At 47.1% G+C, this 69643-nt stretch overlaps 3 protein-coding genes and 1 non-coding gene across 10 annotated transcripts in view; 3 read left to right on the forward strand and 1 right to left on the reverse strand.

Annotated features, from left to right (window-relative positions):
- The first annotated feature begins 268 nt into the window (after positions 1-268).
- Positions 269-36136, forward strand: Epha10 (EPH receptor A10). 5 transcript variants are annotated; one of them, XM_020173650.2, is made up of 17 exons: positions 320-1051; positions 3124-3188; positions 4370-5048; positions 10852-11007; positions 11387-11737; positions 20242-20375; positions 22808-22979; positions 25800-25908; positions 29613-29674; positions 29795-29920; positions 30881-31066; positions 31516-31577; positions 31787-31990; positions 32275-32424; positions 32652-32845; positions 33399-33554; positions 33729-36136. In XM_020173650.2, exons 1-17 carry the CDS (start codon positions 946-948, stop codon positions 33820-33822), a joined length of 3006 nt encoding a protein of 1001 aa, XP_020029239.1. In that variant the 5' UTR covers positions 320-945; the 3' UTR covers positions 33823-36136. The 5 variants fall into 5 exon arrangements, 4 of the variants coding, with proteins under 4 accessions (XP_073936643.1, XP_073936641.1, XP_020029239.1 ...); XM_074080540.1 differs by lacking the exon at positions 31787-31990 and having other exon boundaries at positions 289-1051; XM_074080541.1 differs by lacking the exon at positions 11387-11737 and having other exon boundaries at positions 327-1051.
- LOC141425225 (U6 spliceosomal RNA) lies at positions 3719-3826 on the forward strand. Its single transcript, XR_012450313.1, has one exon. It is a non-coding gene; the product is annotated as a U6 spliceosomal RNA (small nuclear RNA).
- A 3859-nt stretch (positions 36137-39995) lies between the features above and the next one.
- Positions 39996-63346, reverse strand: Cdca8 (cell division cycle associated 8). Of its 2 annotated transcripts, none has more exons than XM_020173649.2 (11): positions 63254-63346; positions 63014-63123; positions 62787-62915; positions 60964-61004; positions 48316-48388; positions 46807-46886; positions 45194-45258; positions 43885-43980; positions 42622-42748; positions 41811-41897; positions 39996-40781 (listed from the first exon to the last, which is right to left on the reverse strand). In XM_020173649.2, exons 2-11 carry the CDS (start codon positions 63105-63107, stop codon positions 40737-40739), a joined length of 837 nt encoding a protein of 278 aa, XP_020029238.1. In that variant the 5' UTR covers positions 63108-63123; positions 63254-63346; the 3' UTR covers positions 39996-40736. The 2 variants fall into 2 exon arrangements, with proteins under 2 accessions (XP_020029238.1, XP_073936644.1); XM_074080543.1 differs by having other exon boundaries at positions 63014-63140; positions 63254-63340.
- A 137-nt stretch (positions 63347-63483) lies between these two features.
- Airim (AFG2 interacting ribosome maturation factor) overlaps positions 63484-69643 on the forward strand; it is a 7937-nt gene continuing 1777 nt past the window's right edge. The window contains exons 1-3 of one of the 2 annotated variants that reach the window (XM_020173646.2): positions 63484-64192; positions 68082-68261; positions 69595-69643. The exon at positions 69595-69643 is cut by the window's right edge and continues 70 nt beyond it. In XM_020173646.2, the coding sequence (XP_020029235.1) occupies positions 63918-64192; positions 68082-68261; positions 69595-69643 (504 nt within the window). In that variant the 5' untranslated portion in view covers positions 63484-63917. The remainder of the gene's footprint in view (positions 64193-68081; positions 68262-69594) is intronic. The other variant, XM_074080544.1, reaches the window with a different exon arrangement.

A 69643-nucleotide genomic window follows, 5' to 3' on the forward strand; every position in this document is an offset into this window, starting at 1 on the left:
CTCGCTGAACTCTGAGAATTGCTCCGCCCCTCTCGCAGATGCTTTGGATTCCCAGGTGCTGCACTTGTCGCCAGACTCCTGAGGTGGGCAGAATGGGGTACGCAAAGGGGAACCCCAGCCTGAGCAACCTGAGAATAGAGGTGGTTGTGGGTGTGTTGCTTGTGTCGAGAACCGGAGGAACCATCGTTCGTGTAAAATCTAACACCGCCCCCATCCCAGCGTATACAAGGTTTCCCAACCTCTGAAGCTCTGCTGATAGGGTGGGACCCTGCCTCTTGCTTGGCTCTCTCTCCTCAAGCAGCATTTTGGGGTCGAGCTCGGCCCCTCCCTCGTGTGTGTGTGTGTGTGTAATAAGGAGAAAAAGGGGGAGGGATCAAGCGGAGAGATACCAGGAGCACAGACATAGGAAGAGGCTAAGGGCTGATAGAAGAGCTTCCTAGAGCTTGGGGTCAGGATATCAAGCTCGGAACCCCCCTGCAAGTCCTGGGAACAAGGGAGCTTCTAGGCTAGTTGAGAGGCTGCAAGTGGGGCTGCTTCCCGGTGGGCCGCCCCTTCCTTATGCCACGCCCACATTGCCCACTTCTCGGGAACGAGGAACTGAGGTTTAGCGCTCTGGGCCACAGACGCCAGCTCATCTCGCTCTGCAGAAGCCCCGCTAGGGCTCAGGGCTGCCCCACCCCCACGGCTTGGAGATCTGCGGGACCCCTTCCTTTCCCCCTCCAGTTGGCTGTTCCGCCCCTGGCCTGTGAAACTCCACCTCTCCATCTTCTGCTGGCCGGGATTGGTGGACCTTCCACGGCGATGCCTAGTGATTGGTCCCCACGGGATGATGGTGACCGGTGAGACCCCGCCCTCAGCCGGCGCAGGGGTCTGGGGGCACTGCTCAGCTGTGCTGGGCTGGCGCGGCTTGAGCCGCCGCCGCACTGGCAGCTCAGTCTGCGGACCATGGAGACTGGCGCCGGTCCACACCCGCTGCGCCTATTCGTCTGCCTGATGCCACTATGTCTCGCTCTGCTTTTGGGACCCGGACGACCCGGGACCGCCGAGGAAGGTAAGGTGGCTGTGTCCGGAGCTTGAGATGCCAAAAGATAGGGGGCTGGAGGACTGGGAGACCGGGGTGGTGGGAGGCGGGGGAAGGAGTCGTTGGAGAGGCTAGAGTCTGTATTGGGGTTTGAAGCAAGCGGGCAGCGGGAGGCACAGATCTGGGGGTGGGAGAGAGGTGCCTAAGCAATGGTGCAGAGAGGGGCGTTGAAGAGCTTGGGGGCTGGAGACCTAGCAGGCTGGGGAAGAAAGAGACCAGGAACCACGGGAGCCAGAGGCGACTGTTTAGGGGCCGGTGAGAGGGACAGGGTGAGTGATTGCAGGTGGGAGGCGTGGGGGCGGGGAGATGACGGGAGCAGGGGAGACTCGGAGATGCGGAGGTGAGATCCGAGCTTGCGGAGACGGGATGGATGGAGCCCGAATAGAGAGGGCTAGAGAACCACTGCGTGACCAACAGAAGGAGGTGAAATGCTGGTCTTGGGGATTGGGTCCGGGCGCTGCCCGAAGTGCTGACCGTGGAACTGTCCGCAGTGCTGAATTTGGAGCTAGTCTACCCTGCTCAGTCCGCGTTGCAGGGTTTGGGGCTGTGGGCGACACCAGAGCCTGCGTCTTGCCTCTGATTCTGCATCTGGGGGAGCTGTACGCTCAGTTGAACCAAGAGGCATCATATCCAGGTGCACAATCCTGAGGCGCTGGAACAGGCTTTGGCAGTAGGGTCGGTACTGGAGCGGGGTCGCAGATGCCTTCCAATATGCTGGTTGCGACGCTGTCAGTGATGAGGAATTAGCGCGCTGTCGGCGGCGGTCCTGCCCACGGTCATAGACGCCGCTGGAGCCAGCTCCTGTTAGAGGCCCTCACCTTGGCAGCCCACCCCCCCTTCCTTAAGCTCCAAATGAGTAATCTTCCAAGATTTTGGCATAGCCTGGCTACCTGTCTTGGGGCTGCTGGCTGTCCAAAACCAGTGTTTCTCTGTAACCAAGGCTAAGAGAATGCAGACTGCTGTTGTGACACCTCATGCAGGAATAAAGTGACTCCAACTTCTCTGGTGTGTGAAGGGTCATTGATTATTTATAAAAGGGCCCCTGATGTTCTTTCAAAGGCAGTGAAGGTGACAGCCCCTGGGAAACGGGGTGACTGGGGAGATGAGAGATTTACTTATCTCCTGTTGCTAGCAGGGCCAGTCTACTTCATTTCCCTCAGAGGTCCTGAAGTTAAACTAAATATTTAAGTCTACTCTATGGCTGGCGACCCAACCTCAGAAGAACTCTGAATCTGAGTGGATTCAAGGGTATACACGGGAATGCCCTGATATACTCAATCTCTCCCTCTAATTGACACTTAGCTGAGAAGGCAAGGAGGCTCATTGACTCCCAACTCCCAATTTAAGAGCTGGCCTTAGAGTATTTGCCATGGGGAGTATGGAAGGCTGAATAAATAATGACACTCCCTCAAATAAAAGGTCCGCGTCGTAATCCTCAGAACTTGTTAATGGTATCTTAAGTGGCAAAAATGGGCTTTGTAGGTGCGATTAAGAATTTTGAGGCTCATCCTGGATTATTAGAGTGTGTGTAGTGTAACCACACTAGCCTTTATATGAAAGGATGATCTGCAATGACAAGAGCAGAGATTGAAGCAATACACTTTGAAGGTGGAGGAGAGGGCCACAAGCCAAGGAGTGCAGGTGGCCACTAGAAACTACAGAAGGCAAGAAAATGGATTCCTCAGATAACTAGTCCTGCTGACACACCAACTTTGGATAGTCAGACTATAGATCTCCAGAACTGTAAGATAAAAAAAAATCTGCTGTTTTAAGCCATAAAATTTGTGGTAATTTGTTATAGCATCCCCAGGAGACTAATACAACTTGTGCATTGTGACTACTTCTCTCTGGACTTGAGCTACTCATGCTTCCTTCTGGAGATTTATGGAATGAGAAACACTTGTCTATATCCTTTGTCACATTCTCTATCCCCTTGTTTAGCAACTTATGGTGAATTCAGCAAAGGATCCCACCCTCTTTCCAAATGACCATTTGGCTTTTTGACATCTTTGTTCCACATCTCTCTTCTCTCCTCTCCTTAGTCATCCTGCTGGATTCCAAAGCCTCTCAGGCTGAACTGGGCTGGACTGCACTGCCAAGTAATGGGGTAGGTGTTAAACTATCTCTCCCTGCCCTGGGAATCCAAGGCTTGGTTCCTTTTGGTCTCCATGTTCACATCAGATCAAAATGCACTTCCCAGTGTTTGGTCTTTAGCAGTACTGGTGTCATGGTAGATTGGCCTATTAGGAAATGTTGAGGAATCTTCCATTAGTCACACAAACAGATACATAAAAAGGAAAGTACTGGCTCTGTCTAGGAACAGAAACCCATTTCTGTTCCTAGACAGCTGGATGGAGCCAGTGTTAGACAATCCACACAGTAGACCCTCGAAACGGTGTTGTCAATTGATTGACAGAGCAAGCAAGACCTGGGGTTCTAAGGGGGCTGGGGATCTTGGGGTGAGGGTGGGACAATTTAGAGTAGAACAGAAGCTTATTGATGTGGAAAGGGCACAGGAGAGAGGGAGAGTCAAGTGACTCCACATACCATCCTAGCTCTGCCACTGGCTCAACGTACACAACTAGTCAAGTCATTTGCCCCCTTGAACTTCAATTTCCCCATCCATAAAAATAAGGATTGCTATTTTTTTCATAGCACATATACTAAAATTGGAATGATACAGAAATGATCTGTATGGCCTCTGCTCAAGGAAACACACAAATTCATGAAGCATTCCTTCTTTTTTTTATTCCCCACGCAAACATGGAACGCAAGCGTTCCATATTTTAAAAGAAAAAAGATAAGAGAGCCAAGTGTAGTGGTTCCGTCCTGTAATTCCATTGCTCAGGAGACTGAGACAGGAAGATGAAGAGATCAAGACCAGCATGGACTACATGTCAAGACCCCCCTCTCAAAAAAAAAAAAAAAAGGATGCATTTGTTTCCAGTTTCTCCTAGCTCTGCATTTATTTTATTTTATTGTGGTACTGGAGTTTGAACTCAGCCAGTCCTCCCCTCGTTTTTGTGTTGAGTTTTTTCAAGCAATCTATTTGCCAGCGCTGGCTTCGAACCGCGATCCTTGTGATCTTTGCTTCCTGAGTAGCTGGGATTACAGGCGTGAGCCACCGGTGCTCGGCAGCTCTGCATTTTATAATTTTGGGAATATGTGTGGTAGTGGAAAGGGATGGAAAGTGAGGTAGGAGAAGGTGAAAAGGTGGAGAAAGGCTAGCGCTTAGCCTCCTGTGAGCACGTTGGCTCTGAGCTGTCCACGGTTTTGCTTTTGTCTCAGTGGGAAGAGATCAGTGGCGTGGACGAACACGACCGTCCCATCCGCACGTACCAAGTGTGCAATGTGCTGGAGCCCAATCAGGACAACTGGTTACAGACTGGCTGGATCAGCCGCGGGCGCGGGCAGCGCATCTTCGTGGAGCTGCAGTTCACACTGCGAGACTGCAGCAGCATCCCTGGCGCCGCAGGCACCTGCAAGGAGACCTTCAATGTCTACTACGTGGAAACCGAGGCCGACCTGGGCCGTGGGCGTCCCCGCCTAGGGGGCAACCGACCCCGCAAGATTGACACGATCGCGGCAGACGAAAGCTTCACGCAAGGAGACCTGGGCGAGCGCAAGATGAAGCTGAACACAGAGGTGCGCGAGATCGGCCCGCTCAGCCGGCGAGGCTTTCACCTGGCCTTCCAGGACGTGGGCGCATGCGTGGCGCTGGTCTCAGTGCGCGTCTATTACAAGCAGTGTCGTGCCACCGTGCAGGGCCTGGCGGCCTTTCCCGCCACCGCAGCGGAGAGTGCCTTCTCCACACTGGTGGAAGTGGCCGGAACTTGCGTGGCACACTCAGAAGGGGAGTCCGGCATCCTCCCACGCATGCACTGCGGCGCTGATGGCGAGTGGCTGGTGCCCGTGGGCCGCTGCAGCTGCAGTGCGGGATTCCAGGAACGTGGTGACATCTGCGAAGGTATTCAGCGGCTAGGGAGGTATGGGGTGGGAGCAAATTAGGAAGGTGGCAGTTGAGAAAGAGCTTGCCCTAGATGAAAGAGGCTGGAGCAGGAGTGGAGCCAGGGGTCATGACATTTTGAGGAACTTCTAGTTGGCCTAGTCAGGACCCGTGAGTGAAGTTACTAAGATGTGACTTTAACTCCATATAAGAAGGCATTAGGGATCTACATTGCAAGCACTGTGATAGGCACCTCTCCCCAGGCCTTCCCATGTATTGGTTCAATAACAAAGTAAGTCATTGTTAGCTCTACTTCACAGACAACCTCAAAGAGATGAGCACCAAACTTGCCTAGCTAGGAAATGGGGAACCAGGATTTGAATCCAGGTTTACCCAGCTCTCAAGTTCTTTCTACTACACCAGACTGCAGCCCCTATGCATAAGGAAGAATGCTACAGCCATCCAAGCTTTGAGCTAGCATTAAAGGGAGTGAACCCCCTGTCACCCCCATCACTGACCACATACAAGTCAGAAGCTGGCAGGGGACATTCTTGAGCTCAAGAGAGAGAGGCAGGTCTCTAGTGAGATCACTATTGACATCTCACTCAGCTCTCTGAACTACAGTCATTGTGTCCCCCTGGGGGGAGATCCTCCTTGATGGGGTCTTTGCCAGGGTCTCAGGCCTGGGGGGGCGGCATTAGGAACAGACTGTCCTCTCCACTGGTGGTTTTGGAAGTGGTGAGTGAGGATGGAGTTATGAATGTGTGCATTTCATGTAGAAAGATCAAGGGATGCATTTTATAAACCAGGTCCTTTTCGGGGTGCCAGGGCAACAGAAATGAATCAGGTATAGTCCCAGTTCTTGGAAAGCTCACATCTAGAGGGAGAGAGCAAAGATTTTTCTTTAAATCACAAGGTGATATATGCAATAACAGGGACACAGAGTGGTGGGAAGATGAGGAAGTGACTACACTTGCTTCCATTCTTTTGGTCAATCATCCATTCAGTATGAATTGAGGACATACCAGTTGCATTTATTCAGTTCTTATGTGTATATAGATAAATGCCACCATCTTTTCTCTGGGGGAATTGTGTTTGTAAGCAAGTGAGAGGCCAGACCTTCCTGAGCAATCCAGATATGGTTAGGATCCAGTTCCATGCCTTCCAGCACTCATGGCAGCTGCCATCTATGTACTTACCCTATGGTATGTAGTGATCTACTTATGTATATTTGTACCACTAGACTAGGAGCTTCTTGAACTCAGGCACTGGGTCTTGTTATCACAGCAGTCTATTAGAGAATTAGCCTCTATATCCATTATAGAATACGGTACGTGGAAGGTGCTCAGTGAGATATACACGAGTAAAGTGCTAAGGATGCAGGAGCATGGCAGCAGGAAGGAACATAGAATGGGTGGTGCTGAATAAGTAAGCCAGTGTAATCAGAGCAGAGTGCGTGTGGGGCAGGAGAAGTGATGAGGCTGCAGAGAGGCAGGGCAAATCATAAAGGGGCCACCAATGGCAGGCTAAAGAGCTTAAGCTTTATGCTTTACACAGTGAAGAGGGATCCAGCGTGTTCAGATTTCTATCTTCAAAAGATCACTCAAGCTGCAATAGCACAGAAAGGATTGGGAGAGAAGCACTAGATGCCTAAAGATGAGGAAGGCAGTTGATGCAATCGTCCAGCTTGAGCTCCGAACTGAGGGGGCAGCAGAGATCCCTGAGTGCTGAGGATGGATGTGATCAGGAGACAGAACCTGAAGCACTTAGGGACCATGTAACCCAGGAGGAGAAGGAGCCTCTTTTGGCTCATATGCTGCTGGGAACTGAATGGACAGAAGGACCATCCCCTGGGTGAGGAGCACAGGATGCAGGTGCATCCATGTGGAGGTAGCGACAACGTGGGCTGGAGCTCAGCAGCTCAGGTACTTCTTGAAGCTGTGGGCGTGCTTGTGACAACTCAGGAAATATTATGGAGTAAAAAGCAAGGGGGCTAAAAATGAAGACTTATAGAATGGCAGTATTTGAGGAAATGTAGAAAAAACTGAGTCCATAAAGAAGTCTGAGAGGTGGGGCTGGATATGCAACTCAGTGGTAGGGCACTTGCCTAGCATGAGAAATGCCCTGGGTTCAATTCCCAGCACTGCAAGGAAAAAAAAAAAAAAAGATTGAGAAGGACTGGTGAGAGGCTAGAGGACAGCGAGAAAAGGGTGCCATCATGGCGACCCAGGGGATAGAAGCATCCAGGAAGAAGTAGCTTACAGTATGGCAGGGATTAGACTGTGTCCACCTGGTGGCCTTGGCAAGAGCAGTTTCAGATGGAGAGTCCAGGTTGCAGTAGGCAGAGGAAGAAGGGCTTTGAGGAGCTGGAGTTGGGGAATCTAAAAGTCTGGATTTGAAGGGGGGAGGGGACAAGATGGAATCCTCAGGAGGACATTGGACTGAGAGAACCTCCATTTGGAGAGAGGACTTTTATGGTAGATGGGAGAGACTTGTTTGTACACTGAAGGGAAAGAACCAGTGGGGAACCAAGTGTGTGCCAGGTAGCTCTGCTCCGGGAGGAAGTACTGTTTTATTACTGACGTGGGTTAGAATTGCTGACGCATGTTGCTAATAAAAAGCAGGCCAACTTTTAGTCAGTTTTATGCTTATTTAAAGGTACTCTTTTGTTGGTGCCCTCATACCTGCACTGAAATGGACTGCTTTTCCTGAAAGGAGGTAGTGGAGGAGGAGCTGGGTGAGAAGCAGAGGGGAGAGGGCTGATGGAATGTAGACATGGAAGGTGTGAAAGAGAGGGCCCAGGGTGGAAATGCAGGGCTGGCCTTCCACAGGAGGTGGCTCGTCCCTCCTCTAGGATGGGAATGCAGGAGAGCAGGAGTGGGTGTAGATGGAGGTGTTTGCAGGTGTTTTTATTTTTTATTTTATCTTTTTATGGTACTAGGGTTGGAACTCAGGGCCTACACCTTAAGCCACTCCACCAGCCTTTTTTTGTGAAGGGTTTTTCAAGATAAGGTTTCAAGAACAATTTGCCCAGGCTGGCTTTGAACCTCAATCCTCCTGATCTCTGCCTCCTGAGTAGCTAGTATTACAGGCGTGAGCCATTACTGCTGTGTTTGTGGTCTTTGATGGCCAGATGTCGAGGGAATTGCCACCCAAGGATCTCTCTCCTCCCTGTGAGCTGGAGAAGAGAGCAGATGTACCAGGGAACAGTTAGATCTTTGTCTGTTTTGTTCATTAAGGCCTAGAATAGCACCTGGCTCATACCAGATGATACAGTTATGAATGGATCAGAAGGAGGAGGTTTGGATCTACACTCTGGGACCCCCCCCCACAAAAACTAATTCCACGACTGGTTTGTGTTGTATTCCCTTCCCTTGGGCTGAGAGCAGATAGAAGTGCCTTGTAACCAGATCGCCTCTTCCCTGGGCAGTGGGGAGCTGGGAAGAATGCCAGCTGAAGCTCCCCAAGATCCCTATTAGAACTGGGATTTGGAGAAGAATGAGATTGCCTGGAGAGAAGGCATATAAGACATTGTAGGACAAGACCCACAGGTATGAAAAGAGCTCAGTGTGGTGTGGGTAGGGTGACCAGAGCAGGGAGTTGGAGAATTTCAGGAAGGGAAGTGGTCAGATTTGTATTTAGCAAGCTCAGGCCTTCCAAATGTCTGCAGCTGACACAAACCTCTCTCAAAAGGTAGAGAGAAGTGGAGGAGGGAATAAAGCCAAAATTTTTTTTATCCCTCCTTTTTTTCCCTCTCTCTTAGTGACCTTGACTCTTGTTGCCTTCTCCTAGCCACTAGAGGAATTAGTGAAAGAATTGGAGATTCTCCTTGGGGGGAAAGTCAGGATGTACAACCTGTATCTTTAAATCTGTATGGGACTGTCCTGGAACCCAGGGACTCAAGCAGATCTGTTCTCTGAGGCTCTATGGAGTGCACTGACACCCTGTGATGGGTGGCATAAGGGGAATTACATGGGGACTAATTTGGGTTCCTGCTAAGAAGCACTTTCTAACTGCCTCTGCAGGGGATGAGCTTTCCATGATGAGGCATCTAGCAGTGTGGCTCCTGCTAGAGGACCAGGCCAGGGGGAGTTGAACTAGAGCACCTCTGCAATCCTGACTCTGACCTTGAGAAAGAGAGGAAGGTGTTGGCTGTCCGGGACCCCCTTCTGAGTGTGCCCTTCAAGCTACACCCCTTCCATAGTGTCTCAGAGTAAAGATGACCATATCTGCCTCTGATGGGACCAAGCAGACAGCAGCTAGGATGGCAGACACTCAACACATGGGAGGGGAAGCACTCCTTCCTAATGCTTGTCATCCTGCACACAGGGCCTCTCCAGAGCCTCACCCTTCTCATGTTCCACCACACAGGTGGGCAGCCATCATTACCGTTCCCATTTGACTGATGGTTTCCTGGGGCAAGAGAGACAAAAGGAGTGGTCTACCATGGCAACCCAGGCCTTCTGAGTCTCAGCCTGGACCTCTGCCCACAGTGGTAAGGCAGCCCCATACTTTGTGTTGAAGGAGAGACTACAAGAGGCTGCTGGGTTGCTGAGACCCTCCCCAAAGCTGTGCTGGCTGGGACTCTGGGCAAGAGGGACCCTCCCAAGTCTAAACCTTCCAGACAGTGGGAACAACTTAGCACTCCACCCCCAGGTTTTCCCAGAGTCAGTCTGCCTCTCTGCTGTTGTATTGTCTCCTTGGAGAGCAGCCAGCCTTCCATCAATGGCTAGATTAAAGGGGAAGACCACTCAAGCTAGAGAGGAAGGACTGGGAGCCACTGCTCCCCTCCCGGGTCCAGCTGGTGAGACTTTTAAAAAAGTGGATGTCTATTAGTTTCCATTTCAGGCCTGTGAGGGAGGAACAGTAATTACTACAAATCATTGTGTAAAAGTAGTCCACAGTGGGCTAAAGAGTTTACATGTTTTATCTCAGTTAATCCTCCAGCCACCTTGTTGAGGTAGGTATTCTACACAAAGCTCAGAGAGGTCAACCAACATGTCCAAGGTTGCAGCTCAGCTACAACCCCTGGTGTTGAGACATAAAAGCCTGTGCTCTTAGCTAGGGTGCTCTGGGTAGGTGAGGAGGGTAAAGAAGCAAAATTACTGAGCACGTGTCAAGACTAGAATTGGTCTGACTCACTGGTCTAGGAAACTTTCTGGGTCGCTCTTTTCCTTCCAACCCCTCCACCTGCCCAGCTCAACTTTCAGCCTGGAGTGAGTCCAGAGTGTGAACTGGGGATTTATGACACACTAACCCCAAATGATGATGGTGGGAGGATGAGCTTGACAGCAATATCTTTCTCTCTGTGGTGTGTGTGAAAGTGTGTATCTGGTTAAGTGGGAGTGTGTGTCTGTCTCTGGTCTGGGGGCCCAGCTCTTGGTGTATGCCCTCTTTGTTCTCTTCTTAGAATCAGGACTGCTCAGTTCAGCTCATTTTCTTCCAGTGAGCCCTAGAGCAGAGTGGTGTGGCTCTGAAAGGGAAACCAGTAGGTTGGAACTTCACTAGCTGGGGCATTGAGCAATTTACTTAACCTCCCCCCATCTTAGTTTTCTTATTTTTAAAACTGGGGATGAAATTGAACCTCACAGGCTGGCATGAGGATCAAATGGATTAATGGAAGTGAAATATGTCAGTTCCCCGCCCACAAAGGTTTGCCAAGAGCCAGGTGACAGTGGATTGTTCAGGAGCTGCCATCCCCAGGGACCACGCTGGCGGAAAGGAATCCCCTAATTTCCCTAAACTCCAGCCTAACAGGGGCAGACAGGAAGGAGGAAGAGAAGCTGTGGAGGAGCCCCCCCTCCTTATCGGCCCCTCCTCGCAGCCTGTCCCCCAGGGTTTTACAAGGTGTCCCCGCGGCGGCCCCTCTGCTCACCGTGCCCAGAGCACAGCCGGGCCCTGGAAAACGCTTCAACGTTCTGCGTGTGCCAGGACAGCTACGCGCGCTCGCCCACCGACCCGCCGTCGGCCTCCTGCACCCGTGAGTGCCCCTCGTGGCTGCGCTAAGGAGGGTGGGGGACCTCGGGGGCGGTCAGCAAAGGCGCGATCCAGGCGATGGTGGGGACCGGGGCCCCCACTGCGGGGAGTTGGGCCAGCGACAGTACAGGAAGGAGACCCTGGGGTGGGGCTGGGGACCCAGGGATTGGAAGAATCAGGGGGCAGACAGAGGGATGAGGTTCGGATTTTCCGCCGAGTGTCCTTCCCCGCCCTCACCTCACGCCACCCCCTAGCCTGGAGGGGACTGTGTTCTCTTCTGGGCCCCCATCCCGCCCCATCGCTGCCCGCCCCATCGCTGCCCGCCCCCTTCCCTCCGGTGCTCCCGCCCGCCCCTCTGAGCGCCGCGTCCCGGTGCCACCCAGGACCGCCGTCGGCGCCGCGAGACCTGCAGTACAGCCTGAGCCGCTCACCGCTAGCGCTGCGGCTGCGCTGGCTGCCACCTGCGGACTCGGGCGGCCGCTCGGACGTCACCTACTCGCTGCTCTGCCTGCGCTGCGGCCGCGAGGGCCCGGCGGGCGCGTGCGAGCCGTGCGGGCCGCGCGTGGCCTTCGTGCCGCGCCAGGCAGGGCTGCGGGAGCGCGCCGCCACGCTGCTGCACCTGCGGCCCGGCGCGCGCTACACCGTGCGCGTGACCGCGCTCAACGGCGTCTCGGGCCCGGCGGCCGCCGCGGGAGCCACCTACGCGCAGGTCACCGTCTCCACCGGGCCCGGGGGTAAGGCCACGCCGCGCGCCCGCATGTTCCCGTTCCCGAGGCACCGGCTCCTCTCCCGCACCCCTGGCCTGTCCGTCCTACTGGCAGCTGCCCCCACCCTCCCCACCGCAGCCACCCAAAACACAGGAGTCCCAGTGACCCCACCGAGGCTCCCGGCCATCCCCAAGACCCCGAGGGAGGGCCTGCCGGAGAGGATGTGAGTCTTACAGTGAGTCCGCGGGGGGCAGTGGGCGCGCCCCTTCCTGCAGAGCACATCGCAGAACGCCTGCGTCCCGCCCGCCTCCCAACTCTGCAAAATGCCTTGCCTCTTAATTTCCCAGGGAAAAAAGACGTGGAAAGTGTTTGTTCTTCCCTAGTGGGAAGCCGCATCGTAGTTCCTTTCCCTATGTCTCAGAAAGAGGGGCCTCTCGTGTCCCCTCGGACTCCGCAGAGGCCACCCTCTTCCCTGGTCCTGGAAAGGGCAAGAAGCACGCAGGGCCAGACTGTAGGCCTAGGACCCGTTGGTGACACATTTCTGAGAGTGGAATTGAGGTGAATGAATGAAGCCCTGCACCCCTGATGGGACATCTCCCTTCCTCATTCTTGACATTTACTTTTGATTTGTCGCTCCACTGGGGTACACTTTGAAGTAACCTCTCAAGTGCCCTTTGCAAGAAAGATAAGTGAGTGGTATGGCTTCTGAGTCTTCCTACCTGGGAAGATGTGATTGGTTTGTGACCCTACTTCGGGGTCTTCTGCCAGTCATATTGGCAAAAGAGAAGTCTGAGCCTAGGGTTATTTTCATTCTTTTGTGAGCGACTTGGGCATATATGTGTACACACACTGATGTTTGAATAATTCCTTAACCTACTGATGAAAATTAAAATTTAACCAATATGGATTTCTTTTCACTGAGTATGGTTGGAACATAGTAAACCTTTTGATCTGCACACATTTTTTTTCTTCCTGGAAAAAGTTTTCTTCAGTTATTGCTTTGACTAGAACTTCTGATCGTTCCAGTGTATCTCTTAAGACTATCTCTAAGCCTTAGGTTGTACATCCGTTTTCTGATTCTCAGCTCTTGTCACTCCCTTTATCATTTTTAGCTCTTAATCCCTTTCCTTTGCCTTTTGAGAGATTTCCCAATCTGCCTGGTTTTCTGGAATAGCAGTTCTATTCCTTATTGTCTCTATTGTGATTTCACACTTGCTATTACATTTTTGTTTTTAAAAATTCAAGGGTTTGGAATGGAGCTCAGTGCTAGAATGCATGTCCATCACACATGAGGCCTCAGGTTTGATCCGCAGCACTGAAAAATTCTAAAAAAGACAAATAAATAAAAGGGGCAACTAAAAACTCAGTATATAGGAAAAAGCCAAACATATAGGCTGGAGGTCATGGCTCAAGTGGTAGACAGGGACGCCTGAGTTCAATCCCCAGAACCTCAGGAAAAAAATCCACTTTATAATACATGTAACATCAGTTTTTATCTGGCATCTCCTATTAACAGTCCTGTTGTTTTGATATAGAGGAAAATACTGCTCTATTTCCATTTTATTAGTGAAAACACTTATCTTCTGGAAGATACTAGGCACATGCCTATAAATCCAAGCTACTCAGAAGGCTGAGGTAGGAGAATCACTTGAGCCCAGGAGTTCGAGCACAGCCTGGGCATCCTAGCAAGTCTTTAAATAAAAACAACTAAGTTTAATCCTAGCTACTCAGGAGGCAGAGATCAGGAGGATCATGATCCAAGCCAGCCTGGGCAAATAGTTTGAGAGACCCTATCTTGAAAAAAACCCATCACAAAAAGGGATGGTGGAGTGGCTCAAGGTGTAGGCCCTGAGTTCAAACCCCAGTACCACAAAAACAACAAAAACTCCACTAAGCTTCTATTGATTGAGTGCATCATCAATCAATAGAAAAAAAAACCCACTAAGCTTCTATTGATTGAGTGTATTTGGCACGGTGTAATATGATTTTTATATTAATTCATTGAAATGGAATTATACCTCCCTCCCTCCATCCCTCCCTCCCTTCCTTTTTTGGCAGTTCTGGTGGTTGAACTCAGGGTTTCCAGCAGGTACTCCTACTGCTTGAGCCACTGCTACAGCCCTCCCTCCCTCCCTCCCTCCTTCCTTTCCTTCCTTCCCTATTTTTGACAGGATCTGTGTGGCCCACAACTCAGGTTGTCTCTGCCTCTCCTAAGAACTTGGATTGTACATGTCTGCCGTCATGCTTGGCCCAGAAAATACAATTTTGTTGTTTAAGCTACCTGGTCTGGAGTACAGTATCTGGTTATGGTAAAATGAGCTGACTACTATATATTGTAACTTTATAACTTTTTAAGGTTCTGTGTGTGTGTGTGTGTATTGGTAGGGATGGAACCCAGGGCCTCACATATGCTAGGCAAGGGCACTGAACCACACCTCCAACTCCAACTTAACTGTCTGAAGAATAGCCAAATTCTTTCCTAGAACAGTTGTTTTTTGTTTTTGTTTTTGTTTTTTTGGTGGGACTTGGGTTTGAATTCAGTTTCACATTGCAAAGCAAGCTGCTAAGTCACACCTCCAGCTCATTTTGCTTTAGTAATTTTGGAGATGGGGTCTCACAAACTGTTTGCCTGGGCTGACCTCAAACCTTGATTCTCCTCATCTCAGCCTCCCAAGTAGCTAGGATTACAGGCGCGAGCCACCTGATATTCTTACCAGCGACTTGCAAGGGCTCCAGTTTTTCTGCCTCCTCATCAACACTTGCTACTGTCTCTAGGCATCCTAGAGAATGAGAGGTACATCTCATCGTAGTTGTGATTTGCATTTCTCTGATGACTAATGATGTTGAACATCTTTTCACGTGCTGGGTTTCGTTGTTTTTGTTTTTAGTACTGGGGTTTGAACTCAGGGCTTTGCACTTGCTAGGCAGGTGCTCTACCACTTGAGCCACACTTCTAGTCCAAAAAAAAAAAAGGCCTATAATTTTGAGGAGGCCTAGTTTGTTTGTTTGTTTATTTATTTTTTTGCAGTACTGAGGCTTGAACTCAGGGTCTCATTCTTCCTAGGCAGGTGCTCTATTGCTTGAGAGACACCTCTAGTTCTTTTTTGTTGAGATAGGGTCTCGAGAACTCTCCGTCTAGTCTGGCCTTGAATCGTGAGCCTCCTAATCTCTGGCTTCTGAGCAGCTAGTAAATAGGTCTGAGCTGCGAGTCCCCGACTTACTTTTTTGTTTTATTGGTTGCTTGTGCCATTTGTTGGTGTCATCTCTGAGAAACCATTGCTTAATCAAGTTAGATTTATATCTTCTAGTGGTTTTGACTCAAATTATTTTATAGAGGGTGTGCTTTCACTTCCAGATGACTTGGCTTTATTTTATCTTTTTGTTTCTGATTTTACTGTTCCATGGTTAGAAAAAGATTTGACTAATTTTTGCTGTTTTTTATTTTTTAGTAACTGTTGAGGTTTTCTTTGTGGTATAAGATATGGCAAACATGTTAAATATTTCATGGTTACTTTAAGCAATACACATTATTTTGTAGAATAATTCTCCCTCTGCGTATATACATAAATACACACACATAGACAGACAGACATAATTTTACAGTTAGTTACATTGTTCAATTGTCTCCTTGTTTTATACTAGTCCCAAAGACTGAGAAAGGTTAAGTTCTCTGTTCTGCTTGTGATTTTGTTAAAACCCTTGTGTTTGTGATGAATTTTTGTTGTTGTTTTGAGGCAGGGTCTCGATATACAGACTGGACTTAAACTCATGATCCTCCTGCCTCAGCCTTCTGACAACTGGGATTACAGGCATGCACCACTGAGCCTGGCTGGGTTTTCTTTTAAATATTTCATTTGTGCTAATGCACTTTTCGTTTCCCACAAGGCTTTCTCGCCTTTTCCACTTTCATCTCCTCCTCCTGCTTCTTTTTCACCATGGCCTTTGTCCCCATTGGTGGAGGCCATGTTTTCTTCTTGAAGATACCAGGCAGTCTCCTGGCTTGTCCCTCTGTCACAATAAATCTCTTGTCAAGATGGATGACTCCTGAGTCTTCAGAGTAATGTTCATCTTCCCTTATTCTGAAAACTTTTTCTTATACCCAGTTTCTTAATGTGTTTTGTTAATTTGTTCTTGGACAGGAGATAGCTGGTGTTTGCCAATAATATTAATAATTAAAACAATAACAATAATAATTATGAATTGCTTTTTGGATTGGTTGTGAGGCTTTTAGCTGCAAGTAGCAATAAATCTCAATCCAACTGACTGCGAGTCCAGTAAACCCAACAATTTCTTAGCTTGCGTAAGAATGCTGAGTTAGAACGTGGTTACCTCAGCAGTCAAGTGTCCTCAAGGACCCATAGTCTTTCTGTCTTTCCATTCTGCCATCCTATCACCTAAGTTGGCTCCTTCATCGTAGCAAGTTGGCTGCAGCAGCTCCAGACATCACATCCTTACCATTCAAAAGCATAAAACAAATTTCTTCCTTGTAGGTGTCTTTTTTAAAAGCAAGAAACTGCCAGGATAGGCATAGTGGCTCATGCCTGTAATCCTAGCTATTTGTGAGGCTGAGATCTGGAGGGTTTGGATGCCCAGCCTGGGAAAATAGTTCATGAGACCCCATCTCCCAAATAATCAGAGCACAGTGGACTGGAGGTATGGCCAAAGTGGTAAAAGTTCATGCAAGTATGAAGTCCGGAGTTTGAACTGCAGTTCCACCAAAAAAAGAAAAAAAGTGTAAGAAACCTTTCTCAGAATCCCCTCTTCCCTTAGCCTTTTCTTGGCCAGACCTGAATTACAAACCAATGATCGGCAAAGGAAATAAGTGCACGTACATGTCTTAGAACAGCAGAATTCTCCGGGCATGTACCCCTAATCAGGGGGGAGGGGTCATGGCTGTGGCACTTTGGACCCCACTTCGGTGCTGGTTGGCTTTCAGCACAAACCTGCATCTGTGCAGCAGGGGCTTAGGCTGTGTTTTGTGTTTTATTCTCAGGGTTGTGCGTCCTATGTGTCCCCAAGGGGCTGAAATGTAACCACCCCCTACCTCCACACCCTGGCCGTCTGAGGCTCGGGGCAAATGTGGCCTCTTCTTGTCTCTGTCCCATCTGTCTACAAAGGACTGTGCTGCCTCCTGGGAAGCCTCCTCACTCCTCCCTCTTCGTGCCAGTTCTTTTGGGAAGCTGCCATGTCGAGGTGACTTTGTCCTGAGAGGCACTGCTGGGGGCCGGGAGGAGTCCCTTGCCTCCAAAGCAGCTGTTCAGTGGAGTGAGGCCTGTGCATTGTCAGCCCACAAAGACTGTGCTTTTTTTTTTTTTTAAGAAGGTCAGGCACTGGGGGAGAAGAAAGGATTTTTCAAGTTATTTTTAGAATGGGAGGCAATGCCACTCTGGGCAGTGTAGCCTGGGGTTCAGTACAATTACACTTTTCTGCACAGTTCCACTGGCTTTATCATAGGTAAAAATATGCCACTCTGCTACCCCCCAGCCCCCCTTCTGGAAATCAGCTGTGCAGACTACTGGGGTGATGCTGTGGGATTTCTGTGTCCTTGTGTCTTCACTGGGATTGGGGAGTGTGGAGATGGCGGCAGCTAGGTGGATACCATTTAAGATGGGAAGTGAGTTCACCTCCTTGCCCCGTTGCTGTCTGACATCTACTTCCCCAAGTCCCCCGAAATGTCCAGGACCCTCATGTTGTTAAGGCAGCAGAAATTCTGAGTCTCCTTGCTCTTCCCTTCTCTGACTGCATGCTGCCAACCACTGGCTCCTCTGCTTGGTGAACTTGGCCTGAGCGTAAGCCGTTCATATACAGCCAGCACGTCCTCGTATTCTCACGTCAGGCCTAGCAGGTGTCACTGCTTCCATTTTATACATGAGGAACCCAGGCTCAGAGAGTGAAATCGCTGGCCCGAGGACCAACAGCTAATGACCAGAAATGAGGGGAAAAACCGTTTGCAGTTGTGGCGATGGAACCCAGGGTCTTGAGCGTGCTGGGCTGGCGCCCTGCCTCTGAGCACATGCCCAGCTCAGGAACTTTCTCAGTGTTCTCTTCCTTGGGCTCATCTCTGCTTTTCCTTCCGCCTCTCTCAAGTTCTCTTCCCAAGGCTGGTGTTTCTCAGCCTTATCTCTTATGGCGTTTCCTCTTCTCTTTCCATGTATTTTCTGTGCGTGGTTTTTAGAGCCCCTGAGTTTGCGCGCCCTCCCCAGACACCTCTGAGCCCAAGCCTCTTTCCACCATCTGCCCTTGGACATGGCCTGGCTCGGCACACCCAAGTAAAGTCATGAGCTTTGAATTTTCACTGAAAGCATTACCCTGCAGGACGCTCGTACTCGCAGGACAGTCGCGTACTTTTCAAAGAGTTAGAAATAGAATTACCATGTACTCAGGCATGATGGCGCATGCCTATGGTCCGCGTACTCAGGAGGCTGAGGCAGGAGGATCGAAGGTTTGAGACCAGCCTGGGCTACAGAGTGAGGCCCTGCCTGAAAGCAACAGTAACAACAAAAATCCTTTGCCAATTTTTTGAGACAGGGTCTGCTTACGTTGCCCAAGCTGGCCTTGAACCTGGGCACAAGGGGTCCTCCTGCCTCAGCCTCCAGAGTAGCTGGGACTTGAGGCATGTGCCTGGTCTTCACCCATTTTTATTTATTATTGTTATTTTATCTTTTGTGGTACTGGGTTTGAACTCAGGGCCTCACACTTGCTAGGCGGGTACTCTACCACTTGAGCCACTCTGCCAGCTCATTCACCCATTTTTGAAATTGAGTTATTTGGTTTATTTGTTATTGAATTGAAGAAGCTCTTTATGTAATCTGGATATTAGTCCCTTAGATATTTTCTCCCATTCTGCAGGTTGCCTTTCCACCCCATTTATTCTTGCCTTTGCCATATAGAAGTTTTAAAGTTTGACGTAGTTTCGCTTGTCTACCCTTGCTTTTGTTGTCTGTGCTCTTGGTGTTACATCTAAGAAATCATTACCAAATCCAGAGTTGTAGAACTGTTTTCTGCTCAGAGTTTTATTAATTGCAAGTCTTATGTTTAGGTCTTTAATTCATTTTGAGTTAATTTTTTTTTGAGACAGGGTCTCTCTGTGTAGTTCATGCTGGCCTCTAACTCACGGTCCTCTCAAATCTGCCTCCTGAGGACTAGGATTACAGGTGTGTGCCACTAATTCTGGTTTGAGCTGAGTTTTCTATGTGGCATAAGTCAGGGATCCAACCTCATTCTTTTTGCGTGTGGATGTCAGCTTTCCCAGCACTATTTGGTGCAGAGACTACATTTCCCCTAAAGCCTAGCCTTAGTACACCCCCTGTGGGAGATCCCTTGACCATGTATGTGAGGGTTGATTTCTGGGCTCTGTATTCTGTTCCATTGCTTTGTTTGTACCATGCTCTTTTGATCACCATAGCTTTGTAATATGTTTTGAAGTCAGGAAGTATGAAGCCTACAGCTTTTTCTTTGCCAAGATTCTGTTGGCTATTATTCATGGTCCTTTGAGAGTCCGTATGAATTTTAGGATTTTTTCCTATTTCTTTAAAAAGTAAGTGCCATGGGGATTTTGATAGAACTTGCACTGTATCTGTAGGTCGCTTTTAGTACTATGGGTATTTTAGCAGTAGTAAGTGTTCCATTCCCTGAACACAAACTGTCTTTCCACTTATTGTTTTCTTTGGTTTCTTCCAACAATGTTTTACATTTCTTGGTGTTCAGGTCTTTCAGTCTTTAAGTTCATTTGTAAGTGTTTTGTTCCTTTTGAGATTATCATAAATGGAGATGGAACTCAGGGCCTCGGGCATACTAGGGAAGCACTCTACTGCTGAGGTACACACCTGGCTTAATTTCCTTCGTGAGTTGTTCTTTGTTAGTGTATACAAATGCTATTTATTTTTGTGCATTGGTTTTGTCTCCTGAAACTTTGCTGTATGTATCTGTTCTAAAAGTATTTTGTGAACTCTTCAGAGGTTTCTGAATATGAAATCATATCATCTGAGAACAGAGATAAATTCGCTCCAGCTTTCCAATTTGGGTGCCTTTTATTTCTTATTCTCTCCCAATTGCTCTGGCTAGAACTTGAATATTATGGTATGCAGAAGTGGTCAGAGTGAGCAGCCTTGCCTTTTTCCTGGTCTGGGAGGGAAGGTTTCCAGTCTTTCATCCCTGGTATGATGTTCACTGTGGGCTTTCCCGTATGCCCTTTACCATGCTGGGGAGATCTTCCATTTCTAGTTGTGCGGTGCACTGCCCATTGAGCAGACCCTGACACTAGTTAAGGAGCTGGTCTCCCTGCTTCCAAATGTCATATGTCTCCCAGCCACAGAGATTGCCTGAGAGGGAAGCTGGGGTGTAGGGCAGGCAGGGGCAGGAGGGCTGGGGCTTTCCCTCCTAGAAGGCCATGCAGGTGAAGGCCTCAGCCCGCCCCTAGCCCCGCTCCCGACTCCTGCAGGTGTTCCCCCCCCAAGACCCACCCTCCCGCTGCCCACTCAGGCCCTGACTGCAGTCCGTCTGGGTGGAGAATCTCACTTTGCTCATTTCAGCGCCCTGGGAGGAGGATGAGATCCGCAGGGACCGAGTGGAGCCCCAGAGCGTGTCCCTGTCGTGGCGGGAGCCCATCCCCGCTGGAGCCCCCAAGGCCAACAGCACGGAGTATGAGATCCGGTACTATGAGAAGGTGAGTGGGTCGGAGGGAGCAGCCTGCAGCCCGGCCCCTCCATGCCAGCCTTCCTCTGCCTCCTGCCAACAGGAGCCAAGTGGCTTTTCTTCCCAAGCCCCGTCTCCCGCTGGGACTGGTGCCCTTTCGTGCTCACTCCTGGCTTTACCTGTCACCAGCTACAGAGTCCCCACCTTGGCCTTGCATTTACTGTTGACAAAGAGTTTTCTCTGGGTCTAGGACTGAATCTATACATACTGTTTGCCAAACCCTTTTAAAGGAAAAGAGCATAGAACTATATTGTTTCAAATTTTACAAAAATTTCCACCATGGGGGCATGCTGCTAGTTGGGTGGTGAGCTCTCCAGAGCAATGAGGGAATGAGCTATTGCAATTTTACTGATAAAAAGGATACATGTGTAACACATTACTTATAATACTGAAATATATACAGTACTCATAATCTCCATAAATCCAATTGGTTCTCATAGGATATTTTTGTTGATTTTTTTTTTTTTTGGTGGGATGGGATTTGAACTCAGGGATTTGCATTTGCAAAGCAGAAGCTCTACCACTTGAGCCACACGTCCAGTCCATTTTGCTCTGGTCATTTCGGAGATGGGTCTTGAGAACTATTTGCCTAGGCTGGTCTCGAACCTCAGTCCTCCCAATCTCAGCCTCCCAAGTAGCTAGGATTAGCTACATCTGGGCTGCTGCTAATGCTTCTTCTCCTTCTTCTTTCTCTCTCTCTCTCTCTCTCTTTTTTAGTACTGGAGATTAACCCAGGGCCTCTCATATACTAGGCAAGCTCGCTACTAGTCACGTCCCCAGTTCCCACCCCTTTTCTTTTCTTTGAGATGGGGTCTCATTGTGTTGCCCAGACTGGCCTCCGATTCCTGGGCTCAAGTGATTCCTCCCGCCTCAGCCTCCCAAGTAGCTGGAACTCCCTGTGTGTGTCACTGTGCACACTTGTGCTCATTTAATTTGGTTGCAGTTCAACCGTGATGTGACAAATGGAGTTACATCCCAACCCACTCTCTCTCATAAGTGTATCCTCCTTAAATCTGAGACATGTGCTACCATAAAACTGTTTCTTACCTTGGTGCAAATTAAATTCATTAAAGTGAAACCTCTTTCAATGTCAGCACTACATGTGTCAGAGCTCCACTCCCTCCTTGGGAAGACATGCGAGACTGCTGAATCAGATCATTGTTTTTGAGTATTAAAAGTCTCTTGTGAGTTTTGAGTGTTCAGGGTGACCTGGAAGGAGGAGGGAGTCCTGAGTCACTGTGGCAGCCTCTAATCTGCCTTCCCTAACCTATCCCACCTAATAGGTCCCGGAAGTTTTCCCCAGACTTTCTGAATGTCATGGCCAAAAAACTGGGGCCACAGTACATCCCCCCGCAGTGTGCTTTGCTAGGGGCTGTGGATGTGGCAGGAGCTCTAATATGGTGTAGGAGGAGCTGAAATGATGGCAGGAGCATCTTAAGGACTGCTATTGGATTCATTGGGGTGGAGCTGGGGGTAGCAGGATGAAGAGCCAGGAGCAAGCCCAAGGGATTGGGAAGGTGTCACCTTCACCCTTCCAAGCTGCAACGCTCACCTATAAAAAGAAATGAGAAGCTGGCACTGGTGGCTTACGCCACCATGTAGTAATCCTAGCTACTTGGGAGGCTGAGATGGGAGGATGGAAGATAAAGGTTCAAGGCCAGCCTGGGCAAATACTTTGAGATATCCCATCTCTAAAATAACCAGAACAAAATGGACTTGAGGTATGGCTCAGGTCGTAGAATGCCTGCTTTGCAAGTGTGAAGCCCTGAGTTCAAACCCCAGTCCCTCCCCCCCACCCCCCCCCAAAAAAAAAAGAGAGAGAAATGCTGACTCCATGGGGCTGTTGAGGATGGGGATAGGGCTTACAGGATCCAACACAGTGGCTGGCAGTGATTAGACCCTTATCAGTGACAGCCAGTGCTGTGCCCTCTATCCAGCAGGGAGCTGGGGCTGAGTCTCTACCCCCTGAATCCAGTTTCCTTATCTGTGAAACAAAAAACCTGAGAGCATGGAAAAGGCTTGTGAGCCAGCCTCAAGGGCAGGGCAGTGCCAGGCTCATTTTCTTGATCTGTCCCCCGCAGCATCAGACCTGCTAGGGCTCTGGCCCAGCTTACCCTGGACTGCTGGGCCCTGATGTCTAACACTCCATCCTCCCTGGGCTGGCATTTCTCTAAGTTTCCCTTAGGCAGAGGCAGGGGGCGGTGCTTTTAGCTGTAGGACCCAGAGTGTGGACTTTGGTGGAGAGAGGTGCTGGGGACCCCCCAGAAGAAACCTCTGTAGTCTCCCACTCAACCTTTGTGCACCAATGGGTGCTTCCCTTGCCTCCCTGCTCCTCTCCTCCATCCTTCTCCCAGGAGAATGGTTCTGGCCCTGGGTCTGACCTCACATCTCAATTCTCTCCAGGGTCAGAGTGAACAGACTTACTCCACAGTGAAGACAGGGGAGCCTGCGGTCACCGTCACCAACCTGAAGCCGGCTACCCGCTACGTCTTCCAGGTCCGGACAGCTTCCCTCGGGCCTTCCTGGGAGACCCAGAGCTTCAGCCCTAGCATTGAAGTACAGACGCCGGGGGAGGGTAAGGAGTGTGCGTGGACAGGACCGGGCCCAGAGAGCCTAGCACGGGGCACAGGCAGGGAAATTAATTGCGTAATTCCCTGATCCAGGGAATTACATGTGCTGTGAAGGGAGTCTGCAGAAGAGTTGAACTACAGCCTAATTAGTTAAGGAATTTGGAACCCCCTGGAGAAGCTCACAGGAAGGGGCTCAGGAACAGTCATAACACCTGTCTAATGTGGTACCTCCCTCCTCAGAGGACATGTCCCATGTCCCATGAAACATCCTGGGCCCACTCTGAGACTCAGCCCTTCCCTGGGAAGAGCTTAGACTTTCAGGGCCACCTGTTGCTGTATCTGCTAGATCCTTCTTCCTGTTCTTTCTCTCTGCCCTGATAGAGACCCGCCATGGGGCATGTCCTTTTCCCCAGCCGGCTTAGTGTGTGAAGCCAACCTCACTGAAGGGTAGAGGACATGAAGGGGGTTAGACTGCAGCAATCAACTAAACAAAGTGAGCTTTGCTCACTGTGTGTGAACTATATCTCAGTAAAGCTCTTATTAAAAAAAACAAAAACAAAAGCTGAACATCAGACTTCCTGATCTTAAAATAGCTCTGACTTCTCCATGGTGTCATGTGCTCCCCTCTGCTTTTCACTTCCCTTTCCATTGCCTCTTCCTCCCACCCACCCCCAAACTCCGTTTCGCAGAGCAGTTTGGCTCCGCTTTTGTTGTTCTGCCTGCTGCTCACCCAGCCCTCAGGATCTCACCTCTATCTACCCTGAGCAGTGCATGAAAGTATTTTCCTGAACAAAGGCAGTTCCCCCTAAGAGGCATTCTGGCACCAGCTGTCAAGATAATAATTCTTTCCAACCGGCTACATGACTCTAATCCAAGATAGGGAGAGCTATGAGCCCAAAGGGAGGTGAAGATAAAATGTTGAGGGAGCCTAGGTTCCAGGAAGGAAGACAGTACTTCTTGCTTGAATGCCTGTCTGTGCCAGACCATGGCCAGGTGCTGGACAGAGGAGATTAGAGCTGAGTCTTGAAGGCTAGGGGACATTTGAACAAGTGGAGATGGGCAGGGTGGGCTCTTGGGTAGAGGAAGCCATCTGAGCAAAGGCTCATAGGTGTGGCTGGAGTAGGTGTGGCTGGAGTGAGTGTGTTAGGGCAGGAGCTGGGCTGTCGATGGGAAGGGCTGGTGATTTCCATTCATTTGGTGTCCCTCTGTTTAGAAGCCTCTCAGATCCCAGCCTCTCTTGCTATGGGCCTGGCTACAGGGCAATGACTCTCACATCTGTTGAACAATTTTTCTAATGAGCTGTGACCCAAAATTAAGATCTTGATTAAGGATTGTGCATCACAACTGTTAGGTTCCTTCCTTCCTCCCTCCCTTCCCTTCTTTTCTGTGTAACAGCAGTTCAGCGGCTGACAACAGCAAGCATGTGTTATTGCGGTTTCTGGGGTCAGGAACATGGGTGCCACCTAACCAGGCCTTGGGTCTTTCCTGAGGCTGCATGGTGGAACCCTGGGACTGAGGTCATCTCATGGCTTCTTATAGCTCTTGCTGGAGGCACGCTGCTCCTTGCCCCAGCGGCCTTTCAATAGATCTGCTCTGCATAGCACTGGATTCTTTCAGACTGTAAACCAAGGAGGGATGGGAGGGCATCCAAAACAGGAGTCACAGTGGCTTGTCACTTGACCTTGGAAAGGGCATCTTGTCACTTTTGCTGTATTCCTTTCATCAGAAGTGAATCACTAGGTCCACTTGTCCTCAAGGCAAATGAGGACCAGGTGGGGATGTCTGAAGGACCATCCTAGAGCTTGCCTATCACTGTCATCTTTGAATCTTTCTCCATTTCTGTATTCACATGGATGCCTCATTTTGAACATTGTGGCATCTCCACTGCCACTGGCCAGCCCCGGGTCCTGTTTACTCTGGAACCCTGGGCTCTGAAATGCCCACTTTGCCCCTTGCTTTCTTTGCCCCTAGAGAGCCTTCTCTCCTTCTGAACCTTGTTATTTGTTTTTTGGCATCCAAAAGGCAGCTGTCTGGATCTTGCCTCATGTCTCAGGCTCTTAGTCCCTGACCACTCATCCATGCCTTCTCAGCCCTAAAGGTTATCTGGTGAGAAATACTCCCAGCTCTGCCAGCCTGCCTCCCTTCTCTGCTGGTCTCTAGGCTTGGGCCCTCCTCCTGCCCCACACCGATGCTATCTGCAGGCTGGACTTTCTCAGTCTCAGTTCAGTCTTCAGGGCCACTCAGCATTTTCCCTGTTTTTAACTGTTACTCCAGACCTTCTTTCTTTCAAGCACCTCCCCTCTGTGCTCAGTCCCAACTCAGCAGGTGGCCTTGTGGCCCCCAGTGACCCTCAGGACAATGTTCCTACTCCTTAGCCTTCATTCAAGGACTCCAGGTTCTGTCTCCCAGTTTCCTCCATCCCTTACCCTTCAGTTTCTATCCTGCTGCTTTCTGCCTCCATGTAGCCTATTACTCAGTCATGTTTGGAATGCATCCTCAAGCCCTTTCAAGTCTTCCAGGTCAATTCAGAGGACCCCTCTTTTGTGAAGCTTCCTGGTTGGCTTTAGGAAGGAAGTATTGGGCCTCTGCTTACCTCTGCTCATTTTTCTGCTTCTTTTTTCATTCTAGAGATAAGTTTTCCATTTTTTTCTGTCTCCCAGCCTGGATCTGTGCAGTTCTCGAGGACAGAGACTTTGCCTCCTTCACATGTTGGATGGGTGGGTGGGCAGATGGATGGATGGATGGATGGATCAACTGATCTTCCTATGGGTTGAGGGCAGGAGTGTGGTCCTCTGCCTGCCTTATCCTCCTGCTTTTCCTCCCAGCTGCCTCAGGGTCTAGGGACCAGAGCCCTGCAGTCGTCATCACTGTGGTGACCATCTCAGCTCTCCTTGTCCTGGGCTCCGTGATGAGTGTGCTGGCCATTTGGAGGAGGTAGGTTGCTGGTCCCAGACTGGGTGACCCTTAGTGGGACACGAACATGTGCTCACAGGCACCTATATCTACATTTGCCTTGCACACATCAGATTTGCACATGCAAGCACATTGCTGCAGAGATACTGTGCAGACAGTCCAGCCCCTCCCCCATGCACTGCTCTTGCGGCAGACGGCACTGCAGCTAGCTCAGCCACTCTGGGATAAGGGGATTTAGCTCCTTAACTCATTAAATGTCAGAAGGCATCACTGAGGATGGAATCAAGCTCCAGCTGCTTCAGTGTGATTAGGATTCTCCTGAGGCACTACCGGGCCCCCAGCCCCGCCCTCAAGGGAGCTGGAGGCCCTTGAATGCAAGCAAAGAGAAGAAAGGCTGTGTGTGTGTGTGTGTGTGTGTGTGTGTGTGTGACTCATAAGCCCAAGCCCCCCCCACCTCAGCAGAATGAAGCTTGCAAGAAAGCAAGCAGAGAAGAGGTGGGGGAGATGTAGCGCTCAAGCATAGGTATAGTTGAGAGAAGATTCCAGTCCTTTGGCATGCAGCAAAAGCCTCCACAGCATATATCCCCCTTCCCCAGAGCCACACTCTGCTACATGCAGAGTGCCCATGCTGGCTGGGGCTGCAGCCCGCAGACAGGAGAGGGTGGAGAATTTGTCTGCAGTGGGCTGGAGTGGGGGAGTAGAGAAGAAATGGGCTAGCCAGGGAGCCACATCTCAGAACAGCTCAACCTCCAGCCCACAGGCTGGAGGGACAGTGAGCACTGGCTATTTGTGTGGCCTTGACTGAGGCACTGACAGTGAGGAGCCATTTCTGCTTATACCAGGTGAGTCAGGAAGGCAGGACAAGAGCAGGGAGCTCCTTCCTCATGATGTTGGACTTGCTGGAGAAGCATGGATGAGCAGGTGCTGAGAGCATCTCGCCCTGATTTTAGTGTAGGGGTTCTGGAGGCAGGAGGAGAGGAGAGAAGTGAGCAAAGAGTGTCTCTTATAGGCAGAGGCTCTGCAACACGGGAGCAGCTGCCCAGGAGTGCTGCAGAGACAGCTTCAGTGTGCCAGTGGTGGACCTCCAGCCTTGCTCCTAGTCAAGCTGGCATTGGGTGGGGAGAGCTGGCTGGGCCTGGTGCTGAGGGCAGCATTCCCAACCTTGCAGAGTCTGACATCTCCCACAGGGTCTCGCTGTACCCACCCTGCACCAGCATTCCCTGTCCAGTCCATCCTGGCAATCCATTTCCCACTGGAGGGCCTGGTCCTGTCTTAACCCCGAGCTTCTCAGCCTCCATTGTGTGGCTTTCTCTAACCATGCACTCTCTGTCACTCCTGCATCCGCTCAGCCTTCCCCTTCATCTCTACCCATCTCTTCCAGATGTTCCTTCCCATGCATGGAAGTCCAGCTGGTCACCACCCTGGCTTCAGTAGCCATTGGATGGCCTATCCCATCCCTTTCCTCTTGGTTCTTTGACCTTTTTTTTTTTTTTTTTTTTTTTGTGATACTAGGGTTTGAACTCAGGTTGTCATGCTTGCTAGGTAGGTGCACTACTGCTTGAGCTACTCTGCCAGTCCTCTTTAGTTCTTTATTCCCAAGGACTTTCTGTTCTCTCTGACCTAGCCTTATGGCCATCCTTTCACACTGTCCCACACCAAGTACGTAATCTCCTTCTTTGGGCCTGCAAAGGCCCTGTCTTTGCAGCTACTCTCTCAACAGCTACTCAGTTACCCTGTTCTTTAGCCTCATTATTGGCTCCTCAATTTATCACCACCAAACCTGCAAACCTGCCTGCCTCCCCTCCTTTGCTCTAGAGGAGGAGCCTTCCTCCTAGCCAGGATCAGTCCTTCTTTGGAGGGTGGAGCCCCCACTTCTTACCATCTCAGGAATCCGTTATTACTTATAACACTTTCTTTCCCCCCTCATAAGAACAAACATGTATTGAGGCATAGTAACTGTGTTAGTCAGCTTTCTGTTGCTGTGACAAAATATCTGAGGTAATCAACTTATAAGGAGTAAAGGTTTATCTTGGCTCAGAAGTTCAGAGGTTTCAGCCCTGGTTCCTAGGTCTTTGGACCTGTGGTAGCACAGCACATCATGGTGGGAATGTGTAGCAGAGGAAGCTGCTCACCTTGTGGCAGCTGGGAAGCAGAGACAGATGGGAAGGGGCTGGGGTCCCACTATCCCCTTCAAAGGACGCCCCCAGTGACTTAACTGGGCTCCATCTCCTAAAGGTCCCACCACTTTCAAATGGCACCATGGGCTGGGGACCGTCTTTAGTTCATGGGCCTTTGGGGACACTCAAGATCCACACTGTAATAGTGAGCTCTGCGATGTGCTATCAGGTCATGCTGTCTTTATCCTAAATTTATTTAGGAGGAAAACTGGGTCACCCCCTTCCATAGGCACTAAGTGGAGGAGCTGGGAAGCAAGTGTGCAGTCAGACTCCAGAGCCTGAGAGCCAGCCTCCTTCCATGCCTTTCTATCCTCTCCATCCAGACCTGCTCCCACCTCTCTTTGGAAAACTCCTCCCTGCCCTTTTCCTCCCTGTATCCCCTCCTACGCCACCTCCATGTTCTCCTTCCCTGACTCCTGTGATATCCTCAACCCCAGTTTCCCTTCTGCTTGTGTCTACTTTTGTGTCTTCCTCCTCTCCTATCAAACCTCTAATAGCTCCCAGTTCCCAGCCCCTCCTTTCAGGCTCCCTGCTTTCCCTGGGCAAAGTTCATGACCCTCAAGTTTGTATGTTCAGAGCACAGCCAACCCCCTTCTCACCCATCTTCCCCGTGCCTCCCACTGCCCATGAGTTCACATGTCCATATGTGAACATTCATTTCCCATGACCTGCTGGGAAGCTTCCTTTCTCTTTCTGCCTTCAGCAATCTCCAAGCCCTCTGGCCCCCGGTCACCTTCTGTCTCTTGAGTTCTCTCATCTCTGTATGTGGCATGGTCACCCCGTAGCATAAGCCACTGCTGCCACCTGTGGGAACCACAGGGCAGCCTCCATTCAGTAGCTGGGATGATCTCTCTCAATTGCAAATTGAATCTTAGCACTGCCCTGCTCAAGGCCCCCAGGGGCTCTCCTCTGCTCCCAGAATAAAAGCCAGGATCTTTATCCAGGTCTGCAAGGTCCTGTCTCCTGGGGCCCAGATGCCAGCTTGTGGCTCTTTTGTGCCTCTGTCCTTTGGTTCATAGCTGCCTCTGTCTCAGGAAGTCATTCTGAATGGTCCTGGATTAGGACCAGTGTGGAGGACTGTTGTTCTGTTGTGGGTCTACACAGTGCATCACTCTTTTTGTTTGGACCCGTGAGTTTGTTGTCCTGAGAGCAGGGTCAGCCTGTCTTATCTATGTTCTTTCACCAATTACAGGTAGGGGGCGGGCTGGGGCTTCCAGTCAGGGATGTGGATTTGGGGCTTCTGGAGTTGCAAGCATTTTCGTTGCATCTCGGAATGGGAATACTAGGAATGCTGGTGGGACTGAATGGTGTCAGGCAAGTGCTATGGGGAGGAGCTGAACTTCAGGAGGGAATGGGGAGGAGGGGGAACGAGCAGAGAGAGGGAGAGAGAAAGGAAAGAAAGGGCAAAGTTTTCAGGCCCGCAGGCAGGCCCTCCCCAGGGCAGGCTTTGCCTTTTTGAAGGGAGCAGGGGGTGCTGGCTGCTCTGGCGCTGGTGAAGTGGGAAGGCTGGGGTGGCGTGGTGAAAGGATGACTCTGCGCACCCCGCAGACCCTGCAGCTATGGCAAAAGAGGTGGGGATGCCCAAGACGAAGAGGAGCTGTACTTCCACTGTGAGTTGTCCGGGCCCACCTCTCCTCAGCCCCTTCCTCGTTGCCATCGCACACCACCCTCCCACGCTAGCGATGGAGGCCCCTTTCCTCAGGGCCATCTTTCTCTCCCTGGGTTCTCAGTCAAAGTCCCCACACGTCGCACGTTCCTGGACCCCCAGAGCTGCGGGGACCCTCTGCAGGCTGTACATCTATTCGCCAAGGAGTTGGATGTGAAAAGTGTCACGCTTGAAAGGAGCCTGGGAGCAGGCAAGTCGGGTATCTGGAAGCCTGGCCCATCAGTGAGCTCCGCCCACTCAAGAAGTCCCGCCCGTCGCCCCGCCCACTGCAGATGCCCCACCTCCATTCTATCCCTAGACCTTTCCTCAGCCAGCTTTCTAGTCCTCATCCCGTGTGTGTGTGGGGGGGGGCGGGGGGCCAGCTGCGTACTGACCTCAACCTCTACTCATGAAGTTTCTAGCTCACCGGATGACTCTGGCTCTGCTTTCCTGTCCTCTCTGGTTCCCATGGTCACTCTGAACCAAGACCTGACCTTTCAGGCTCTTTCTGGGTTTCCCTTCTGCAGACGGCCCCTGGGAGTTTAGACCCAGGCCTTTGTGGGGCAGTGGGGAAGGCCCTTCCCAAGGTGGGTGACAAGACACTTGAGTTCTAGTCCTGGCTTGGCGTTGGATGAGCTACATGACCAGGGGCATGTCGTGTTCTCCCCTGAGCCTCAGTTTCTCATCTATAAAGTGGACATGACATCTGCCCCATAAGGAGCTGATGTGGGAACTTCCCAGCACTCAGCATGGGTCCTCTAAGTGCTGGCTCTCTAAGGGTCAGTCTCCTTCCTGCCTGCCCTTCTGTCCATCGCATGCCTTTAGCTCCCTGTGTGTAGAGGCCTGATATTCTCCACTCCACTGTTGCCACACTTGGCTGAAAGGGGCAGATAGATGTCATTGTCATCTGTCCTGGGTCATGCTGGGTTGAATGGCCTTTGATGGCTGGGAAAGTACTCTTTGAAGCTTCACAAAGAAGGAAAGTAAGACCAAGAGGGAGAGAGATAAGAAATCCAAGGTCCCACCGCCAGTGCTCAGGTTACTGGGAGCTGAACTCTGGAGTTCTGCACAGCAGGCCTGTGATACAGAGCCACTCTCTCCTCTGCTCAGCCTGCCCTGCCAGCTGGACCAAATCCTTCAGGGGGTTTGCTGAGGTGCTCTTTCCTCACAGGGCGGTTTGGGGACCTCTGCTGCGGCTGCCTGCAGCTGCCTGGCCGCCAAGAGCTCCTTGTGGCTGTGCACACTCTGAGGGATGGCTGTACCGACTCACAGAGGCTCAGTTTCTTGGCTGAGGCCCTTACCCTGGGCCAGTTTGATCATGGTCACATCGTGCGACTGGAGGGTGTTGTCACCAGAGGTAGACCCTGTGCTCCACTTCCCACTACCCAACCACAGGGTGGGGGTGGAAATGATGGGTGGCAGTCTCTAGGCCCTCTCTCAGACGTGGAAGGAGCACAGATAGGACCTTAGCTCATTTTCACTGACTCAGGTGGCCCCTCTGCTGTAGTGGCCACTGGCCCAGAATGACCTGACTTATAGGGACACTTGGGGGGTGGATCACTTTGCACTCAGGTGATCTTTTTTAGGTAACTTGTTGCAGCTCCTGACCTTAGCCTCTGTCCCTTCACAGACACTTCCTCTTTTGTTCCTCAATGCAGGGGATGCTGGGTGGGGGCAGAAATGTGGCAAGATTAGGAGCTTGGTTTTGGTTCTGGCTATCTTGGCTGAGCCTGGGTCCCATGGTGGGGAAGGGGTAATGTGTGTGCGTACAGGGTGGAGCAGCATGTATTCCTCATCCTGACCCAGGAAGCCCCTTGATGATTGTCACTGAGTACATGAGCCACGGGGCCCTGGACGGCTTCCTCAGGGTGAGTTGGCCTGGGCCCCAGGGGGTACTGCAGACCATGCTATTCTTGGTCTTTCACTTTTTCTCTTTGGTGGGGCTTGGAATTGACATGATTCCCACTGTCCAGGCTGACCTGGCAGTCACAGGGGAAACTGAAGCCCAGAGAGGACTAAGTGACTTCCCAGGGGAGCCAAGTGTGCAGCCCTGGCTTCAGTCTTCCCCCTCCCACAGCATCATGAGGGCCAGTTAGTGGCTGGGCAGCTGATGGGGTTGCTGCCGGGGCTGGCATCAGCCATGAAGTATCTGTCGGAGATGGGCTACGTTCACCGGGGCCTGGCAGCTCGCCGTGTGCTGGTTGGCAGCAGCCTCATCTGTAAGATCTCTGGCTTTGGGCGTGGTCCCCGGGACAGAGCAGAGGCTGTCTACACCACCATGGTGAGGGCTCCCTTCTCCCAATCTAGCCTGCTGTTCTTTCTGTTGGCCTTCCAGCTGTCATGTGGCTCCTCCTCCCCACCTGTGCCCCTCCCTGTTGTTAGGGTCTTTCCCCTACCTGCCCCTCAACCCAGATGGTCCCTAGGAAATGCCAGTGGGCACATTCTGTGGTCAGCTTGGGTATTTCCCCAGGGGTGAATTGGGAGTGGGGTTGCCTGGGAGAAACCCCAGATGTGAATATGGGGTGACTCAGTTCTTTCCTGCCCTGACCTGTCTGCCTTTCACAGAGTGGGCGGAGCCCAGCACTCTGGGCTGCCCCTGAGACGCTTCAGTTTGGCCACTTCAGCTCTGCCAGTGATGTGTGGAGCTTTGGTGTCGTCATGTGGGAGGTGATGGCTTTTGGGGAGCGGCCCTACTGGGACATGTCTGGCCAAGATGTGAGTAAACAGTAGCTCTCCTTGACTTCTTACCTTACCCTCTGACCTCAGACTTCAGCTTCCTGACCTCGGCCCATCAACTCTTGACCTAGCTTCACGTCCCTCTTCTGTTTGCTTCCCATCCTGCCTGATCACTGAGACTTCCTTGGGTTGTGTATGTGTGTCTGTGCATGCATGTGTCAGGGGCATCTGAAGCCTCCTGTCTGCTCCCCATCCCTGTGGCTCAGGTGATCAAGGCTGTGGAAGATGGTTTCCGGCTGCCACCCCCTAGAAACTGTCCCTCCCCACTGCATCGACTGATGCTTGACTGCTGGCAGAAAGACCCAAGTGAGCGGCCCAGGTTCTCCCAGATCCACAGCACCCTGAGCAAGATGGGACAGGACCCAGAACCCTCGAAGAGTGCCGTGACCACCTGTCCCAGGTACATGTTCCTTGATCTCACCTGTCTATATGTGACTGTTACCCCAGTGTCCCAGGTACAACCATCCCACCTGTCCAGGTGTGACTGCTCAGCTACTTTTCTGGACAGACCTAACCTGCCTCTGGCATATCTCACCTTGCAGTCATCTTTGTCTTGGATTTTGCCTTATATATCCGGGGTACAATGACCATAGACTGGATGAATATATTTATGGTAGACCCAACAAATTTGCAGTTCCAATAAATAAAATAAGTGAAATTAACATTAGTTGTTCTAAATATGCATCACCTGCCATACCTGTCTTAGGTATGTCTGGCCTTAGACTGTTCCAGATACTCCCAGTGTCTTTGACTGGCTCAGCTCTCCACATGCTGAGTGTCCTAACCTTGTTTCCTCTGGGACTTTGTAGTGTCCCATGTGAGCCAGGCCTAGCCCTGGGGCTTGGTTGCCCTCCGTGTCCCCTTGTCCTTTCTCACAGCCTCTCCTTACAAGAGTGACCAGGCTGGACACTGGATCCTGGCTGTTGGCTGACTACAGCTCCTTTGCTCCCTAGGCCTCCCACACCCCTGGCGGACCGTGCCTTCTCCACCTTCCCCTCCTTTGGCTCCGTGGGTGCCTGGCTGGAGGCCCTGGACCTGTGCCGCTACAAGGACAGCTTCACTGCAGCTGGCTATGGGACCCTGGAGGTCGTGGCCGAGATGACTGTCCAGTGAGTCTGAGGAGCCAGGGCCAAGGCTGGGACTCAGGGAACCTAGAAGCCTGGCTCCTGCCTCAATGGGAAGTCCTGCCCTGTCCAGAGAAGGGGAAGGAGAGATGAGAGCCTCTGTGGGAGGAGCCAAAGAGAGGGCTGGGCCAGCTAGGTCTGACCAGCTCCTTGTTGCAGGGACCTGGTGAGCCTGGGCATCTCCTCTGCGGAACATAGAGAGGCCCTCCTGAGCGGGATCAGCGCCCTGCAGGGCCAGGGAGTGCAGGTGTGAGGCCTTCATTCTGCCATGGCAGGACCTATCCCTGCCCAAGAACCCTGCAGCTGTGCTCCACCTAGGGCAGGGTGGAGGGCACTTGCTTTCTCCTCTTGGGCCCAGAGTTGGTTTGGGGTCAGGGGGGTCCCCCACATTTCATTTTCCCCTCTGGACACCTTGCTGACCTAATGCCCCAGGAAAAGAGGTTCCATTCTCTGGAGAGGACCCCCCAAGATCACAGCAGGAGGAAATTCAGGGTCTCAGGGATTGAGCTGGGCAATGATGGGGAGGAAAGACAGGTTTTAATTGCCCTGGCTCATGCCCCCTCTCTTCCACACCCAGTGGCCTACTCAGTGGATATCCCCTTTTCCTACAGACCCAATGGCCAGTTAGATGTCGTGGGTCCCTGAAGGACACCGTTTGTCCTGGCAGTGACCACAGCTGCCTGGCAGTCTGGGCATGGAAGGCTGGGTCAGAGGGCCAGAGCCCCTAGCTCCTTGAGCCTTGGCTGGGGTCTATCTGGACACTAGCCTTGACACTATCTTCTGACACTAGGCAGACAGAAGTGGTGCTGAGCTCAAGGGCTGAACTCCAAGACCAAGACTCAGGGGCTTGCTTGTTCCCTGCCTTGGGCTGAGGGTTCAGGGTGAGGGCTAGGGTTCTGGATGGGCCACACAAGATCATGGGGCTTAGGGAGCCCCCCATTTGCATTCCTTTTGTGAACCTACTCAGAAGAGCATGAGGAGATCTGTTTTCTCTATGGGGACCCAAGAGCCTTGCTTCCTAGCCTGGGGAGTGATGAAGAGGACACTCAGAAAGATACTCTCTGACAGGCAGTCTAGCCCCTACTGCCCAAGAATCCAGGGGAAAACCAAGCCTGTGGGACTCAGAGCCAGAGCTGCAGTCAGACCCCAGTTGAGGGAACGCTCTGGAGAGTCCATGACCATCCCTTGTGGCACCAACACTGTTTGGGGAAGCCCAGGGGATACTCCAAAGTGACTCCTCTGGCCAGCTGTGTCCTGAGCACTGCGCAGCCTCATGGATGCCTCCTTCCTCTGCTTCTGCAGAGATCTGGCAGGAGTGGTCATGCTGAGATGATTCCAGAGGTCCTAATCTGGGAAGGACCCCAGCACTCATGGTGATCATGAGGCCAGGACTGCTGTAGGAGGGCAGGCAGGCTGCTGGGTCCGGACAGGGCCACAGGAGTCCACACCACTCCTGACAGTACCTGTTCTGGGTAGATGGGATGGGCTGGGAAAGAGAAGAAGGGGTAGAGAGGTGAAAGAGACTCGGAACCTGCCATTGGAGAGCTCAGACTCTGTGGGGAGATGAACTCAGGTGCCAAGAATTAACACAGGGTGCCTTCAGCCTAGGAGCCCTTGGGGTCAGGAGGAGGCTGGGCTTGAGGGACAGATGGACTCTCTTAATGTGTGTGTATTCAGGGGTGTCCAGAAAGGGTTCTTGGCTGAAGTGTAAGTTGAACAGGGCCTTCAGGTCGGGAGTATTCTTTCCCTGGGGGTTGTGTAGAGTTTTCAGTGGGCCAAGGTGGCTTAGAACAAGAGGAATCCAAGCATGGGCAAGCTGAGACAGAGCCCGGGGGGCTAGAAGGTGCAGGGCATCTCTGGGGAGCACCCCATGAGGTATGGTGAATTCTAGTAGTGCCTTTGGCTTTACCCTGCCAGCAGTTCCTCCCTCCTTGGAGACTCCCTATTCCTGGCTCCCCACTTCCCTGAGCACCTGCTCCAGCTGAGTGACTTTGGGAGTCCTGGGGCAGACTAAAATATTGCTTCCACCTTTGGCAGGGTTGAGGGGTCCCTACCAGGCACCCTCCAGGCTCTTCCTTCACCATCCCCTCCAGGAAAGCCTACACCAGCACCCAGGGGTCATGGGAACCAGTGCCCTATCTTGGGTGGTGGGAACTTCATCCCCATCTCCAGCTGCATCAATCATTCTTTTACAGTAAAAGTCCTCCCTGCCCCTAGCTGTTCTGCGGAGGGGCCCTGGCTGTGCTGGCAGGACTTCGGTGTCCAGGGTAGATCTCCAGTGAGGAGTGAGGTCTCAGAATCCTGATGGGTCCCAGGCCTCAGTCCTCCACAGCTGCTGGCATGATGCAGGCCAGTGGGTCTCGGGGAGCCCTCCACAGATCTATTTTTATATGGAACTTGCTCACTAGATAGAGAGGTGGCCTGCAATCCCCACAACCCCTGTCTGAGCCACCTAGGGAGGGAGGGGCCGGCTGGGGAGGTGGTTCCTTTGAGTAATTCTGGAGATGTTTTATATTTCTTGGGCTCTATATGCAGGACAATTTAATAAAAACGTGTCTGTGATCTGGTGCCTCTGAGTGGCCGTGGTTTAGCATTGAATACCCTGTGGGTGAGGGTTTCTGCATCCCTCCCAGGCATGTCTCAGATCCATCTGTGTAGAGGTGAATCAGACCCTGATTTGATTGTGCTGTGAAAAAATGCCATGATCTAATGGGGACACATTAAGGGAACATGATGGAACAGTGTGGCAAGGAGCAGGGGACACTGGGTGCCATGGGGCTGTCACCTGGTCTTTAGAGCAGTAAACCCCAAGGTGTTGACCTTCCTGGGACCATATATATTGCAGGAGCAGGAAATGAGTTGCATTTTGGACACGCATTTGAGATGGGTGTGGAATGTGCAGCAGAGATTTCTTGGATGCAGGTGGACATCTGGATCTAGAACTTGAGCACAGATGTGGGCTAGTGACAGCTTTGGAGCTATCGATACACAGGCTGAGGGTTAAAGTCATGGTAAAAAGGTCACCTGGCCAGCACATGGTGAAGAGGGAGTGCCACAAAAACTTCAACATTAGGGGGCAGCTGGAGCAGCACAGGAGCCAGAATGCAAGCAGCAGTGGAAGGTAGAAGTCAGGAAGGGGTCATGCCACATGGCTCAAGGAAGTGTGAGTTTTGGTGTTAAATACAGAGAAACCATGGCGGAAGAGGGGTGGTTAGTCTGGATGTTTTCAGTGACCTTTGCTAGGGTTACGTAGTACCCAAAGGCTGGACGGCTTACTGAACAGGTGTTTGTTGTCTCACAGCTCTGGGGCTGGAAGTCCAAGATCAAAGTGTCTGTAGGGTTGCTTCCTTCTGAGGACTGTGAAGGGAGGACCTGCTCTAGACCTCTCTCCTTGGCTTGCAGAGCCAGATTGGACTGATCTGCATTGGCCCACCCTGACAGCCTCATTTTAATTTAATCACTCTTTAAAGGTTGTCTGCAAAGTCCTATTCTGAGTTACCGGGGGTTAGCATTTCCACACAGGAGTTTGGAGAAGGGCAACTCAATCCCTGACAGTAAGGGAGAAGGCTGCATGAGATCTGGTAGCAGGGTTGGGGAAGGGAGGAAGAGTGGGCTAAGATGGTAACCAGCACAGCTACCTGGGAAGTGTAAACAGGAGGTCCACCCAGGCAAGGCAAGAGGCCTGGCTCAAGCAGTTGAATGCCTGCCTAGCAAGTGCCAGGCCCTTAGTTCAAACCCCAGAACCACCAAAACAAACAAAAAATGGTTTTCCTTAGGATATTTTTCATCCCATTTTTACTAGCTGTGCCTTGTGGGGCCTTGGGGCAAGAGAGGTCAGAAACTGTTCCAGGTCATGGATGACCTCATCATGTTTACCAGTACACTGGGAACAGACAAGGGAGATGTTTTGACTAAGGCTGAGTGTGTAAGGCTGAAAATGAAATTCATCTCCCATTGCAAAACTATACATCCCCTACAGATGGGCTCCCTGTCCTCCCTCTGCCACCGCCACACTTATTGAATGCCAGCTGGGGCATGTAGCCTTCTGCAGCCAACTCGAGGTACATCCTCAGAGATCATCATGTCTCCATGCCAATGCTTCTCGGCCTATTGTGCCAGCATTGTTGCTTATGGGCACAGAACATGTGCAGATGGATCGAGGCTTTTCCTGGTACCTTGGTGCCTAGGGCATGTCTGTCTACCTTGTCTACCACTCGAGGATCAGGAAATACCACCACACAGACCCTAATATCTAGTAAGGGAAAGTTGATGGCTGAGTGTATTGGCAAGAAGTGCAGGCCACACCTGGCAGTGAGAGGGTAGGGAGAGGGGACATGTTTGACAGGTTAGATGATGCAGGGACATGATCAAGGGCAGAGAAAATGCCTCATCCTGTCTAGAGGTGGCATCCTAGCCAAAACTATAGAATCCTTGAGCATGCATCATGCTGAATTTGAAGTGTGAGTCAACAGCTGACACACTGTGTGAAATAAAAGGAAAGCAAACTTGATCACTGTGCTTAGACATGCCCTTAGATGTTGAGGTACACTTTGCTTTTCAGTGGTTGTAGGAGTGCACTGAGGAGGGAAGCCCTGCATTGGTATGGGAACTCACCGTCATTGGTGGAGATGGGGCTCTTAATCCCTTGGAGAGGAAAGGTTATGTCTGATGCTTTGAAAGAACAATGCAAAGGTGATACCTGGTCTCTCACACAGATGCTAAGTTCATATAAGTGACCTAGCTCATATTTAAGGCAATACATTTGGGTTATTTCAAACAGGGAGCCCCAAGTAGACTTTTTGGAAATACCAGGGCTCTATAGGGCCCAGAGGAGCCTATCTTTATTTGCTCTCTCAGGTTTCTTGAACTGCCTCTTGGAACCTGAGGAAGGAGGACGCTGGGCTCCCACTTCTCTTTCCACCAAGAGTGGTAATTTAGTATAAACTAAATTGCCCCAAGGGAGGAGCTAGGTAATATCAAGGAAGAAGCGATCTTATAGGGATTGCTTTGAACTGGAAAAGGATTCTCTAAGGGCCAAGGAAAGCTGCTACTCATCTCTAGCTGACTGTGGGCCTGTGGTGACAGATTTTATTTTTGGAGACTAGCAATCTTTGTGAAATCTCTTGAGTTTTAAAAATAGTTAGCAATTGAAGCTAGGCAGAGGTGGCTCACACCTGTAATCCTGGCTACTTAGGAGGCAGAGATCAGGAGGATCAAGGTTCAAGGCCAGCCCGGGCAAATAATTTAAGAGATTCTGTCTTGAAAATACTCAACACACAGACAGACGGACAGACACACACACACATGCACACACACACACACACACACACACACACACACACACACGCACACAAACACGCGCATGCGCCGCGGCTGGTAGAGTGGCTCAATTGGTAAAGCACCTGCAAGCATGAGGCTCTGAGTTCAAACCCCAGTACTGCCAAAAAAAAGAGAAAAAGTGAGCAAATAATTTAAAATTAAAAACAAACACCAACAAACTAACCCAAACATTGAGGGTGAATTACGTCTGTGGGCTGGCAGTAAGATTTAAATTTCCTTTGCAACATCTCTGCCCTGTGGAATAGTTTAGCCCATGCTTAAAAATCTTGGGTGGAGAATTCTTTCCCTTCCAAGCCAGCACCTTCTGTAACATGAAGGACTAGCTCAGTCACAGATGTCAATTAGGCACCTGCTATATACTGTGTATTGCCTACGACTGGCTTTATTTAGGTAGTGATGTGAATGGAAGGAACCAGGGTGAGCCTGGGTCTGGGTGGAACATGTTGGGTCCTAAGTGTTTCCTAGATGTCAGGCTCTTTTCAATGCTGCCCCAGAGAAGGAAGAATTCATAGGTTGGACTACTTCCTTACCATGAGAAACCTTTCTTCCAAATGCTGTTACTGGCCAAAGGGCTTCTTCATAACTGTCCATGCCCAATAACGTGGCTGAATCACGACCCCAGGCTGCCTTCTCAGGAAGAACCCTCTGTCCTCAGAGTTTCATGTGGGTCATTTTGGTGTAGAGAGCTCTAGGAAGGGTCAGATCTGCCTGAGCCCCGGAGACTTTGGGAAGCAAGAAGCATGATCACTGAATTTTCCTTGGCCTGGCTTTGTCTAACCAAGGATGCCTTCCCTCTGTAAGTTTACTATAGATGTCCTAGATTTTGCCTGTAATAAAGGTTTTCACACTTCCCAAGGGGTGTGGCTGTCCAATAACACCCACTCCACTAGTGTCAGCTCCAAAACTGTCCCCACATTCACATAGCACAGCTAGAGATGACAATCAGGTTGAATACTGATTAAAAAACACCAGGGCTGTTGGAATGGCTCAAGTGACAGTGTGTCTGCCTGGCAAGTGTGATGCCAAGTTCAACCCCCAGTACTGAAAAACAAAACAAAACAAACAAACAAAAAAAACAAAAACCCAAAACATAAAACCAGAATTTATTGAAAACAGGTATATTTCACTATCTCTGATTAGAACAAATCACCATTACTCAGGAAAACAATATGTATAAAACTCTCAGGAAAAGGAGAATAAAAACTCAGCCTGTACAGGATTGAATTAACAATATAGAATATAACAAAGAGCCATAAATGAGAAAACTATGTGCCCATAAGCCTGGGATAGCAGTTTCCAAATTCTACTTCCCAAATTCCCTGAACACCATTCTTTGAGCTGGAGCACAAGGACTTCACTGCTTACTGCATAACTAGCCTCTATCCAGGCACAGCCTAGACACGTGGAATGAAGTCACCAGACAAGTCACACTTGCCCTCCCAATGATCCCCAAAGGAGAGCAATGCTCTCTGCAGAGCCTACAGACCTGGCAGGGACAACTGGACCACAGTTTAGTAACAGTTACTCTGTGGCCAGTCACCTAAGACCTTATACTACTCTGAGCCATATGCCTCCCTCATCCAATTCCCACTAACTAGAGAGGTAGAGGTGCAAGATATGGAAGCTGCCTCCAAACCAATTTTTGGTCTTTGATAAACACAAAATACTGTTCCACAGTCAGCTTGGCAAGAACTAATGATCACAGCAGGTAAAAGATTCTAAGGCCCCATTTAGAACCCCTATAGGAGGAGGAGGAGGAGGAAGAGAGGACACATGTGTGTGCTGCTGCTGTGGTCCCTGCTGCCCCTGTCCTGCTCTGCTGTCTTCTCACTTGTGGGTCCGTATGCTGCTGCAGATTTGGGCAAGACGGCTCTAAAAATAGGAGATAGGTCATTTAAAGAAGGTGGTACCTGGCATTCTTGCCCATCAATGGCTTAGTTAGTCCACACCCAAATCTGAGTGAATCTTAGCCCCTTCATTCTCTATTTGTATCACACACTAATCAACCTTTCTGAAACTCAGTTTCTCATCTGAACAAAGGAGAAGAACAGCATCACGAATCAGACAGTAAAGGTATCAAATGACTATTTGGGAACCGTAATGCTAGAGGATGACTGTTACCAGGGATGTATGTGTTTACGTGTGTGATCTTAGTATGTGTTTGGGAACCTAGCTCTACCCTTATCTTCTTCCTTGGGTGTATCCTTCACAGACTCCACAGAAGAGCAGGCCTATGGCAGCTATGTATGCACTAAGTGCTTTCATCTGCACCCAAGACCATGGCTGACCAGACCAGGGAGGTTTATCAGATCAAAGCTGGCCAATTAAATTCTTCCTCCTGAGAATTTAAATTAAAACAGGAAAATGAATAGTACTGGAACTGGAACAATAAACTTAGGACTGGAGGTATGGCTGCCCCAAACCACACACAAATTAATGTTAAGGAAGAACAGAACCAAGAGCTTGACAGAAGGTGATGTGCTGGGAGGGAGGATGAAGATGTGCAAAACAGATCAGTGCCTGAGCTACAAAGCCAGAGAGGTACTAGAGCTGGTGCACAGAGTGAAGGTCTCTAACTACTACTGCTGACGGTCCTTAGAACTCTGGAGGCCTGGCTGGCTGGCCCTTTCCTGGATTCTATGCAATTTCTTTTACCAGGCCCCTCCTCCTTGCCTTGACTAACTACTCTGAGGAAGTTCTGGTTCCTGGTGGTCAGGGGCCCTAGCATACCCTGGTATGAACTGCGTCAGTGAGACAGACAGAACTTTGTTGTGGAACTTCAATGGCAGGTACATAATTCTAAGTATCAAGTATTGGCTCAGACCCAAAATCATCCTAAAGAAAGCTGAACCAAGAAAGCTCCTGGACGCCCCCATGTGTGGAGATAAATATGAGACTTACCGAGAGCTTCTTAATATTTCCTAAGGTCTCTGGATCCAGCTGTGCAATATCCATCCTCTGCAAATCACTGGCCAAGAACTGCATGCTCTGTACAGAGGGGAGGTTGGGTTAAATGGCATGTCCCTTAGGATGGGAAACTCTACCCTGTGACCTGTGTGCCCCAGGATCCCACTGATATTGTACACATGGTGGCAGGGAATGGCTGAGATGGAGAAATGGCAAGGTAGGCAGGAGGGGTGTTAGGCCTAAGGAGACAATGATGTCATCAGCACTATCACTGAGTTGGATCATCAGGTATAACACCATGCAGACCACATCTGAGAGAAATCATGTTACCCTGCGTCTTGGGGGCTGAGGTCAGCAACTTTCTCTTCTTAGCCCAGAGAAACTGGGCTTGGCTGCTTCAGAATCCCTCAGTGTTATACAGAGTCCCTTCTAGACTACATGCACACCCCCACAGTGACTTCTGCTGTGCTGCCTTCGACATCACTGTTACTGCACACATCACAGATGTTATCACTATGACCTTATCTCCACTACTGAACTGCTTCAAGGGCAAGAAATCTCCTACACTTTGGGCCTGGTGTCATCAGGTGGCAAATGGTCACTGGTGGACATATGGAACCCAAAGTGGGACAGGGAGCCTACCAGCCTGGGAGAGAATACCAGGTTCTGAGTGCTATGGATGCATGGAGATCAGAACCCACACCATCAAAGTACTCTGTAGGAAAGTGGGATAACAGCCCAAGGAAGAGAAATGTTTCACTGTGAGCAGCACAATGTGGCCTGGCTTTCCAGGGCAACACTTAACCGCTCCGCCGCCCACTGGCACGGTGAGGGAGATCTCTTTGCTGTCAGCAAGAGGGCTGCCATTGACGGAGATGTTATAAATTTGCTCTCTGGCTGCTGGAGTACGCAGGCCTGGGGTCTTGAAGACCCTGTGAAGTGGAAAATCTCTGTTAGGATGGCTTGGCAGACTGAATGACACCAGGCGCGATGAGCCCTTCCAGCCCCCATCTGGTCTCAAGCTGTAGTTTTCAAATCCCACATTTCTAAGAAGGCAAATTTTAAATTTAGGGAAAACATTTTTAAAACAGTAATGACTAAACACAGATGGAGAAAGAAGGTTGTAATTATCAAACATACATCTAGCAAAAGTCACCTTACCCATGCAAATTTTAGGATCAAAGCTCCATATGGGTACCACTCCTCTACCCATCCAGAGCCAGAAATAAACTGGTTAATGTGCTTCCAAGAATGGTTACGTGTTTCCATCAAGAGGAACTTTCCGGGGTCAAAGGAGGATGATACAAAGATCACACCACTTTATTAATCCCCTACTAACCTTATCAGGACAGTTAAAATGCTACTCCCTATTTTCCCTGAAATGTCTTTTACACTACATGTTTCAGGAAAAAACAACAAAAACCCAGTAAAGTAGGAATTAAAAGTAGAAAGTAGGTCTTCCTCACTTTTCCTCCCCCAGATAACCACTTCTTGCTCCACTCCTCAGAGGTCACGATGCTTAATTCCTGATCTATCGTTCCAGAAAATTCCACATGTATAAAGCAAATGGGATCATACAGTCAGCAATATGCTGGGAGATGATGCTCCTTCCCTATAAGCACATCACATCCATTCTTTACAGCATTTCCTACTCAGTCAACTATCCCCTATGGAAGGCATTAACTTCTGCTGTAAACATTCTTGTTCATGTCATGTTGACTTCTAAAAAGTTGATCATTTTACTCCTACCAAGGGTGTAGGAAAGTGCCAAAACAGTTTCCAAACACTTCTGACCAGAATCAGAAAAGATCAAACAAGAGTCACATAGAAGTCTCCAAGGTATCAGAGGCAGAATATTCTCCTCTCACATCAGATAAAGAATCATTTTACCACTGAAAATAAGTGAACCTGCACTCAGAAGAGAGGCAAACACTGGGAAACCCAGACAGCTACCATATTCTGAGGCTTCCCAGACCAAGGATTAAGGAACATTTTCTACACATTCCCTCTTGAGTAGTATTCACTGCTGGTCTCCCACGCGAAGCCAAGAGCTGCTCTTAGCACTCACCTGGAGTCAAACCGTGGTGTCAGGCCTGGGGTTGGTTTCACCATAGACAACTGAAGTCTACCTACAGCTGGGGTCACAGTGTTGTCATGGCTTGACCTATAGGTCAAGAAACAGTGATGAGGTATGTCAACTCCAGGTGTAATACGGCAATAGTCACAGAGGCAGGTGACACATGGATAGCACTGATTATCTCAGATTCTGTTCTGGGTTCCCTGTACCCATCAAGTCAAGTGACCTCCTTACCACCCTAGGAGGCGAGCACTATTTGTATCCTCACAGATGCAGAAACTCAGGTACATGGAGTTTGAAGAACTTGTCCAAGATCATACAGCCAATTAGAGAGGAGCCAGACTCTAAACCCAGGCAGTCTGCCTCCAGCACTCAACTTTCCACCCAGGCTGAAGGGGGCAGCCTCAATAACACACAGGTTCCTTAGCTGGGACTCTGCTCCTCTTGCAAGGCAGCTGCTTATCATCCTCCTGCCTCTTCAAAGGGAGAGAGAAGGACTTCTCTACTCTATAGACATGCATCCCAAAGCCTATTCTCCCAAAGTGTTCCTCCCTCCCCAATAGTTTATAGTGAGTCCAGTATAATCAATTAGAGCCCATGGAGATTCCTTACTTAGGCAGGTACTCTACCACTTGATCCATGCCACCTGTCCAAGATTCTTTACTTAGCAGGAACTATTTCAAGAAACTAATTATGGTAAAAGCCACTTTGTGCCTGATTCTGGGGTAGTTCTAACACGTGGACACTCAGACAACTAAACATAACATGTAGTTCTCAACTATACTTTTCTGAGCCCCACTTTGTTGTTTTTTTTTTTTTTTTTTCAATACTGGGGTTTTGACTCAGGACCTCATGCTTGCTAAACAAGATGCTCTACCACTTGAGCCACCACACCAGCCCTTTTTTGTGATGGGTTTTTCAAGATAGGGTCTCATGAACTAATTTCCCAGGCTGGCTTTGAACCACAATCCTCCTGATCTCTGCCTCCTGAGTAGCTAGGATTATAGGCATGAGCTACCGGCACATGGCCTGAGCTCCACAATTCCTGCTTGTGTTAAAAAAAAAAGAAAAGAAAAGAAAAGAAAGTTGGGGAAGATAGAGACTGTAGGCAGGGGAACTTGATGAGGCATCAGCTACGACCATTTCTAGGGGCCTCCAGCTCAGACACGCAAAGATTCCATGACTTTAAGCTCCAATCAAACACCAGCTACTAGAGTCCTTTCACCTCAATTTGTCCTGTGCTGTATGGAGTCCTCCAATAAAAACAAAAACAACACACATAACTTTGGAAACCCATTACCTTTTGCTTTTGCGTTTTGCTTGTATGGACTGAGTTCTCTTCCTGGATGGAGGACACCTCTTGACCTAAAGTCACAATCAAACAGGTTATAGAAAACCCAGGAAGGGGAAAGGCAAGGAGGATTAAAACAAAATAAAAAGGAGGAAGAGGAGGGGAATTAAATAGGAGGGGAAGAGGGACCAGACTTAGAAAGGAAAATTAATACTGAACATAAGAAAGTCTATTTCATCAGACCCTATAGGTTAAAAAAAAAAGTCCATCTTAGCTGGGCATGGTGACACACACCTGTAATCCCAGCAGTCAGGACACTGAGGGAGGAGGATGGTGAGTTCAAGGTCAGCCTGGGCTACATAGCCAAGACCCTGTCTCAAAAAAACAAAACAAAATAACAAAAAAAAGAAGGTTCATTTCACAGAACTCAGTAACTAAAACCTGTGGAACATAACTGATCAACTAGGGACTTATACAAGTTGGACCTTCAAAATAGAGGACTTAGGCCAATATTAAAGGAAAATCTCTTTGGCACTGATTGCAGCCTGGCTTGTTCCCTCTACCTTGCTGCTGTGGAGGTCACTTAGAGCAGCCCAGATGACCAAGGCAAGGAAGCCTCTGCAATCATCACCTTCCTGAGTCCTGAGAGTACCTGACAAGAATTACTCCTTGTCTTCTGGCAATTCTAAGCCTGACCCAACTGTCTTTATCTCTGGATGTCCCTTGGGAATCTACCTCAGGGGCCCCTTTCCATCTTCCTTTCAGCTCTCACTGCAGCCTCTCTCCCCTTCATGCTCTCCCAGCACAGCCTTTTCTCCTCCCACCTTGGAACAAGCACCTAAGGAGCTGGGCTGTCAGAGTATCTCACTTTGAAATTCTGTCTAGCCTAGATGTCCTGGAAAAGTACTTAACCCCCAGCAGGTCAAGCAACTGGCATCTGTTCCTGCTCATCCCAGTCAGCCACTGCTCCAGGATCCCATGTTTCACTGGAAGGCAGTTGCCTAATCTAAAAATCATTTAGTCATCTCTGATTCCTCTTTTCTTGTACCAATCATGCTCATTTTTCTTTATAAAACTTATCTCAAATCCACCCCTTCTTTTTAGCTATTATACCTCAGTTCAACCTGACTGGTTTCCTTGTCTTGTGTTTCTCTCTTCCATTTATTCTGAATACTGTTTGAAATATTGATCCAACGTCACTTACAATTACCTATGTGACAGAATGAAAACTCCCAAGCTTGGCACACAAGGTCACTCATCATCTGGTCCCTATTCTCCCTCCATTACTACCAGTTTATATCCCATCCATACCTAACTGCTGCTCCTTAAATGGACACTCTCCTAGCTTGTCCTGGAACTCTCTTCCCTTTCTTCTTCAATAATGGTACTTCACTCACTTTGAAAGGACTGGGTATGTTCCTACTAGGGTAGAGAAGGCTTGCCACCCTCCTCTTCTGTGTTCTACAACTTTGCAGCTGTGTCAATGATCACTTTTGGTATTTGCCACTGACAGTGGGATCTTCTCAAACAATGAGCTCTGGGAGGGCAACACTACATTCCATATATTTCTGTGTCTGCTCATCTCCTGCTAACCTTCACCCCTTAACTTGAATTCTACTTACTCTTGCAGTTTGAGGGTTCTTATGTCTATTTTCTTCTTCTTCTTCCTCTATCATTTCATCCACTTGTATTACTTTTCGTCCTGTAAGAAACAGTTTTTTGTTTTTGGTGGTGCTGGGGTTTGAACTTAGGGCCTTGTGCTTGTGAGGCAGGCTCGAGAGGCGCTCTACCACTCGAGTAACACCACCAGGCAAGAAACAGTTTTAAAAGTATGTTATTTCTGATGGGAATAAACTTTCAGGCACTCACACTTATAAGGAATAGAACTTGTGCAATCTTAGGCTGCAATGAAGAAATCAACTCAGAGGCTGGTGGAGTGGCTCAAGTGATAAAGCACCTACTTAGCAAGAATGAAGCCTTGAGTTCAAAGCCCAGTACTGGTCAGGTGCCAGTGGCTCATGCCTAAAATCATAGTTACTTGAGAGGCTGAGATTGGGAGGATCACGGAACCTCACCACTGAGTAAGCAAAACTTATGGAACTAAGGAGAGAAACTGGTATTACCTAAATATGGAAACTACCCAGAGTGACCTAACACTGTAAATACTTGACTAAGGAACTCTAGGAACACTCAAGTCCAATTCCATCATCACTTCAGAGAGGGTGAGTGGAATATGACACCAAGGGAGCAAAAAGCTCATCACACTATCTTCACTGTTCAAGGCAATTCTGACGGAAGTCAGTCAGAACCAGAGGTAGATAGTGTTTCTGGCTATGGTCAGAGAAGGTGGCCTAGAGGGCAGCCTCCACATCCAGCCATGAGTCAAGTGTGGCCACGTAAAGATCAGATGTAGCATACTACTGTAGTGTAAGGACACTGACTGTCCATGTCTCAATTCATTCTGATCAGATTTCATACTTACTAGTTACAACCTGGCTTCCCATACAACTTTCTGTTGTATTATTTCCCAGAATATGGGAGATGAATTTATACAGGTAGATCACTAAATTGAATCACAAAGAATTATATGCTGAGAAAGTTATTCTTTCTACAACTCTCGTTAAGCTCTACTGGTATATCAGGGAGAGTCTCAGGATTACATGTCTTTACACCTCTCTGAACCTTTCTAACTTCTGTTTTCCTTGGAGGAAAACAAGTAAGTATCAATGTTTGGTTCCAACACAGCTTTTCTCCCTCCTTTCATTTTAGCTCACACATCAGACTTAGGAGTTAGGTTAGTAACAGTCCTATGTAACAATTAACTGAATGTGGTGGTCAAAATCAAATATTTGGACATACAAGATTGAGGACCAGACATTCTTGGAAGAGAGAAGCCCCACCTGAAAAGCTAAAAAACTCTCAGGACCTTAGCTCTTTGTTGCACAAGGCATTTTGAAAAATACTCATGCTACCTGTAACACCATTACTCAGGAAGCTGAAGCAGGAGGATTGTGAGTTGGAGGCCAGCCTGGGCTGCACAGCCAGACCTTCTCTCCGCCCACCCACCCCCCAAAAAAATCATTAAAAAAAGTACTCACTCAAAAAAAAAAAAAAAAAAAAAAAGTACTCACTTTTGGAAGATTTCAGAGGCGTCTGAATAGCTTCTGCTGTTAATTTGTTTATTTCTGTGATATCCACGTCAGCCTGTGACAAACACAGCCAGAAAATACCAGGCTTATTCCATCAAATATAGAAACAGTTTATTAAAATAAAAAAAAATTTAAAAACCATATTAGACACATGACAAAAGATTATTAAATGTTACTAATACAGCATAGTGAACTTCCATAAACCTCCCACACAACCTAAGACCTAAAACATTGCCAAGAGCTTGCTTCTGGCTCTATATTCTCTTTCCATTTCCTCATTTGCCCCCCAGTTTCCTAATCCTGGCATTACTCAGCAGTAACCATTATCATTCCATTGCTTAGGAGAAAGTTAATGCAATGAATATGTTCACGTATATATGTGTATGTGTGTGTGTATAGATATGTATACATATAAGTGCTTTTTACAAATGTGGAAACAACACACACACACATTTTTTTTCTGTTTTGAGAGAGGGTTTTATTATTACATAGTCTAGGCTGGCCTGGAACCTACTATAGCCCAGGTTAACCTCAAGCTTAAGTGTTCCTGCCTTAGCATCCTGAGTGCTGGGATTACAAGCATGTACCATGCCACCATGCCTAGCTGGTTTTGCTTGTTTTTGACCACTATTATAAATTTGTTTTCACTACTGTATTATATCCCATTGTGTGATTATATCACTATGGATTTGTTCATTCGCCCATCAATAGATCTTTGCTATTGCAAACACAGCTACTTTGAACTGTCTATACACAAGTGTCTGAGGCACTTAATATCCATGTTTTCTCTTAGCTATCTACTTAGCAAAGACAGTGTTACAGGTTATAGGTTACATAAATGTCAGCTTTGATATCATACAAATTGTTAAAATAGTTATACTTGTCTACAACTCACCTGCAGGGTTGGAGGTGTGGCCTAAGTCAAAGAGCATCTGCTTATATATCTCATCTGCTGACAAGTTCCTAATGGTTCCTAATGGTTCACATCCACTATGACACCAGACTAACCAGTTTTTTGCAAGTCAACAAGGTCTCTGCTGGGTGTGGTAGTACATGCCTATAATCCCAGCATTTGGTAGGCAGAGGCAGGAAGAGGATCACAAGCCCAACTTGTTCCAGGCCAACCTGGAACCTGTCTCAAAAACAAAAAAAGTGGCCAAACATGGCGACACATGCCTGTAATCACAGCTACTGGGAAAGCAAAAGCAGGAGGAACTGAAGTTTGAGGACAGCCCAGACAAAGGTAGTGGCAAGGCCTTGTTTTAAAAACATCAAAACCCAGCTGAGTACAGTGGCTCACATCTGTAGTCCCAGCTACTTTGGGAGGTTGATATAAGGAGGATTGAGGTTTGAGGCCACCCCAGGCAAATAGTTTGTGAGACCCCTGTCTCTAAAAATAACTACAGCAAAATGGTCTGGAGATATGGCTCAAGTGGTAGTGTCAGCTTTGCAAGGGCAAAGCCCTGAGTTCAAACTCCAGTCCCACCAAAAAAAAAAGAAAACAGAAAACAGAAAAACCAAAGGACTAGGGATGTAGCTCAAACCGTAGAGCACTTTGCCTAGTATGCATGTGCAATGCCTTGGGTTCAATCCCTTGAGACCCAAAAGTCTCAATAATATTTTCTGATGCCCATGGATTCTTTGAAAAGACTTCCTTAGAGTCACATTCTAATTAGATTTGCTCATGGTGGTGACAAGAGCAGGTATAATCCGTAGTCCTTTCTTTATGGGATTTTTGAAAATACCAGGATAGTTATTACAGACTAGGAATGGCAAAGGTTTCATGTCTGGATTTGTAGGGACTACAAAGAATGCCCAGGGAAGGATTCCTTAGATTAAGCTTAGCAAAAAACTGCTGTAATAGATTAGTGATGTCTATGGTGGTTGATGAACAGAAACTGGTAGTACTCCTGTCAACTTTCCAGCATCTCTAGTAACAACTGGCATGTTATGAAGTTAATATTGGTGGCAGGCCACAGACACTATGCACAAGAGTTAATATAGAAAGGCCTGTTCATAAGATTGGCTGGGAACCTGGATTCCCACCACTAGTGCCTAAACTTTTTTTTTTTTGGAGGCACTGGTGTTTGAACTCAGGGCCTCAAGTTTGCTTTACTACCTGAGCCACTCCACCAGCCCACGGTGCCTAAACTTTGTGCATACAATATAGTTCACATATTATGAACACCTGCTTATTTCTACTAGGCAGATGATGCTAAGCGACAAGCCCTCAATACAATCCTGGGCATCGAATCTCTAATGAGCTTTTCTGATACATAGCATTTCAGATGTTGAATTAAGCCATGTCCTGTATGAACGCCACTGGAAGCTTATACCTGATTTCCTCTGGCCTTCGCCCCATGCACTTTTTCCCCTTTGCTGATTTTGCTTCGTATCCTCCCATTGTGACAAACCATCACCATGAGTATGATTATATGCTCAGACCTGTGAATTCTCCTAGTGCATCACCAAACCTCTAATTCCAGCACTTGAGAGGCTGACACAGAAGGATCACAAGTTTGAGGTAAGCCTAGACTATAGAATCATTGTCTCAAAAGAGACAAGGCAGTCTTGAAAGCCCCAACACACCTTCCAATTAAGAATTTTTGGACCAAAGTTCCAAACCTATTCCTTCCTTGGGTTTTAAATCATATTAGCTAACGTTGGAGTTCCTCAACTTAGTATAACATTTGGTCTCTCATATTACAACAGAAGTTGTTATTTATAGTTCTGTATATGTCTGATTAATTTAAAAAGAGGGATATTCATTAGCTAATCAATATAATTCATCACAGAAGCTTTGAAACATCAGATCTGGGTCTGTGTAAGGTGAATAAAATGGATCATGGGAATATATTATGAAGAAAAAATTAGTGCAGACTAAGAATGCTTTACTAACTCTTGATTTTGTTTCAGTCATTCCCATTCTTCTTCTACACTATTTACTGTTAAACTGATGTTTTCCTAAGTGAACAACTGGCTACTAATTACCTTTAATTTCTAAAGCTGGTATAAAACAGCTACTCAGTGAAACTATGTACGCTTTGTAGACATATCCTTCAAACCCAAGATTCCAAATGACTGATCAAATCATGGAAGGAAAGAAGAATTCTACATTCATTTTGTAAGGCTACAATTAATTTTCTCCCCAGAAAGATACACAAATGATTGTACACAAGCAGTTTATATATGATCTTAGCATGCCTAGGGACTCTGATGGACTAGTATGCAATGATGTCTAAAAGAACTTTCTGTAAGGACAAAAATGTTCTGTCTTTATTCTGTCCAACAACATGGAGGCCCTTAGTGATGTGAGGCTGCTGACCATTTGAAATCTAACTAGCATCTAAGCAAATCAATCCATAATTTTATTAACTTTTGCCTCCCATCTTATTGCCTTCCGTCCTGGTATTGATGCTAGAAGGGAGGTGAGAGGGGCTGAGGTATTCTGAGAGCCCCAAGCAAGAGCACTGCTTCTACAGTGTGACATGATAAAGTCACAGTCTCTTTATCTCCTAGAAAGTCAGGTCATGATCTGCCTACAACCTGGGTAAAGAAACTTGAACTTGAGGCTTTCCACTTTCCCTGCCAAGTTCAGAGCAAAGGACCCAAAATTGAACAGCCTCCCTCTGAGGATTTAGGAATGACAAACTCATGTTCTCCAGTGTACTCTCACAACACGAAATGCATCTATGACCAAATGTGTGTGGGTTTTCTCCCACACCAAGCCAGCAATCCAGTACTGGATGCCACTAACTCTAATTCAATTCTGACGCTACCTATCTGAGAATAGATAGGAAGAATAAAATATCCCTTCCCCAATTTACTTCTTTAGCACACTTCACATTAGTTTTTCAGAGAAACTGTGGACCTCTACAGATATAGGATGGCTCTGAGAAGCTATCCCATTGTCCTTTTGTGAAACAAAACAAAACAAAACAAAAAACAACAAACAAAAAAAAACACTATGTCTCTCTGCATTAGCAAATAAGAGGTGCAGGCAGAGCCATTTCCACTGAGGTCTTCTTATCACTAAATAGACAAGGAGGTAAGGATGAGGGGGTAGACTGACACTGGCCCAGACAGAGGTTACCTGATGACTGCTAAACCTGGTAGAGAATAGGACAATCTCTGCTCAACTTTCTATAGCTTGCAGTCACCTTTTTGTTCCAAGTCTCAAGTCCCTATTTCTGGCCCTTTCTTTGAGCATACGTATATGATTCCCATGCTTATGTACATTGATAAATCTGTAGCTTTCCCCCTATTAATCTCTTTTACTAGTTTATTTTATAGGCCCAACTTATTAAACCTTCAAAGGGAAAAGAAGACATGTAAAACTTAAGATGCCTAGGGCAAGGTATGGAGAAAGGGGCACAGAGCTTCCATGCCCTCTCTGGTGTACTACCCCTCAGGAACCTCCATGTGTTCAGCTATCAGCAAGTTCTCAAAACTTGTCCTTTTGGGTTTTCATGAAGGCTTCATTACATAGGCATGATTGATTTAGCATTGGACATTAGTGATCAGCTTAACCCTCAGTCCTGCTCCCCGGGAGGAGGGGCATTGAGTTCCGACCCTCTGAGCATGGGTCTGTTCCTCTTGCAAGTAGCACCTCATCCAGTGGTTACCCACTAACATAACAAACTCAGACAAGGTAGGAAGGGGCTTGCTATAAATAGTAAAACACTGTCTCTCACCTCTATCACTCCAGAGTTGCTCAGGAAAACAGATCAAATATTCTGACAAAGAATACTCTTCCTACTATAGTCACTTAAGAAATTAAAGGGAGGATTCCAAGATGGCGGCTAGAGGTAGGAAGCAGAAAGCGCGCCTCCTATAGTGAAATCTTGGAGAGACGCAGGAGACACACTTTGCAGGCATAATCACCGAGAAAAGGCATAACTTTGACCCCTCCACATCTCCAGCCGGCGCAGAGAATCTCCACTCCACGTTAAACGGAGAACTGAGGAGGCCCCCGGGGCCGCCAGTGGCCGGCGCCCATACGGCTTGGGAAGACGCGGACCAGGTGAGCTTCGCGGTACCGCGGTTCCCCCACAGACAAGCCTGGGCCAGAGCAGCATAGCCCCCTGGACAGACTGACCTCCACCCGGGAAAAAAGAGAAACAGTGTACTAAGCAATAAGAACAGTTAAGACACGCTGGAAAGAGGGTGGGGCGCCCTGAGCGCTGAAGATTGGGGGAAGGGAAGCCTTCCCGGGACTGTAAATAAACAAGCCGGGCCGGCCGGAGAGCCTCTGGCGGGAGCGGGGCGCACCCAGCAACCAGGAGCAGGGACGCTTGTGAGAGGAGGGAAGACCCACTTCCCACGTGAACTGTAAACAAACATGGCGGCCGGCAGGAGCAGCAGCACCGCCCAGTAAGCAGGAGCAGTGGGAGGAAAACTTCAGAGGAGAGGGGGGAAGACCCACTTCCCACGTGAACTGTAAATAAACATGCAGGCCTGACTGTCACCTTTCCCAGTGCTTGGAAAGGGGAAAGCCTGTAGCAGAGGCTCCCGCACAGGAGAACTCTGAGCAAACAAAGCCTGTGGGACCAGGTGAGTGCTAAGCTCACCCCAGAGATCTGCATAAATAACGCCGCCAGCTACAGGCTGAGAGCAGCAGGCAGGCAAGCCACAGTTGCAGATACCACTCTCAGAACTGCCTCCAGGCGCTTTTTTTTCTTTTTCTCCCTACCTTTGATGAGAGAACAACCGAATTACACCTGCAAGCCAAAAAACTTACTGAAACTGTATTGCATCTGAACTGGGGACACTTGGTGGGGCTTTTGTGTGTGTGTGTGTGTGTGTGTGTGTGTGTGTGAGTGAGTGTGTAGTTTTGTTCTACTTTATGCATCCCCTTTGATGAGACAACTACAGAACAATATCTGAGGCACCAACTCCAGGACTGCAGATTGAGACGGACACCCAAATTATTAAGACTGAAACTGCATTGCATACAAACTTGGAAATTTTTTGGTTTTTTTTTTTTTTTTAATTTTCTATTTTCCATTTTATTTTAATTCATTTTTATATATAGATATTACTTTCATTTACTTACTTTTATTTTTTTTATCTTTGATTTTCAATCCTCTCTCTGTCTCTCTAATGTCTGTTCAGCTTACTGTCAATTAGTACACTAACACTCCCTGTTTATACCTTTGAAACTCTCTTGTCTGATACCTTGTTCTGCTTTCTCCCTCTTGTCTGTATATTTGTTTTCCCCTTTTCTTTAACTTCTTGCTTTCCATCTCAGCTCACCCTTCCATTCTAAATATTACCATTGTTATTATTACAAGCTAGAAAATACTTAATTACACACAGTACAGGGACAGTAACAACACCAAGGACAATGACGGGAAGACAGAAAAAACAGGGAAACCAGTTTCCCCACAGCAAAAAATTAGTACAGGAACCAGAGGGGAATGAAGAGAACAGAAACTCAGATCCAGACTCCAACAAAATGAAGATAAACTATGCCAAAGGACCCAATGAAGCTCACAAGAATAATTTAAAAGAAGACATACTACAAGTACTCAATGAGAATTTTATAGAGATGATACTGGATAGGGTCAACCAAAATGTACAGGAGACACTCAAGAAATTCCAAGAAAATAAAAATAGAGAATTTGAAAAAGCAAAAGAAGAAATAAAGGAAACCATAGAAGCACTGTATAAACACCAAAGTGAAAGAGAGAACACAATGAATAAATGGATAAATGAACGAACTCAGGACAAAAATAGACAACAATAAAGAAGAAAACAGCCAGGATATGGAAAACCTCAGAAAAAAGAACGAAACAGAACTGCAAAACAAGATGGAAGGCCAATCCAGCAGAATAGAACAAACAGAAGACAGAATCTCAGAACTTGAAGATGAAATGGTAATTAAAGGAAAAACCGAAGAACTATTAATTAAACAACTCAAGACCTGTGAAAAGAAAATGCAAGAACTCACTGACTCCATCAAAAGACCAAACTTGAGAATCATGGGCATCGAAGAAGGAGAAGAAGTGCAAGCGAAGGGAATGCGTAATATATTCAACAAAATAATAACGGAAAATTTCCCAAATCTAGAGAAAGATATTCCCATACAAAGGCAAGAGGCCTCCAGGACACCAAACAGACCAGATCAAAATAGAACTACTCCACGACATATCATCATTAAAACAACAAGTTCAGAAACTAAGGAAAGAATATTGAAGGCTGCAAGAGAGAAAAAACAAGTAACATACAAAGGTAAACCCATCAAAATCACAGCAGACTTCTCAACAGAAACATTAAAAGTAAGAAGAGCGTGGGGTGAGATCTTCCGGGCACTGAATGAAAATAACTTCAACCCCAGGATACTCTACCCAGCAAAGCTATCATTCAAAATAGATGGAGCAATAAAAGCCTTCCATGATAAGCAGAAACTAAAACAATATGTGACCACAAAGCCACCATTACAAAAGATTCTGCAAGGGATCCTGCACACAGAAAGTGACACCCAACTTAACCATGAAAAGGCAGGCAGCACCAAACCACAGGATAAGAAAAAGCAAGACAGTAGAGAGTAACATCAAGTTAGGTACACACAATCAAACCTTCAAACAACTAAGACAACTAAATGGCAGGAATCACCACATACCTATCAGTACTAACACTTAATGTTAATGGACTTAATTCACCCATCAAAAGACACCGTTTGACAAAATGGATTAAAAAAGAAGATCCAACAATTTGTTGCTTACAGGAGACTCATCTCACTGACAGAAATAAGCATATGCTTAGGATGAAAGGCTGGAAGAAGATTTACCAAGCCAATGGCCCCCGAAAACAAGCAGGAGTAGTAATACTTATCTCTGACAAAGTAGACTTCAAACCTACATTGATCAAACGAGATAAAGAAGGACATTCCATACTAATAAAAGGGGAAATAGACCAAAAGGAAATAATAATCATCAATCTGTACGCACCCAATGTCAACGCACCCAATTTCATCAAACATACCCTGAAAGACCTAAAAGCATATATAAACGCCAACACAGTGGTTGTGGGAGACTTTAACACTCCATTATCATCAATAGATAGGTCATCCAAACAAAAACTCAATAAAGAAATCCAAGATCTAAAATATGCAATAGATCAAGTGGACCTAGTAGATGTCTACAGAACATTTCATCCAACCTCTACACAATATACATTCTTCTCAGCAGCCCATGGAACCTTCTCCAAAATAGATCATATCCTAGGGCACAAAGCAAGCCTCAGCAAATATAAGAAAATAGAAATAATACCGTGCATACTATCTGACCACAATGCAGTAAAAGTAGAACTCAACAACAAAAGTAAAGACAAAAAACATGCAAACAGCTGGAAACTAAATAACTCATTACTTAATGAAGAGTGGATCATTGATGCAATAAAAGAGGAAATTAAAAAGTTCCTGGAAGTCAATGAAAATGAAAACACAACCTACCGGAACCTATGGGACACAGCTAAGGCAGTCTTGAGAGGAAAGTTTATAGCCATGACTGCATATATTAAAAAGATTGAAAGATCCCAAATCAATGACCTAATGATACATCTCAAACTCCTAGAAAAACAAGAACAAGCAAATCCCAAAACAAATAGAAGGAGAGAAATAATAAAAATAAGAGCTGAAATCAATGAAATAGAAACCAAAAAAACCATACAAAGAATTAATGAAACAAAAAGTTGGTTCTTTGAAAAAATAAACAAGATCGATAGACCCCTGGCAAACCTGACTAAAATGAGGAGAGAAAAAACCCAAATTAGTAGAATTAGGAATTCAAAAGGGGAGATAACAACAAACACCATGGAAGTCCAGGAAATCATCAGAGACTACTTTGAGAACCTATATTCAAATAAATTTGAAAATCTTAAAGAAATGGACAGATTTCTAGATACATATGATCATCCAAAACTGAACCAAGAGGAAATTAATCACCTGAATAGACCTATAACACAAAATGAAATTGAAGCAGCAATCAAGAGTCTCCCCAAAAAGAAAAGTCCAGGACCTGATGGATTCTCTGCTGAATTCTATCAGATCTTTAAAGAAGAACTGATACCAACCCTCCTTAAACTGTTCCATGAAATAGAAAGGGAAGGAAAACTGCCAAACACATTTTATGAAGCCAGTATTACACTTATCCCAAAACCAGGCAAAGACACCTCCAAAAAGGAGAACTATAGGCCAATCTCCTTAATGAACACTGATGCAAAAATCCTCAACAAAATAATGGCAAACCGAATTCAGCAACACATCAAAAAGATTATTCACCACGACCAAGTAGGCTTCATCCCAGGGATGCAGGGGTGGTTCAACATACGAAAATCAATAAACGTAATAAACCACATTAACAGAAGCAAAGACAAAAACCACTTGATCATCTCAATAGATGCAGAAAAAGCCTTTGATAAGATCCAACATCATTTCATGATAAAAGCTCTAAGAAAACTAGGAATAGAAGGAAAGTTCCTCAACATTATAAAAGCTATATATGACAAACCTACAGCCAGCATTATACTTAACGGAGAAAAACTAAAACCATTCCCTCTAAAGTCAGGAACCAGACAAGGATGCCCACTATCTCCACTCCTATTCAACATAGTACTGGAATTCCTAGCCAGAGCAATTAGGCAAGAAGAAAGAATAAAAGGAATACAAATAGGTAAAGAAACTGTCAAAATATCCCTATTTGCAGACGACATGATCCTATACCTTAAAGACCCAAAAAACTCTACTCAGAAGCTTCTAGACATCATCAATAGCTATAGCAAGGTAGCAGGATATAAAATCAACATAGAAAAATCATTAGCATTTCTATACACTAATAATGAACAAACTGAAAAAGAATATATGAAAACAATTCCATTTACAATAGCCTCAAAAAAAATCAAATACCTAGGTGTAAACCTAACAAAAGATGTGAAAGACCTCTACAAGGAAAACTATACACTTCTGAAGAAAGAGACTGAGGAAGACTATAGAAAGTGGAGAGATCTCCCATGCTCATGGATTGGTAGAATCAACATAGTAAAAATGTCGATACTCCCAAAAGTAATCTACATGTTTAATGCAATTCCCATCAAAATTCCAATGACATTCATTAAAGAGATTGAAAAATCTACTGTGAAATTTATATGGAAACACAAGAGGCCACGAATAGCCAAGGCAATACTCAGTCAAAAGAACAATGCAGGGGGCATCACAATACCTGACTTCAAACTATATTACAAAGCAATAACAATAAAAACAGCACGGTACTGGCACAAAAACAGACATGAAGACCAGTGGAACAGAATAGAAGATCCAGATATGAAGCCACACAACTATAACCAACTTGTCTTTGACAAAGGAGCTAAAAATATACGATGGAGAAATAGCAGCCTCTTCAACAAAAACTGCTGGGAAAACTGGTTAGCAGTCTGCAAAAAACTGAAACTAGATCCATGTATATCACCCTATACCAAGATTAACTCAAAATGGATCAAGGATCTTAATATCAGACCCCAAACTCTTAAGTTGATACAAGAAAGAGTAGGAAATACTCTGGAGTTAGTAGGTATAGGTAAGAACTTTCTCAATGAAACCCCAGTGGCACAGCAACTAAGATATAGCATAGATAAATGGGACCTCATAAAACTAAAAAGCTTCTGTTCATCAAAAGAAATGGTCTCTAAACTGAAGAGAACACCCACAGAGTGGGAGAAAATATTTGCCAACTATACATCAAAGGACTGATAACCAGAATATACAGGGAACTTAAAAAACTAAATCCTCCCAAAACTAATGAGCCAATAAAGAAATGGGCATGTGAACTAAACAGAACTTTCTCAAAAGAAGAAATTCAAATGGCCAGAAAACACATGAAAAAATGCTCACCATCTCTAGCAATAAAGGAAATGCAAATTAAAACCACGCTAAGATTCCACCTCACCCCTGTTAGAATAGCCATCATCAGCAACACCACCAACAGGTGTTGGCGAGGATTCGGGGAAAAAGGAACCCTCTTACACTGTTGGTGGGAATGTAGACTAGTACAACCACTCTGGAAAAAAATTTGGAGGCTACTTAAAAAGCTGGACATCGATCTACCATTTGATCCAGCAATACCACTCTTGGGGATATACCCAAAAGATTGTTACTCCAGAGGCACCTGCACATCCATGTTTATTGCGGCACTATTCACAATAGCCAAGTTATGGAAACAGCCAAGATGTCCCACCACTGACGAATGGATTAAGAAAATGTGGTATCTATACACAATGGAATTTTATGCAGCCATGAAGAAGAACGAAATGTTATCATTTGCTGGTAAATGGATGGAATTGGAGATCATCATTCTGAGTGAGGTTAGCCTGGCTCAAAAAACCAAAAATCGTATGTTCTCCCTCATATGTGGACATTAGATCAAGGGCAAACACAACAAGGGGATTGGACTATGAGCACATGATAAAAGCGAAAGCACACAAGGGAGGGATGAGGATAGGTAAGACACCTAAAAAACTAGCTAGTATTTGTTGCCCTTAATGCAGAGAAACTAAAGCAGATACCTTAAAGCAACTGAGGCCAATAGGAAAAGGGGAACAGGTACTAGAGAAAAGGTTAGATCAAAAAGAATTAACCTAGAAGGTAACACCCACGCACAGGAAATCAATGTGAGTCAATGCCCTGTATAGCTATCCTTATCTCTACCAGCAAAAACCCTTGTTCCTTCCTATTATTGCTGATATTCTCTCTACAACAAAATTAGAAATAAGGGCAAAATAGTTTCTGCTGGGTATTGAGGTGGGGGGAGAGGGAGGGGGTGGAGTGGGTGGTAAGGGAGGGGGTGGGGGCAGGGGGGAGAAATGAACCAATCCTTGTATGCACATATGAATAATAAAAGAAAAATGAAAAAAATAAAATAAAATAAGGCTGTTAAAATTTGGGAAAAAAAAAAAAAAGAAATTAAAGAAGGATAGAACCTATGAGGCAGGAACTGTGGACAAAACCCCCAAAATATACAGCTGTCCCTTAAGTGTCCATGAGGTGTTATTTCTTGAACCAAAATCTGTGGATGTCCAAGTCCCTTATATAAAATGACATAGTATTTGCATATAACCCATGAACATCCTGCTATAAATTACCTTTAGATGGCTTATAATACCTAATACAATGTAAATACTATGCAAATAGTTGTTATAATGCATTGTTTAGCTACTAAAAACAAAAAATTCTGTACCTGTTTAGTATGGATACAATTCATTTTTTCTGAAATTTTCAATCCACAGTTGAATGTGTGGTTGCATTCTCAGATGAGGAACTCCCTGATGGGGGTGGCGGGGGACTGTGTCATAATAGCAGTCACTCTTTTAGTACTCAGCTCTATGGACTTCACATCCTCAGTGTTTGAGATAACTAGAATTTTTTCAGCTGATACCATGTCCTCTGATGAAAAATTATCTACAGTATGCACCCCATGGGTTAGATTTTATGACTGGATTATACTTAAAAACTAACCAGCTCAGGACTAAGGGTGTGGTTCATGTGGTAGAGCACCTGCCTAACAAGGGGAAACACATAAACAAAACAAACAAAAAACCCCAAAACAAACCAGCTCAAAAATAAAAGAGGTCACTTACTGTTGCTGCCTCTTCCAGAGCTTGTTTGTTCCCTCCAAGGGCTTTAAAAGGAATATTTAGTTACTATCAGATTAGAATGATAAATCACCTTCCCTAATACTATCAGTTATCTTTCTAAAGATGGAGAGGATTAAGCTTTTGGTCTAACAAGGAATGACCTTCACAATCTGATCTCTCTTCAAGTTTGATTCCTCCCCCTCCTTATACATTTATTCTATGTTTGATCTCAAAGTTTTGCCTTTTTTTTTTTTTTTTTTTTTTTTTGGCGATACTGAGGTTTAAACTCAGGGCCTCACACTTACTAGACAGACACTCTACCATTTGAGCCACTCTGCCAGCCCTCACCAAAGTTCTTATTGTTTCCCAAATGTGCTGCTGTCTTTCATGACTCAATGCTCTGGTACTAAGTATTTCCTCTGCCTAAAATACTCCTCTGTACCCTACACATTTCTAATTCATCTGACATAGTAAATGTGTATTGAATGAAAAATTCTTCATGAGATTTAGATGTAGAATAAAAGCTTAGGTTAGATCCTGTTGCTAGAAATCCTCATGGTCTGCATAACAGTTAAGATCTCAGGCTTTGTAAGCAGAATGTCTGAGTTTCAAATAGCCTATGCCATTAAGTAGCTTATGAGGCCTTGAACAAAATAACCTATCTTTCTGTGCCTTAATCTTGTCATTCTAAAACAGGCATAATACTGTTAATTAGCTTGCTATGAGGATAATGTTAATGCATGCAGAACATTTGGTACAATGCCCATCTGGCCAGGGAAGTACTATATAAATATACCTAATAATCACTACTCCAATTTATCTCTTTTGTAGTACTTACAATTCCAATTATGTACCTATAATTGTATATGAATTTTCTAAATGACCCTTCTCCACTAACCTATCAGTTACTAAAGGTTTTAATCCTCAATGATCTTCAGCACCTCCTACTGTGACCTACATATGCCAAACTTTTGTAGAAAGTTTGTCCTACATCCAGTGAGGACAAAGTTAGTGAGACCCTAATCTCAAAACCAAAATGCAAACAAAAGGACAAAATGGCTGGTATGTATGTGGCTCAAGTGGTAGACCACTTGCCTATCATGAGTGAAGCCTTAGGTTCAATCCCCAATACAAATAAATAAATAAAATAAACTGGATGTGAGCAGAATATGCACTTCTATCCAAGAAGAGAACTACATATTATTACTATTAATAAGGAAAACAGAAAGGATAACCCAGTAGTCTGTATTTCCTTGGAAATTTAACAAGCAGTAGGATATCAGCCTGCAATTTTTCGCTGGTCAGGAAAACCCTCCAGTCCCAACACTTCACAACTGATTTGTCCATTTTAAAATTGGCCATTTCCATAAACTGCTGAAAGAGCTGCTTGGTGTTATCCTCCCATCTGACCTCTGATAGCAAACCAAGTAATTTACTCATTTATTTTTAAATGGCTAGGTAACACACACAGGCATTTCCTGACTTGTGAAATTCACACTTCAGTGTGTCCATAAATAGAGTTTTATTGGTGTAAAGGCCATTCACTATCCCTGTCTTGAAACTGTAACAGCAGAGTTGAGTAGACAACCCTTTGACTCAAGAAGCCTAAAAATCTTTGTCACCTGGCCCTGTAGAAAAAAGGTTTGCGTACCCCAGGGCTGGATGACAGTAAGCGCTGCAGAGAAAAGTGGGACTGTGCAACCCTACTGGGTTGCAATTTTTCGACCTGAGTAAGAAGGGGACATTTGAGCGAGTCCCTTCGGAGGGCTGTTATTATAACCAGTGGCGGGTACGCGCCGGGCCCGGGGAACTCCAACAGCTCTTACCGAAGTAGTCGAGCCAGTTCATCTCGCGCAGCGCCTTCGGAAGCCGTAGGATCTCGATGTTGTACAGGTTTTCCACCTCCTTGAGGAGGTTCTGCCTGTCAGACTCAATTTGCTTGATTCGTACTTGCACTGCGAGATGGCAGAGCCACAAGACACAGGTCACCAGGCGGGTGAATCTGTCCTGCCGGCGCCCCAACCCGCATTCGCTTCGGGTAGCCGTCCCTTACCTTCACGGTCGAAGTCCTTAAGAAAGGAGGCGAGCTTCCGGCTCCGTAACGAGTTGGTCTTGGCCACCCGACTGGTACGCTTCCTAGGAGCCATGGCGCTTTGGGTGGAGCTGCGAGGATCAGGGGACTGAGCCACAAGGGGTGAACGGCGGAATTAGGGGAAGGGGTAACAAGGGGCGGAGAGGGCAGACGGGAACCGTCCTTTGGGGTCTAGGCAGAAAAAAGTAGCGAGGCACGTACCTGCGGAGCCAAAGTAAGGACGAAGAAAAGCCTCGCAGGTCCAGCCGAGAAACAGCGGCTCTGCAGGTAACCGCCACCCAATTTAAACTTAACTGCCACAGGCCGACGAATGAGAAGTCGCCGTCTTAAGACGTCCCTCAATATCCAATCACGAGGAAGCTTCTCTACCAGGTAGCCAATCCACAAGTAGGACTTCAGCACCCAGAGGTCATTGCGGCCTTGACGACAAATTTTCACGACTTGGTAGTCGAGCTATCCATGTAGCGGGGGTCCCTTTTGAGCATATGCACAGTGGCAGGCAGGGAATAGTGGAGTTCTTTGGCTTTCATTTTCATGCTGGTGTAGGGAACGTGGCTCTCAACCTCAAAGAAAGGAGACATGATTCTGGCTCCAGAAGCATGGGTCTGAAAGAAGACAGGGCTTTGGCCCCGGGAATCTGCAGTCTGCCCTATCCCAGATGACCCTTCTTCCAGGGACAGCCAGGTCACTCTTCCTGAAGGGGAAAGCGAGAGTCTTTCAGAGACCCGCTTCTCGAGGCTCGAGCAGGAGCTTGTGTCCGGAAGAATTTGGAGACCGAGAGCTGGACTCCCACCCTTGACCCAACCTCCGCTACCGACCTGGCTTGCTGACACCCCCCACACACCCCTACCCCCACCACCAGAAGATGGCTCAAGATCGGCCTTTGCGTGCTGTGCAGGAGGCCCTGAAGAAGTGCTTCCCCGCCGTGGAGGAGCAGCAGGGCCTGTGGCAGAGCACTGTGCGGGACTGCCAGCCCCTCCTGGCCTCGCTCAGCAACCTGGCCGAGCAGCTGCAGGCGGCACAGAATCTGCGCTTTGAGGATGTGCCCGCACTTCGGGCCTTCCCGGACTTGCAGGAGCGGCTCAGGCGCAAGCAGCTGGAGGCTGGTGACAGTGTTCTGGACAAGCTGGCGGAGAGACTGTAAGAGGTTTCTCCGCGCACCTTCTTGGAGGAAGAATCTTAAAGCCGGGTGTTTTATAAGTAATTAGGCTGGATCAGAGGGATGGCTTTCTTCTTCCTTGAGAACTTCCCTCCTTTCCTTCTGTTCCGTGGGACCTCTGTCAAAAGCCATTTGCTGCCATTTCTTGTTAGAGGCCAGGCATGGCAGTGGTGGGCTTAGTACAAGTTAGAAAAACAGGAAAAAGTGGAGAAAGTGGATTAGTTCTCCTTTTAGTTTTCTTTGGTAAAGACAATGAGGAACTATGTGTTAAGCTTAGCAGGTACCAGAACTAAGGGTTTTATATGCATTACCTCATAAAAGTTGTTTTTTTTTAAAAAACACCTCTGTGACTTAACCTTACTTGATTCCATTTTGCAAGTGAGAAAACTGAGGCTCAAGCCCTGGTCACACCTAGTAAATAGTAGAGCTGGGGATTCTAAACCAAGTGGTTTGACACCAAAGGCAGAGCTCTTAACCACTACTTTGTTTGGCTGTGCATTGGTGTGTCTGTGCCCAGGGGTAGCATGCCTGCAAGTTCTAATTTTTTTTACCCATTATTAGACCTTGTGTGTCAGGTTGTAAATTAATGAGCACAGAAAAGAGACAGAGCTTATGTGGCCTTTCCTTAACCCTTAACAAATGAAAGTTTTAGTGTACAGTGTCTGTGCCATAGAAAAGCAGGAAATTGTCATTTGTAAAGAATACATTTTATCCTTTTATACATTTGTACAAAGCAACAAATATTAAGAATTGGAGGAATGCCAAGCACAACAATGAACTAGACTTAGTTCCTGTTCTTAGTTGAGTAAAAGAGATAGACAATCAGTCAATTAAATTATGTGGCATTTCTCAGATAGTGATGAGTGCAACCTGAACACAGAAGAAGCCTGAGGGAAGAAGTAATGTCAAAAGCTGAAGGATGAACTCGTTTAAATTGAGTCAAGAGATGGGCATGAATAGTGTTGTATAGTGTTCTTGGAGCAGGGGGTTGGTAAGAGATGAATTGGAGTGGTAAACCAGCTGATGAAGTGATGGGTTAGCTATTTCAAGGAGCATATGGTCTATAGACATGTCTCTTCTGAATTGAGAGGACTTTGGAGAGGAATGGAGACAGGAGTCCAGAGAGCCCCGGGGTTCATCAACATAGTTTCTGAATAGGTCAGCTCCTTTATAAGTAGTAGTTCCTCCCCCGGCTTGGTGATATTAGGATTTGAACTCAGAGCCTTGAACTTGCTAGCAAGAGTTCTACCACTTAAGCCATGCCTCCAGCCATATAAATAGTAGCTATTTAAGCACTCCATAAATATTATTCATAACAGCCAAAAGGTGGAATCAATCCAAATATCCATCAGATGAACAGATAAACAAAATGTATCCCTACAAAGGGATCTATTACTCAGTCATCAATGCTCTGGAATACATGCTATAACACAGATAAACCTTGAAAACATTATGCTAAATGAAGGAAACCATACACTAAAACCCCCACATCTTATACAATTTCATTTCTATGAAACAGCCAGAATAGGCAAATCCATATAGAGTCAGTAAGTTGCTGGGCATTGTGGTACATGCCTGTAATCTCAGCACTTGGGAAACCAAAGCAAAAGAATCATGAGTTTTAGGCCAGCTTGTTGCATTGGGGAGACCTTGTATTGCAAAAAAAAAAAAAAGGTCTGGGAGTGTGTGGCTCAAGTGATAGAGTACTGAAAGGAAGATAATGGGAGAATGAATACAGGTTTCTTTTGGGGGTGATGACAATGCTCTGGAATTAGATGGTAGTGATGGTCGTATGACTTTGGGTGTATGGAAATCCACTAAATAGTATACTTATTTTTAAAAACAAAAATATTTAGAGCAGTATTTCCAGTTCACAGCAAAGTTAAATGGAAGTTGCAGAGAATTTCCAAACACCCCCTGCTCCACCCATATATAATCACTATACCACACTGGTACATTTGTTCCCATCAGTGAGTCTCTGTAGTTTACATAGTTCATTGTTAAGGTTTATACTTTTAAATGATGGGTTTTAGCATTTGTGAATTGTATCAATTTTAAGAAAGGGGGACTAAGGGTATAGCTTAGTGGTGAGGCTCTGGGATCAACCTCCAACACTAAAACACAAAACAAAGCAAAAAACAAATTAAAAACTCCTGGTGAAAACTTGCTTCTCCAGAGGCACTTGGTTTCTTCTAGCTCAGTGACTTTCAGACTTTTGACCTTCACCTATAAGAAGAAATACATTTACTATCATAATACACACACACATCTAAAATATCCCATAAAACAGTACCACAAGTCCTGCTCTCTAATATTTTGTCTTCTATTATATTTTTTTAATGCTAGTTATAGTCTACAAGTAAGCAGGACTCCGTGTGAAAAACAGTATTTCAGAGGATCAAGTATTGTTTTGTGAACTTTTATTTCAGTTGATCACATGTTTGTGTGAGTGTTAGGTTGAATCAGTCAAAAAAATTTTTTTTTGGTGGTACTTGAGTTTGAACTCGGGACTTTGCACTTGCTAGGCAGGCAGTCTACCACTTGAGTCTCATACCTGTAGCCCCAAACTTTTTCTTTTGCAGTACTATAGCTTGAACTCAGGCTTGCAAGCACTGTACCACCTGAGCCATGCCCCTCGTCCATGGTCAAACATTTTGAAAGCCACTAGGGAATGCCCTTGTCCTTTGGGAAGTTGTAGCCCCTGTTTTAATGGTTGGGTCCCTTAAAGTCACCCATGAAATAATATTTACTATAAGCTGGGTACTTCCCTAAGTACTTTATGTGCATTATTGCATTTAATCTTTATAATAATCCTTTCTACTTACTCATTCTCTTACTCAATAAGCAAGTGTTTGCTTCTTATGTGCTAGCCTCTGTACTAGCATAGGACTACGAGTGAGCATTTGCTCTCCTTAGAGTTTCATGGTGGCCCCAGAGAGTCTTCTTGTCTTTACTTTGTTTGGCAACTGGACTAATCTCACAACATTGAAAGCCATATAACTTTTTTTTTTTGTTTGTTTGGTGATACTAGAGGTTGAACTTAGGGCCTATAGCAAGTGCTTTACCGCTTGAGCCATGCCTACAGCCCTTTTTGCTTTAGTTATTTTTGGATTGGGTCTCACATTTTTGCCTTGGACCAGCCTGGACTGAGGTTCTGTTTATGCTTCCCAAATAGCTAGGATGACATGTGTGTTACCATGCCTAGCTGTTGGTTGAGATGGGGGTCCCTTTTTGCCTAGATTGTCCTCGAACCTCGATCCTTCCAATCTCAGCCTCCTGAATAGCTAGGATTACAGGTGTGAGCCACCTTGCCTGGCTAAAATCAGTTTTTTTTTTGGAGGGGACAGGGGTTTGAAGTCAGGGCTACAAGCTTGCAAAGCAGGCACTCTACCACTTGAGCCACACCTCTAGTCCATTTTTTTCTGGTTATTTTGGTGATGGGGGGTCTCATAAACTATTTGGTGGGGCTCTCTCAAACCTTGATCCTCCCAGTCTCAGCCTTCCAAATAACTAGGATTACAGGGGTGCACTATACCACGCCTGACATCAATTCTTAATTTTTGAGCCACCCCTACCTCTAAGGTACAAATATCTTTAGATTGGCACCCTTTTCACTGGGGGTGGTATTTCTGTGAAGAGACATTTGGCAATGTCTAGAGACATTGTTGTCATGATTTGGAGAGGGTGGGGGCATGGCTTACTCCTGTCATCTAGCAGGTTGAGGCCAGGTATGCTACTTAACATCCTACAATGCACGGGGCAGCACCACCACAGAATTATCTGGTTCAAAACACCAGGAGTGCCACATTTGATAAGCCTTACCTCCTACTTTTCTTGTGATATTGCCTAATATCATACTCTTTCCCACAGAGCCACTCTCCTCAAGGTGCGTGACACTGTGAGCAGCCATGTGGAGCAAGTGTTCCAGACCTATGAGCAGCACGCAACTGCAGTTGGCATTGATGGTGTTCTGCAGCCCTCAGCTGTAAGCCCCTCTGTAGCTGACATGTTGGAATGGTTACAGGACATTGAGAGATATTGTCGAAGTTCATATCCTTTGTGTACATTTCAGATAGTGCCCAGAGCACTCCTAAGAAGTCTTTAATTTCAATTTTCACAAGATTAGAAAATTATATAGTTTGGGTCTGCTCTTTTTTGTTCCTGAATTTGGATTCCTTCTACCTTCTGTTTTAGTCATTCCTCAAATAATTTATCTGCTAAATACTGGTATAGGTGCTGAGAGATGCCTTTTTTCTAAAAACAGAAAAAAAAAACTAGAGTATTAGGTGGTGATAAGTGCTATGGAGAAAAATAAAGCAGAGACTGTGAGGTGTGATGGTGAGACTGGTTTAAAATAGGGTGGTCAGTGCAGCATTAAGAAGTGACATTTCAGCAAAGATCTGAAAAAGGTGAGGGAAGGAGACTGGATATTTGAGGGGAGTGTGTTCCAGGCAGAGGAATCATCAAATGCAAGACCTGCTCTCAAAATAGCCAGGACGTCAGTGTAGCCAGAGCAGGGCATGAGGGCCATCCGGTAGGTAGGACATGAGCTTAGCAATGTCGTGGCTAGACTTCCTAGGGCCTCAGCTTTGAACAGATTTTGGCTTTTACTCTGAGTGAGATGAAAGCTATTAGAAGGTTTTTAATAGAGGCATAGTGTAATATGACCCAAGTTTTTCCATTTTTTTTAACAATATTATATTGGCTATATTCTGAGGACACATAGTAGTAGAAAGCAAGAGTGAAAGCAGAAAGATTAGTTACTTGACATGCTGGCCTTTGACTCTCAATCTTTCCATGTTACTTGCATCTACCTTCTGACTTAAGTTTCTGTCTTCATTGTCTCTAGATTTGAGTCTGTTACCTGCAGATGCCTCCAACTGGATCACTAAGAACATGCAAATTCAAATTTACTGTTGAACTCCTCCATTTAGTCCTCAGATTCAACTCCTTCCCTTAGTTATAGAATCAACACTGTCCAGTCAGTAGTGTGGTGGTAACAGTAGTGGTGATAACAGCAGCAGCAAGGGCAGAAGGAGCAGTAGCTGACACTGACATTGCTGAGCACTTAGTGTGTCAACCAGAGTGTTTATAGAGACACTGGTCAGACTGTTTGATTTGTTTCCCTGGTAACTTGATAGTCAAGAACCACATAATGGCCGCCTGGTAAAGTATAATGATAGCTGTACTTTCACTTCATAGCTCCTCATAGCTTTCACCAGGGTACTTTTTTCCTTCAATAGATTTTTTTTTTTTTTGGTGGTGGTACTTGGGTTTGATCTCAGGGCTTTACACTTGCAAGTTGCAAGGCAGGCACTCTACCACTTAAGCCACTCCACCAGTCCCTCATTTTCTTTTTGAGCAGTCCTTAACTTCCAGGAAGGTACCTGAAGAGAAAATACCTCCTCTCCTCAATCCAGTGGGGAAACTTG

Source organism: Castor canadensis, chromosome 7 (assembly GCF_047511655.1).
Source record: "Castor canadensis chromosome 7, mCasCan1.hap1v2, whole genome shotgun sequence".
NCBI lineage: Eukaryota > Metazoa > Chordata > Mammalia > Rodentia > Castoridae > Castor > Castor canadensis.

Bases quoted from the DNA above. Each gene is read 5' to 3' on its own strand.
- Epha10 (XM_020173650.2), top strand. From the start codon at position 946: ATGGAGACTGGCGCCGGTCCACACCCGCTGCGCCTATTCGTCTGCCTG. The intron at 5,049-10,851 runs GTATTCAGCGGC...CCCTCCTCGCAG, and splicing joins ACGTGGTGACATCTGCGAAG to CCTGTCCCCCAGGGTTTTAC. The intron at 20,376-22,807 runs GTGAGTGGGTCG...AATTCTCTCCAG, and splicing joins AGATCCGGTACTATGAGAAG to GGTCAGAGTGAACAGACTTA.
- Cdca8 (XM_020173649.2), bottom strand. From the start codon at position 63,107: ATGGCTCCTAGGAAGCGTACCAGTCGGGTGGCCAAGACCAACTCGTTA. The intron at 42,749-43,884 runs GTGAGTGCTAAG...TCCACTTCACAG, and splicing joins ACACCACGGTTTGACTCCAG to GGTCTTCAAGACCCCAGGCC. The intron at 40,782-41,810 runs GTAAGTCTCATA...TCCTATTTTTAG, and splicing joins GAAATATTAAGAAGCTCTCG to AGCCGTCTTGCCCAAATCTG.